Source organism: Danio rerio, chromosome 5 (genome assembly GCF_052040795.2).
Source record: "Danio rerio strain M-AB ecotype USA chromosome 5, GRCz13ab, whole genome shotgun sequence".
Taxonomy (NCBI): domain Eukaryota; kingdom Metazoa; phylum Chordata; class Actinopteri; order Cypriniformes; family Danionidae; genus Danio; species Danio rerio.
In genome coordinates, this window is record NC_141025.1 from 48884774 (window position 1) to 48956862 (window position 72089).

Sequence of the window (72089 nt, forward strand, 5' to 3'; positions counted from 1 at the left end):
ATATTATTTATTTTCCCTTTAATGTTAAAGTTTAGTAATTCTGTTGTTTCTGTCTAAATATTTGATTGCTATTTTTATTTCAGTTTTAGTTATTGTTGTACATCACATTAAAAGAAAATAAATGTTACATTAGAATCTAGATATCTACAAATAAATAAAAACATTTAATTTTATTTTATTGTTTTAGGTTTGGTTGAGTTAAAGTTTATTTGGTAATACTTTAAAATAATGGTCCACTAGTTAATGTTAGTTAATGTATTTACTAAGATGAACAAACAGTTAGTAATGCATTTATTACTAACTTTATTATTAGTTGTTGCTATTTACATTAAAGGATGTTAACTCACAGTGCATTAACTAATGTTAACTAGTTAACAAAGCACAGCTTTGGATTTTATTAATACATTAATGTGCAACTGTGTCAAGAATCTGCCACTTTTTTCTAGACACTAGTCCTGTCATGTGTAGTATGTGGTGTTCGGCTTGAAATTTCTCAGGTCAAGTACTCAAATTTCCTGTCTGTCTTCGTCTTTGTATGAGTGCCATCTTGGCCACACTCGAGCGGTGCTTGCGCCCACATTGAGGTCCAAAGCATGCTCGGGATGCGTGCTCTTGTCCTGGTGTGTGTTGTTTTTGTCTGTGGCATGCTGTTCTATTCTTAGTGTCTTGGTCCAGGTGGTCCAACCCCACCCACCTTGTTAACACATTTTTATTTTATTCTATTCGGCTGTCTGTTTGTTAATTCTTTCTGCTTATAGTCTCTTCATGTCTGCTGTCCTGTGCCAGTTAGTCAGATGTCATCATCCAGTCATGTCTTGTCCTTTTCTGTCCAGCCCTGGTTCCGGCCAGCCTGCCCAGTCAAGTTTGTTTGTTTATTTGTTTTATTAATGTTTTCCCTCTCGAGGTTGGTTTGTTACCTTTTTGTTTTATTTTATATTTTTAAATATAAACATAATTTTACTGCAATTGAGTCATCGCTACTTTCCTCACCATACACACATGACACTATGATTAATAAATGCTTTACACGGTTATTCATATTTAGTAAATGTTAGCAAATACATTACCTTACATTAACTAATTAACCATTATTCTAAAGTGTTACCATTTATTTAACTTTATTTCCTTTCTTTTTTGTGGTTTTGTTGTAGTTAACTGCAAATATTCTGCCGTGTCTTCACTTACTGTTGCAAAACATAATAATAATAATAATAATAATAATAATAATAATAAGTGCTTCACAAGAAAAGAGTGATAAAAATTTTAATCAAATCATTTAATTAATCTAATCATTTTGAGTCCTTATCAAATTTTAGGAGTCCTGAATAAGGACTATATTTATTCAACACAGTGACTCTGAAAACAAAAGAAGGATAGTAAGTCACAGCTTCTAAGTGGAAAAACTGGGAAATTACAGTGTCATTATAGACCTTTTTTTCATTGCTACATGGAGGGTGCCATTTGATAGGATGCTCAGAACTCATTTACAGCGCTTACAACTGGTAAATCTCAATCTGACAATGGGTGTCAGTTCATCGTTTTTAATGGCTTAGGGAATATTTTTTTAGTGATACACAACTTAAAGAAGCTGTTATGCTTCTGTCAGACACTGAAATATTGTGTCAGGTTCCCGACAAAAGGTGCGTTTCCAAAAAAAAACATTGTTAGCCAACTAAGGTCGCAAGTTGTGTTGTTACAAATATGGTTTGTTGATTTGGTGTTTTCCAAATCTGTCGTTCCAACGAACATTTGCAAACTGCGTTTCAAATTGTTATGCTTGCAACTACACCACTGGAACTGTAGTTATAAACGTAGTTCCTGGCTGTGTTTTATTAACAGTTGTACCCTTATGCCCTATTCATTTAGAACATTCTAACATTTAAACCTGAAATTTCATTTCTTTTTTTTTCTTCTTTTTTTTTAAGCAGTAAAGTCATCACTCTTAGGTGTAATTTGCTTTCAAAGTATTTTTACAGTTCAGTTTTAGCGATCTTCATGAATACAGTCATGGCTCATGGCGAAAGCTATAGATGACCTATTTTTTAAAAACAGAATTTATGTTAAGTCTCCAAAGTTTGTGAAAAAAAAACATTAAAGTGGGTTATTTATTAATTATCTGTACTGTAAATGACATGGGCACTTTGGTTAGAACATTTCTGCAGTGGTTTGCATGTGTCAAATTATAAAAGTAGACTTTTCAAACAAATAAAATAAACAATATACTATTTAATAATAATAATAATAATAATAATAATAATAATAATAATAGGAAAAAGAAGAAGAATCATCATCAATAATATCATTAATATTATTATTAAAGTATGATTTTTTTCATTTCTTAATAAATAATAAATATAAAATTTCAGTTCTTAATAAAAAGCCTTATAATTTGTTTATTTATTTATATAAATTATATATAATATTAGAGTACATGTTAGCTTTTGTAAGTGTTTTTTTTTCAAGAATAAAATATATGATGTTTTTAATAATATCTGTAAAGTAAAAAATGGCCCTATATGAGCCGTTTACATATACTTCAATTGATATGGAAAGCGAGTGCATGTTCTTAGCAAAACTAATATTGGATTTTGTTTTAAATGCATGTGTGTGTGTAAAACAATATAAATTGCACAAAGAAATTATGGGGTTCTTCTCTAAAGAAGTTGTTACCACCCCGTTTAGAGCATCATTATTTATTATTTACGTTATAACTAATGTGGTTAATTTGGGAAACACTTGTCACTACATCGTTCTTTTCCAGCCTGATCTCATAAGGAAATGTAAGTATTTTATGTTTTGTCAGTTTAGTGGCTAATTCGTACGAATTCGTATGAATTCAGTCGTATGAAAATGTTCGATTTTAAAAAGGAGGCGTGGCACCTAACCCCACCCCTAATCCCAAACTGGGTAATGAGCAAATTGTACTAAATTGTACAAATTAGATTGTACGAATTTATAAGAATTAGCCACTAAATCAAAAAGTTACGAATTGCCGTGAGTTTGCGTTGTTCTTTTCCAGAACAATGCATCGTACTATGATAGTTCAGCCGCGAGTTACGTTGTTGTTTGGGAAACGCACCCCTGTTTGGTGTTATACAAAGCTCAGTGCGCACACATACACAACACATCCAATACATCACTGTATCTTAAAGACCAAATATTATTACTGGCATGAAACCTTACAGGTATGTAAGCTATGCAATTGCCAAAAAATTAAAGGTTTGTGACTGATACTCTGCTGGCTGATTTGCATGTTGATTCTAATTGGGAGCCGTTTATGTTTAATCTAGTTTGCAAGGATTTCATTTAGTAATTAGTAATCATACTTTTGTAGTATTTATCATGTGTTTTTCTGTCATTTCAAAATGCCACTTTAGTTTCACTTTGTGTCGCTCTTTTAATCAATGTGTCAGTGGGACACTACGTGTGTGTCAAATGCTTTGGTCAAGTACATTTGTTTGGGTTAGTTATACGTTGGTTATATATTTGAAAAAAAGATAAAATGCTGACTTTAGCAATGACAATGCTCTATTTAAATGGCACAAGATGCCATCTGATGGTAAGGGTAAATAACTCGAAGAGGTTGTTTTTCATTAGATCGCATTTTTTAAATAATCAGTCCAGGCGGTGGTGCTGATAAACAGCAGGATTAGTTCAAGAACTAGTTTTAAAGCTGTCTATATGTAACTCTTAATATGCATAAAGCAGTCCACTGGAAGTTCGAAGCATCCTCTTTACGAAAACACACAAAGCATCATGGTTAGTTTTGCATATGAAAAAGGTCTGTGGCACTGCAACATTCATACAATGAATTTCATCTATAAAAAGTGCCCCACAGAAGATGTGCCTTTATTCAGCACAATTTTAAAAATAAATGGGCATACATCGCTTATATGCTTCATCCTACATCATTGACCTTTGCACAGAATAGTGTGGTCAAGTTTGACGTTTTGCCATTTCTAGTGTGTGATCAAATGGTCAATATTTCATGGCCGTGTCAGTGGGAAGTATTGACATGTGCGCATGAGCTTGAACCTGCCCTGAGGCTAAAAACTGGACCAGGCAAAGCACAGTAAACAGGACGACCACAGAGCCGCAAGAAAGAAAGAGTACAGAGCTCCAAAGACCAGCATTCACAAACTCTGCTTTATTTACTCGTATGTTTTGAGCCCATAGCGTGCATCGGTAAAGACACATATTCAGGTGCTGCAAAGGAAACCGACCTTCCCTATCCAAGGTAAATTATTTATCAATAGATGTGGGAGAAAAGGAGAATATTGGAAAAGGGAAGGAAATAAAGGGTCTTGTTAAAGTAAAATAAAAAGTTATCTTATATTGTAGCTCCTATCAGTTGAATCTGCAATTATTTCTATGACTTTTTATTGTACTAAATTACAATTTTGGTTTAATTTTCTTTTCAGTTAGTAATTTTCCATAGAGCATTATTACTCTTCTTTTGGAAGTTCATTTGAATGACTGTTAATCTGTACCGGATGTGTGATTGCTCAGAGGAGAGAAAAGAAAGACCAAGAAAAAAAGAAGAAAAAAAAAATCAAAAAGATCAAGCAGGCTAATTTAAGTTAATTGTAGCTTGAATATACTGTGGCTTAGCTTCTCCTGCTTTGGCACAACCTCCAGTTTCCTGTCATTCACCTGTCCTGCATCCACCTCCAGAGCCTCCCTTCTCAGTTGTAGGCTTTTTTTTTTTTTTTTTTTTTGGTTAGGGGCATGGATTAGGAGGCAAACTGTACCATATACAGTACAACAGTTCTGTCTGGTTCTCAAATCTAAAGCCCAATGTTATTCTGTTTTTGTAATATGAGCACTCTAGCAGCCTCTTCACTCCTAAGTATTACTCCACCTACATAGAGTGACAAGCAGAGGAACTTACTACAGTTTGCAGCTGTTGGACAACATAACATATTTGAGGTCTTTTTTTAGGTCAGAATGTAGTTGTTTAGATTGCAACTATGTAGATTATTTATAAGGATTGTGCATATTTCAAAATATGTTTGCATAATTTCAGATATTCTGTGCATCAATGGCCATCAGCCTGCCCTATTCAGCAGCCCAAAGGAATTGATGGTTGACATTTTGTGACTTTGTATTTTATAGTGTTGTATTTATGCCATGGTAATCTGGTATTGTTTGCTTTGCTTTTTATTATTTTTTTAACCCATTGCAACAGAGAAATACTGGGGAATCTCTGTAGACTGATGACATTTCATGGCATGGTGACATGTCATTCAACCTTGTAAAATCACCTGTTTTGTCATCACTTTAGATATTACACAAGAGAATCATTCAAATACTAGCTCTAAAATGATGTTTGTGAATTAGCAATAGTTTCTGCTGTTCTGACCAGCTGCAGCTGCGCTTACAACACATTCCCATTCTCTATACACCTTTATGCTGCACCCCAATTTGCAAACTAATAATCTTAAATAGTATTCAAAGTAGAATTAGTGTGTACCAAATTGTAGTATGTTGAATATAGTATGCCAACGGTTCCTGGATGGTGTACTTTTTTCATTAGAAACTGTATTGTATCTAGAACCATCTGTTCTTTAACTGTTAATATTTCCCACAATACATTGCACATTGGACGTAAAATTGATTAGAACTACAAACTCAATGAAAAAAAGTGTAAACAAACTACAAACACAGAGGATGCACTAGAGCAGGGGTCACCAATCTCGGTCCTGGAGGCCCGTGTCCTGCAGATTTTAGCTCCAACCCTAATCAAACACACCTGAACAAGCTAATCAAGCTCTCACTAGGTATACTTGAAACATCCAGGCAGGTGTGTTGAGGCAAGTTGGAGCTAAACCCTGTAGGGACATGGGCCCTCCAGGACCAGGATTGGTGACCCCTGCACTAGAGCAACTGTCAATCTCACCACAGCCATATAACCCTACAGCCCAGGATCGGATACTCACTAAGCAGGGCTGAGTCTGGTTAGTACCTGGATGGGAGACCACAAGAAAAAACTAGGTTGCTGTCGGAAGTGGTGTTAGTGAGGCCAGCAGGGGGTGCTCAAAATGCTGTCTATGTGAGTCCTAAGGCCCCAGTAAAAAAAGTGAAGAGGAAACCATGCTGTCAGTGGGTGCCGTCTTTCGGATGAGATGTTAAACCGAGGGCATGACTCTCTGTGGTCATTAAAAATTCCATGGCACTTTTCGTAAAGAGTAGAGGTGTAACTCGGGTGTCCTGGTCAAATTCCCTCCCTCTGCTCTTAAGATCATGGCCTCCCAATCATCCCCATTCACTGAATTGGCTTTATCACTGTCTCTCCACTCAACCAATAACCAATGTGTGGTGAGTGCACTGGCACCGTTGTCCTGTGGCTGCTGTCGCATCATCCAATTGGATGCTGCACACTGGTGGTGGTGTGGAGAGACCCCTGTGGAGAGATGTATACAGACAGACAGACAGACAGACAGACAGACAGACAGACAGACAGACAGACAGACAGACAGACAGACAGACAGACAGACAGACAGACAGACAGACAGACAGACAGACAGACAGACAGACAGACAGACAGACAGACAGATAGATAGATAGATAGATAGATAGATAGATAGATAGATAGATAGATAGATAGATAGATAGATAGATAGATAGATAGATCTAGGCTCTAACCATAATTCCACAATAGTTTTTTTTTTCCCTACTAAGGAAATCAATTACAAAAGGTTTTCAGCTTTCTTCAAAATATCTTGTCATAAACAAAAGAAACTCATAAAAAAAACAAAAACAAATTGCCACTTGCAGATGAATAGGCTAAATCAGAGATCACCAAAGTTGTTCCTGAAGGACTGGTGTGAATCTACTGAAGGCCAGCCTTAAGTCATAATCTCTGTCTGGTGCGGGATACTGGCCGAGTTGGGTGACCTCTGGGGTAAATAATGAGTCCATTTTCATTTGTGGGTGAATTTTGCTTTTAAATCCCTCATTTTGCTTCAGTTACTGTCAGTTGTTGCATGTCTATGACTACACATTTTGTTACTTTCTTGTTTATTATTTTTACTAAATTAATATTATCCTAAAATATATAATTAAAAAGAAAACCCAGGTAAAACTTAAAAAAAAAAAAATAGTAAACTTTCAATCAGGCTATTTGACAATCCATCCCCCTACTTTCAAAATGTAATTAATTTAACCCATTAATTCTTTTTTTTTTTTTTTTTTTTAATTGCATCTTAGTGCTTTGTATAAGCATATTTGCTTCACTGCTGCTGTTTTTGAAAAGCTACCATAAAAAAAAAAAAAAGAAAAAAAAGAGTTGAAGTGTTCATGCTTCGTTCATTTATATGCATTAAACCCCTTGATATTAGAAGCAGCACTGTAAATAGCACGTTAATTATTACACTTATGTAGTGAACTGCTTGTGTCAGCTTAGATTTTTTTTTTTACCTACAGCATGATTACTTTGTTGTCCACTGGAAGTTCGAAGCATCCTCTTTACGCAAAGTGGATTACTTTTACTTTGTTGTCAATAAAATAATAACTCCTAGATGATGACTTATAAAATGGCAACACAATTCATCAAACATTTTATTTATATATATATATATATATATATATATATATATATATATATATATATATATATATATATATATATATATATATATATACATATATATACATATATATATATACACATATATATATATATATATATATATACACATATATATATATACACATATATATATATATATATATATATAAATAAATATATATATATATAAATAAATATATATATATATATAAATAAATATATATATATATAAATAAATATATATATATATATATATATATATATATATATATATATATATATATATATATATATATATATATAGATATGTATATATATATACTCTCTGCCAGAATGCATATAAGTCAGACCTTGAGCTGATCGATTAGCCAGCAGTGCTGTACTCTGACCCAATCCAGAGCAGTAACATTCTCAGGCTCATTCATCCAAGTATTTATCACAAGGCTGAAGTCTTCAAGCATCCCTCCCTTCATGTTCCCCCAGTGTGTGGCAAGAACAAGAGAAAAATAAAAAATGCCAAGGCAAAGGCTACCGGTGTTCGATTCTTCACCCTAGCATTGAAGAAGGATCCATCAGGTGTCATGTGGGCATTTGTAATAGTGGCACGCTTGCTTTGCAACAAGAGACTTCATTGATCCAGAGGAGGCTGTGTTGGTTCCAGAGAAGGTTTCTTAGCACACTACAGGCTTAAATGAGAATCTGACAAAGACAGTTGGTTTCTTCATTGTTTTTATTATTGTTTTTACACAACTTAGCTGTTTAAAATGGATACCTTTGGGACGCACACTGTAAAAAATGATGGGTTCCACACAATTCATTCATGTTGTTCAAACGCAAATCGATTAAGTTAACTTAATGTTTCAATGTTCAATTCACATAATATTGTTAAAAGTCTTAAGTTGTCCCAATGAAATCTCACTTATTTAAAATAAGTAGTTTAAACAAGCAAAAAAAAAAAAAATAATAATAATAATAATAATAATGTAGGTTAAGGAAAGACCAGAATATGTATAACCCACAATGTAGGATGTACCCATGGTGAGTCTTAAAATAAAACTATAAAATCTATTGAAAGTCTCTTCGCATTCCAATAGTACTGATTAAAGTAAATGATCTAAATGTATTGGGCAGCCCGGCCTGAGTCCAACATGCACTTGAAACAAGTCTGACTTATTGCCGACAATGCATAAGTCAGACTTGTTTCCAGTGCATGTTTGACTCTGGGCATTTTAGCAATATGGCAAATTGAATAAAATGACTCTGAAAAAAGATTCGGTCATCTTGATGGTCCATGTCAGTAAAATTATCCAAACTTCCAATCACTAGTAGATTCGATCCAACTAATACAGCCTTGTTGAATGTTATAAAAATTAAGAGTTACCCAATTTTATTACAGACATCCTATTAAAAGACCAGTCCACATTAAATTCTACTAATCATTTTCTTATTGCATTGAACATAAACATTGATAATAGCTTCAGTTTAAAAGGACTAATGCAAACATTCATAATAAGGTGAATCAAATAATTAGTTAATTATTAAGTAATTATTGTTTGAAATAGACTTATAATGGTTTATAGTAATACATTTAGCTCTTCTATCAACAAAATAGGACAAAGATTTGACGTTGCAGTTTTGTTGCTAAGGCAAAGATTTATAGTTAGATATTATACTTTTTTTTTTTTTTTTTTTTTGCTGCGAGATAAATCCTCTGTTGTGGGGACCGTTGAGCTATTTTAAACCTGCAAGTGCTTTAGCCTGACAGACAGAACACAGCCCAGCATCCTCATTAAAATTCTGCTCCTCGAGGTGTCTTAATCTACTGATAAGGCAAAGCTCATAATCCATTGAAGGAGATTGTAGGGCTAAAAGTCCCATTTACTGTTGAGGAATCATCTTTACTGTTTCCTGTTTTCTTCCCTTTTTCACTAGAAAAGTTTGACTTCACAAACTTCTCACTGAAGTGGAAATGCATATATATTATCGATTTGAAACAGGGGGTTCAACAAATAAAGTATAAAATATAAAACAAAACTGTGAAATATAAATAAATGAAATAAAAGCAAACATAAAATGTGTTTATTTATTTTTTTAGAAATGAGCCCTGTTGTTTTATTAACTATTAATAAAGACATGCTATAAGATACATTTTTAATACATAACAAGAGTGAAAACCTGGCTTAGAAGAGCTTTACTTGTACTGTAGATCTTTCTGTCATTAATTAATATTTCCTGAAATGTTTCGCCATGCAATAATCACACGAATCAACAGCTGTTAACAGGATGCGAAACACCTTTCTCTCATAATACACTTCACGTCTGTTAGAAGCAACACTGTGCTGTAAAATCACAGTACAATCGCAATGAATGTAAAGCAGGTGTAACCGGAGATCCATATGTCATGCTAACCTGACATCTGTGGAAAATTATCAGTCATTCTTTCTTGAATGATACCTGTGAGATGTTTTGACAGGTGTCTAAAAGCATCTCTACACATCATCAGTGGACCATGCACTGAGATTCACAAACCAGTTCATCAAAACAAAGCAACAAGTAGTTAAGCATTTTACAGTGCATTCGGAAAATGTTGAGTTGCTTTAAAATTTAGATAAATAGAGACACACTCAGCATTATTTATTTACTTATTTGCATTCACATTAAAATATAAATCAGTTTTCTCGACTGATTTAAAGCAGGATTGTAATGACATAAAATATATGCATAGTTAATGAAAAAGAAAATGTATAAGGTGGCATGGTGGCTCAGTGGTTAGCACTGTCGCCTCACAGCAAGAAGGTTGCTAGTTCAAGTCCAGGCTGGGCCTGTTGGCATTTCTGTGTGGAGTTTGCATCTCCCTGTCTTCACGTGGATTTCCTCGGGGTGCTTCGGTTTCCCCCACAGGCCAAATACGTGCTATAGAGGAATTGAACAAAATTCCGTAGTTTATGAATGAGTGTGTGAATGAGAGTTTATGGGTGTTTCTCAGTACTGGGTTGTATTAAGGGACTAAGCTGAAGGAAAATTAATGAAATGAATGAATGAATATTATAATAATTAAGATTTTTTTTTTTATTATTAATTCACATTAGCACTTTTTATGTGCATCTGGTTTGTTTGACATCACTCACTGTTTGCTTAATTTGGATATTAGGAGTGCTGTTTTCTGAATTTGGGTGCACACATACAAACTGTACCCAAGTTCCCCTTAAAAGAGTGGTCTGGGGGACGGTTCATGTAAAAACAACTAAGATTTGCTTCTGATGTGAATGAAATCACAGCAAACGATGTAAGTGAGTCACTATTTATCACATATGAACTGGTCAAACTGTGTATTTATGCATCCATTTACTCACTTGCTCATCACCTAAAATCTGTCCTTGACAGAAAATATATAGTTAATATAGCCTCTGATACTGACAAACTGCATTGACCATTTGCCAGATAACACAGACTTTGTATTTACTTTCAGTTACTTTCAGTTAAAAGTCTGGGGGAAAATTGACCCCAGTGGAAAAAGGTGTTAGCAAATTTTAGGGTCACAGGAGGGTTAAGGAAGAAACTCACTATCTTTGTAAAAACGTTACAAATTAAAACAGCTTGTTGGATGACACAGTTTCAGATAGCTTTTATAAGCTGGCAGACAAGCCAGAAACCCAACTAAAGTGGAGTTAAAAAGTGTTCTTACTGATTTCTTAGTTTTTGCATGTTTGGCACAATTTAATGTTTCAGATCATCAAGCAAATTTAATCAAACAGTCAAACATAACTCAATAAACACATCATGCAGATTTGAATTTTTTTTTTAATATTAGGAAAAAACTAATTACAAAACTACATGATTACATGTGTAAAAATGTGTTTACCCCTAAACTTTGTAACTAATCAAATGTTTTTGATAACTTGCAATGAGTCTGCTAGGGCTCCTTTCCACTGACTGGTAAAGTACGGTATGGGTCAGTACGGGTCACCTTTATCAGGCTTGTGTTTACACTACCAAGGGTACCCTTTTGGTGGGCGTGGTGTATGACAGAAAGTTTCAACCGCATCATTCTTCCTCGAGGAAATGTCTACAATAAAGCTGTACGGGTCGCTTACTTATGATATGAAAAGCACTTCTCACAAAACAGAGGCTTTACACACATAAATATATCTGTATAAATGTTTATTACTTTTCTATGAACATGATTGAATTATAACTGCAGATCAATAACAGTGCAAAATAGCCTACTGTAACGTCTGTAATTATATTAAATAAATAAACAAATGAACATATATGAACACATACAGCCCCATACAGTCTATGATATGTTCCCAACTACAGAAAAACTACACACAGCATACATTTCGTCCTTATTTAGATTCAAAACAACACAAATATAGTCCACAGTCAGTGAAACCTCTCATCTGTGTCTGCAATCTTCAGCAGTAAGCGGTAGTCTCTGTTAGAGAGTAATTTCATCATTCCCTGTTCATATTAGTCCAAAAGGTGATGATTAAAATGAAGACAAGGCAGTTTGTTCACGTTTGCTGAAAAAATAATGTGCTCCTTTTTTTTTTGCTTCCTCTCGCGTTTGTCAGTGTCTGACAGGATCAGGTTTCAAGCACGTCAATAATCAAGCGCATGTTATTATCATGAGCTCAAGAAGTTTGTTATTTCAGATATAGACGCGCGATGAGCGCAAACAAGAAAGCGAAACCGCTCGCTCTTCAGACTAAAACTAAGAGACACAGGGTAGATTCTGCTCTACTCCATGGCTTTGTGGCTGTTCATCAAGATGACGACAAGGTTTGTTTGAGCCCTGATCAACCATGGCTTGTTATTATATATATATATATATATATATATATATATATATATATATATATATATATATATATATATATATATTCTGCTGTAATCTCTCAGATGTGTATTTTAAACAGGTCAGGTTTTTTGTTTTCATTCTGGCTTGTTGCGCAAGCGAATGACATATCTCTGTAAACCAATAGCGTTCAGCTGCGCGTCTAGCTACGCCTTTTGGTAACATTTCTTGTGTTTGGGACCCTTTCGAAAGGGTGCTAAAAAAAGTGGTACCGTACTGTACTGTATCACTCAGTGGAAACGGGACATTTCAGTGCAGTGAAAGAATTTTGGCTCTCTCATCTTTGCAGAATTGTTTTAACTCAGCCACATTGAATCATGAACTCTCTTTTTAAGGTCATGGCTCAGCATTAACACTATCATTAACACATAGTACTGTTGATACAATGTTCTTTTTTTCTGAAATGCAGTGTTACTTTTACACCATGCACAATGGGACACACACCTTCCAAAAACTTGTCTCATCCAAAACGTCTCAGTCAACAAGGTGTGTGTGTGTATATATATATATATATATATATATATATATATATATATATATATATATATATATATATATATATATATATAAATATATATATATATATATATATATATATATATATATATATATATATATATATATATATATATATATATATATATATATATATATATATATATATATATATATATATATATATATATATATATATATATATATATATATATATATATATATATATATATATATATATATATATATATATATATATATATATATATATATATATATATATATATATATATTTTTTTTTTTTTTTTTTTTTTTTTTTGCTCAACAGTTGTTTTCATCTTGGATTTATGTCATGCCAAACCATTTTGCCAGTTTCTTTCTTATGGTGGAGTCATGAACAATCACCTTAACGAAGTAGTTTACGGATGTTGAAGTTGGGTCTTTTGTGACCTGGATTTTGGATAAATTGTCGCTGTGCTCTTGGAGTCACTTTGTTCAGCTGGACTCGACTGGGAAGGTTCTGAATGTTTGTGTGTGTTTATGTATGTATGTATGACAGAGTGTGATAATAGACTTTGGACTGCCATTTGCAAATAACCATATGATAGAGATATACATGTGTATCAACACAGTAGCAGTAGCAGCATAGTTTAGGTTAGTCTTTATCTCTAAGCTAAAATTTAATTGGTGGGATTTTACATTGCACATTTTGGTAGGGAGTATAAATAAGGCAATAATTCTTTAAAATACTATCTAAAACTGTTCACACGTTGAAGACACAAGTTGCTGAGTTTATTATGAATCTCAGAAAACAGAGATGTGTTGAAAAGTGACAATGAAGATTTGAGCCTGAGTAAGAGATAGATATATAGACAGCCTGCAGCTGATCATACATCACATTCCCCCTGAACATTTCTCAGCTAGTTAGCTCACATATACTTACAGCTCTGTCAAGTGTCTCATCTTACTAACATATCATGGGATAAGAAGCTGATTCTCACACTGTATTAGGTGGTATGTCATCATAATACAGTTTCTGACACTATGTATAGTATGTATTTGACAAATAGTGCTATGTATTTAAAATGGTATAGCATCATACATTTGCAGACTAGCTATTGTAACAGCTGGTGCATTTGTGGCAGCCTACTGATAATCTGCATTCTTGTAAATGAAAATTGTGAATTAATTTAACCGCAGTCATAAAATAAATTCAAAATGTACTATAAAATGGTAATCAATTCTGCTTTACTTAGTGTTACTGTAGGTTGAACTGTGGGTCATGCATTTCATTATCATGAGAATATTCTGTACAGTAACTATGCAAATATACTTTGTAAACGTGCATAATAGACACACTTTAAAATCACAAGAAAAGCAAGAATATGTAAAAGCAGAGACAAGTCTCAGCTAGTTTAGCATTGTGCACTTTTATTATTATTATTATTAGTATTATTATATAAACCAAGAACCAGGGAAAAATGAAGAATACACAGATATTTAAAGACTAAATAGAGATTGCTAGAGAATTAAGTGTTGATGAAACTTTAGACTAGAATTCAAGCAAGTCATTCCACCAACCTCGAACCTTGAAAATAATTTATATCCTTTTGGGATGTGGCCACAAAGCATTTATTAACGTTTATTAACAGAAAAAAAAAGTCATGCCAGGCACATAAGCCTACAAAAGTTTGTTCAAGTAATGGGGTGCAGACCCAGTGGCTGTTTTGTAGCTAAATGTTAGCAGCCTGTGTAGGTTAATGGATGTAAGTGTGACATGCATGCACTATTTTCAGTTTGTTAAAGATCACTCTCATTGCCACATTTTGGATCAGCAGTACAGTAGAGGCTTGGTAGGGTTGATTGGGATGCCAGCAAGAGAGAATTGCAACAATTCATCCTTGACAAGGCAAGAGCTTAGGCAAGTAGTTGAGTTGCGTGGTCTGATATGAGAATCTATTTATCTCAAATGATATATAGAGGAAATCTGCATGATCAAGAACGTATGCCGTCTGTAAAATCCAGTTGGTCGTTAACAAATCAAACCTATGTTCTTCACCAGGCACATGCCCAGCTGTAAAACGAATAATTAGAGACTTTTCCAAACTCGCTCAAAACTGCAGTTGTTAAATCCCACTTGAAAAAGAGCAACCAGTGTAGCACCCTACAGAATATCTACCGGCCAATTTCAAATCTCCCTTTCATTGGCAAAATCATTGAAAATGTTGTTTTTAACCAAGTTAACATACTTAAGCTCCAAGTGATGTTTAAACAATTTTCAATCTAGTTTCAGAGTTATCATAGTACAGATAGAGCCCTTATAATGATAATCTGTGATATTTGCCTAAATATGGACTCAGGTAAACTAACAGTGCCAGTATTGCTTGATCTCAGTGCTGCATTTGATTACAGCATACTTCTGGATAGGCTGGAAAACTGGGTTAGGCTGGCTGGGACAGTCCTCAAATGGTTCAGATCTTACCTTGAAGGAAGAGGTTACTATGTCAGTATAGATGACCATAGGTCGAAGTGGACACCCATGACATGTGGAGTCCCACAAGATTCAATTCGGGCACCTCTCCTGTTCAACCTTTATATGTTCTCACTGAGCCAAACAATAAGAAAGAAAAAATCTCCTACCAAACCTATGCTGATGATCTACTTCGCCTTACCCCCTATGACTTCAGCCTCATTGACACCCTCTGCCAATGCATTGATGAAATTAATAACAATGTGCCAAAACTTTCCTCAGTTAAACAAAAAGAAAACTAAAGTCATTGCATTTGGGAAGGGAGATGAAGTTCTCAAGGTGAATGTGTACCTTGGCACTAAGGGTCAAACAACAAACAATAAAATCAAGAATTTTATAATGAGATCGAAGTTTTAGTTATGTCAAAGCAATAAGTAAATCGCATACTATCATCTTAAAAACAATCCAAGAATTAGATGCTTTGCTTCTAGTGAAGACTTTGAGAAGCTTGTTCATTCTTTTATCAGCAGCAGGATGGATTACCGTATTGGACTCCTCACTGGCCTTCCCAAAAAGACAGTCAGACAGTTGCAGCTCATCCAGAATGCTGCTGCCAGAACCAGTAAATCCAAGCACATCACACCTCAGGTCTTTACACTGGTTCCCAGTTAAAATCAGAATAGATTTTAAAGTATTACTACTTGTCTATAAATCACTAAATGGCCTAGGAGCCCAATACAATATAGATATGCTCAATGAATGCAAACCCCACAGATCACTCAGGTCAGTAGGAAGATCTCAGTCAAAGCAGGGTAAATCGGCCTTCATCTACTACACCCCCTACTGCAGGAATCAGCTTCCAGAAATGATCAGATGTGCTCCAACATTAGGCATAATCTAATCAAGACTTAAAACACATGTTTAGCTGTGCCTTTACTGAATGAGCAATGTGCTATATCCGATAGATCGCACTATTATGTCATTCTTTTCTTTTCCATTGTTTTATAACATGTTTTAACACATTTTTATCTGTTTTTATCAGTTTTAATCTTTTTAAATTATTTTAATGATATCTTTTTTATTTTCTAGTTTCTTTTATTCTTGTTCATGTAAAACAATTTGAATTTGTGTATGAAATGTGCTATATACATAAACATGCCTTGCCTTAATATTGGCTTGGATTACCAGCTGTTCTGTTTTGGATTGAGTTGAAGATTGATTTGAAGGTGATAGTCCTTTATCCAGGAGTAAATATATGTTAGGGCAGAGACACGCCAAACTGATGTCAAAACACTACCAAAAACCCAACTGTGTTTTCGCCTGGTGTTGGATCAGGTCTGGACCAAGCTGTAGGCAACCTATAAGCACACCAAACAGATGAAACGAGAGCTGTGTTTTTGCGCCTGCACAAGAGTGGGTAGTAATCAGTCTTCTCATTTTGCAAAGTATTTAGTATAATTATCACAGTTAGTTATTGTCATTGTCCAAGGAGGGATTTGCTCATACAAATATGTCAGCAAAATTAAAATGCAAAAAGATTTTTGGATTGTTTAGATTAAAAAAAAAAAAAAAAAAAAAAAAAACAACGTTACCAGATCTCCATACAGGATGGTTGAACTTCTGACTCACACAGCACAAGACATTGACAATGGTATCTACTAATGAAAATTTTACAAGTTGCTTTACAAGCTGCCAAAATAGTTGTGTCCAACAGTCTGAGCTCATTGCTTTTTTTATGCAAATAGGCTGCATTGCTGTATTTCACGCCACAATAAGAGACACTGCTAAGAGCGGTAACACTCATGATGGAAACTTCAAAGAGACTCTATATTACTCTTCAGCTCATACAGCACTGCTATGTTTAGATATATGCAGCTCATTTTATTTAGCAGAACGAGAGCCACATTAAAGGTGTAAACAGACCATAACTGAGTGAGGTCTCCATTCACAGGGCCATGTGTCACACTGAGCTTTATAAAGCATAACCAATTGTTCGCTGACTGAACCTTTTATTTCATTAGAAGTGTATAATGTCAGCCACTATATAATTTGTAACACACAGCAGTCTTCGGGTAAGTTTGATTTGTTGTCGCTGCAAGGCTTGTTCTGTGGTGTTGCCATTAATTCTACAAAGACATTTTCTGCCTCCCTTCAACCCTCCATCCACAAACAATATTCCTCTTTGCGCTTCATGCCATCTGCAGAGACAGCGACCGGGAGGGCAACTTTATGTAAGTGGATTAATCCAAGATAAAATCTTAATTAAACCCGACAACAATAAACTGTGATTCTGACACCAGAGTTCCCCTTTGGCCCAGAGCACACAATCAGCTATCACCTCTTTAATGATCTTTGTTCTAAACTAATGAGTGATTATATAACTGGTTTCCATTAGTATCTGAATAATGGCATTTTGAACAGCAGCTAATGCATTTTATCAACAGTTCCCCTTAGTGACATATGGTAGAACCTTCTGAAACAATTTACAAAAAAAACAAACAAAAAAAAAACGTCACATTCAAGCAACACACTGGATTTTGTTACAGTATAATGCATGTTTGTTGTTTCTAAAACATTCACAGGAATAAACTGCTTAACATATTCTGTGGATTAGTGCTTTTGTAGTTTCAATGTATTTTAAGATTACCACAACTGCATTGTTTAATCAAAGGTGCTGCAAAAACATTAATAAATTATTTTATTTTATTTTTTTGGTTTGCTTTTTTTTCTGGTAACTAGAACAACTTTCCTCCAAATGACTGTTTGATGAAACCATTTATTTGATGTAATTACTTGTAATGAACTAGAATGTGACAAATGGAGCTTTGAGTTGTCAGGCAGGCAAGGGTAAAAACAGGAGAAGACAGTCACTAATTCTAATTCTAAAAAGACTAATTCTGTCACATCCGTCTGTGACCACCTGAGGGCGCTGTAGCGCTCTAGGACTTTGTAGGCGCTACAGTGCCCCAGGAAAAAACTACATTTTCATACATGCCCCGCACACACACCGGAACACCTACACTGACCTGCCATCACATCTGTTCCCCTTCGGTTGGGGAACTTCAGTGCCATGAATGGGAGGATTCGGATCAGAAGCCGCTTATCTGGAGAGTATTGAACGGGCCAATGAATGAAATTAATTGGCAGCGTAAGCTTGCGCAGGTGTGCGACATCTGCAATTATCTCAGCATATAAGCACACCTGAAGCCAGCAGACGCCATCCTTTTCGCTTCAGATCCTTTCTGAGTGAGTCGATGAGGGTTCCTCTTGCTGATCAGCACTTCAGAGCGAACGAGTGTGTCTCCCGGTCCAGAGTGGGTCTTCGCGGTGGCAGACGGTCGAGCTGGGTTACTCCCTTGCCTGCGGTTCTTTGGGTCCGGTCCTCCAGAGCGGTGCGTATAGTTGCAACTTTCCTAAAAGAGCAACACAGTCGTGCAGCACGTCCTTTTCAGGATGGCGCTCCGACTGTGCGTTTCTGGATGCGGGGGTTTCCTGTCTCCGGATGATGGACACGATCACTGCATTGCATGTTTGGGGGTCCAGCATGTTAATGCGGTGCTCGCGGGCGGTTCATGTCGTCATTGCGATGCCATGACCGTTGCACAGCTAAGATCGCGGCTAACTTTCGCAAGAGAGCGAGCCACCCCAGTTGCCTCCTGTTCTAAAAAAGCAGCGGGCGCTCGGGCAGATCTGAGGGTTTCAGCGGGAGCTAATCCGCCGCCCACGGGCTCGCGGACCTCTCGCTCCTCACGGCGCTCCATCCAAGCTTCGGGTGGTGAGAGTGATCCGTCTAACCAGATGGTAGCTCTCACACTCGCTGACACCGGAGATCAGATGTCCTCCGCGGCATCGGAGGGTGGGCTTTCACTGTCCGACGAAGATCCGGACCCGCTCGCCCCCTCCGGGCAGGTGAGCGCTGTCAAATCGGATCCTGAAGCGGACATGTTAGCCGTGCTTTCCCGGGCTGCTTCGGCCGTGGGGTTGGAGATGGTTTATCCCCCAGCTCCGCGGCCGGACCGACTAGATGGGTGCTACGTAGAGGACCAGAAGGCGAAGCCTTCGAAGCCTCTCGTCCCCTTCTTCCCGGAAGTGCACAGTAGGATCACGCAGTCCTGGAGGGCACCTTTCTCTGCCCGTGCTGCGAGTGCCTCCGCCCTCACCGCCCTTGACGGCGGAGCTGCCAGGGGGTATGAGGCGATCCCGTCAGTGGAGCGCGCTATCGCGGTCAATCTTTGTCCGCGCGGCGCCTCTACGTGGCGGGGTTTGCCCCGCCTCCCGTCCAAAGCCTGTAGGTTGTCTGCCTCCCTCGGAGCCAGAGCTTATAAGGCTGCGGGCCAGGCTGCTTCTGCTTTGCACGCGATGGCCACCTACCAGCGCTACCAAGCGCAGGCGCTGGCCGAGCTGCACGAGGGCGGGTCCAACCCAAGCTTATTACATGAGCTGCGCACCGCGACCGACTATGCTCTTCGGACTACTAAGTCCGCCGCGTGTGCGCTGGGGAGGACGATGTCCACACTTGTGGTTCAGGAACGCCACCTCTGGCTAAACCTGGCCGATATGCGCGACGTTGACAAAGTTCGCTTTCTTGACTCGCCCATATCCCAGGCTGGCCTGTTCGGCGACACCGTCGGTGAATTCACCCAGGAATTCAAGGCGGTGAAAGAGCAGTCGGATGCGATGGGCAATGTCATCTATCGGCGTGGCCGTAAGCCCGCTCCGCCCGCCGAGCCATCCACCTCCGCTGTTCCTCGCCGAGGGCGCCCGCCAACGAGTGCTGCCCCGCCCCCGCCTGCGCCTCCGGCCAAGCGGGCGCGGCGTTCACCTCGAAAGCAGGCAGCCCCTCCTGCCCAGGGCGCCGTTAAGTCCGGTAAACGGACCGCGAAGCGTCCCTGAGACAGGCCATCCGGAGAAGAGGAAACTTGCTCTTTCCCCGCTGGAGGGCGGGGCCCCGATAACAACGGTACTTTCAGTGCCACCAAAACATCAGTAAAAGAGCACTTTTTCCCTTCCCCGGATGTGACTGCACGAGTTCTGCCAGTCCGGGACGCGCTGCCTTCCGGCTCGCAGACTCTACGTGCTTCGCCAGTGGCTCACGAGCGCTGGGGGGACGGTCTCCCTTCCCTCAGCCCTCCAGCCCCCTCTCCGGAGTCAGGGTGCGGAGCCAGAGCGAATCGCTCTCCTCCAGCTTTTCCGCGGGACCCTCGTGCTTCCCGGATCAGCACACCCACTCCGCGCTGCCCCACCGCTGGTACGTCAGCGATTGTAGCGATGACTCCATTAGCGAGGGCTCTGCCTGCCTGGTTAGCGCGGGCCAGCCCCTCGCGGTGGCTCATACGCACAATCAGACTCGGTTACGCGATTCAGTTCGCGAAACGGCCCCCCAAGTTTACGGGCGTGTATTTCTCCAGGGTCAACCCCCTGTCCGCCCCTGTCTTGCGAGAGGAGATTGCTGCCCTCCTGGCGAAGGGTGCAATCGAGCCGGTTCCTCCAGCCGAGATGGAGAGTGGGTTTTACAGCCCATACTTCATCGTACCCAAAAAGAGCGGTGGGTCACGGCCAATCCTAGATCTGCGCGTTTTGAACCGCTGTCTGCACAAGCTGCCGTTCAGAATGCTCACGCAGAGGCGCATTCTCCAATGCGTTCGTCCTCGGGATTGGTTTGCAGCCATAGACCTGAAGGACGCGTATTTCCATGTCTCCATTCTTCCACGCCACCGCCAATTTCTGCGGGTTGCGTTCGAGGGTCGAGCGTGGCAGTACAAGGTCCTCCCCTTCGGGCTCTCTCTGTCTCCGCGGGTCTTCACCAAACTCGCGGAGGGTGCCCTAGCGCCCCTTCGGCTCGCGGGCATTCGCATACTCAGTTATCTCGACGACTGGCTGATTTTAGCCCACTCGCGGGAGCAATTGATTATGCACAGGGACGAGGTGCTTCGGCATCTCCGCCTACTGGGGCTTCAGGTCAACCGAGAAAAGAGCAAACTCGCCCCCGTGCAGAGGATTTCTTTTCTCGGGATGGAGCTGGACTCGATCACCATGGTAGCGCACCTCTCCGAGGAACGCGCTCGCCTGTTGCTGAACTGTCTGAGGGAGCTCGACAGCAAACTAGTGGTCCCACTGAAGTTCTTTCAGAGGCTCCTGGGGCATATGGCATCCGCAGCCGCCGTCACGCCGCTCGGGTTGCTCCATATGAGACCACTTCAGCACTGGCTTCACGATCGGGTCCCCAGACGCGCATGGCACGCGGGCACACACCGGGTCTCGGTTACTGCGCTGTGTCGCCGCGCCCTCAGCCCTTGGAACGACCCCTCGTTCCTACAGGCCGGTGTGCCTCTAGGACAGGCGTCCAGCCATGTTGTTGTTTCAACAGACGCTTCCAACACGGGTTGGGGGGCCGTGTGTCGCGGGCATGCGGCTGCGGGCCTCTGGAAGGGTGCCCAGCTGCATTGGCATATCAATCGCCTAGAGCTGTTGGCAGTGTTCCTCGCTCTCCACCGCTTTTTACCGGTGCTGGAGCGGCAACACGTGCTGGTCAGGACGGACAGTACGGCGGCGGCGGCGTATATCAACCGCATGGGGGGTATGCGCTCTCGCCGCATGTCTCAGCTCGCCCGCCGTCTGCTCCTCTGGAGTCACCCGCGGCTGAAATCGCTGCGCGCCATTCACGTCCCAGGCACGCTCAATCGTGCAGCCGATGCGCTCTCACGACAGCTGTTACGCCCTGGAGAATGGAGACTCCACCCCGAGTCTGTTCAGCTGATATGGGCGCGATTCGGGGAGGCCCAGATCGATCTGTTTGCTTCCCCCGAGAACGCTCACTGCCAGTTGTTTTTTTCCCTGACCGAGGGCTCTCTCGGCACGGATGCACTGGCCCACAGCTGGCCTCGGGGCATGCGCAAGTATGCGTTTCCCCCAGTGAGCCTGCTCGCGCAGTTTCTGTGCAAGGTCAGGGAGGACGAGGAACAGGTTCTGCTAGTTGCGCCCCTTTGGCCCAACCGGACCTGGATATCAGAGCTCTCACTCCTCGCGACGGCCCTCCCCTGGCGGATCCCTTTGAGAGAGGACCTACTCTCTCAGGGACAGGGCACCATCTGGCACCCTCGCCCCGATCTTTGGAACCTCCACGTGTGGTCCCTAGACGCGAGGAAGACTTAGGTAACCTACCGACTGCGGTGGTTAATACCATCACTCAGGCTAGAGCCCCCTCCACGAGGCGCGCCTACGCCCTGAAGTGGAGTCTATTCACTGAATGGTGCGTCTCTCGCAGAGAAGACCCCCGAAATTGCCAGATTAGTGTTGTGCTCTCTTTCCTTCAAGAGAAGTTGGACAGCAGGCTGTCGCCCTCCACTCTCAAGGTTTACGTGGCCGCCATCTCCGCTTATCATAGCGCGGTAGCTGGCGGCACCGTGGGAAAGCATAACCTGGTCATCCAGTTCCTTAGGGGTGCTAGGCGAATTAATCCATCTCGCCCCCCTCTCATGCCCTCTTGGGATCTCGCCCTCGTTCTCACGAGTCTGCGATCCGATCCCTTTGAGCCACTCGAATCAGTATCTCTAAGATTTCTGTCCCTGAAGACAGCTCTGCTGGTTGCGTTGGCCTCCATCAAGAGGGTCGGGGACCTGGAGGCATTTTCGGTCAGTGACTCGTGCCTGGAATTCGGGCCGGATTACTCTCACGTTATCCTGAGACCCCGCCCCGGTTATGTGCCCAAGGTTCCTACCACCCCCTTTAGAGATCAGGTAGTGAACCTGCAAGCGCTGCCCCCGGAGGAGGCAGACCCAGCCCTTTCTTTACTTTGTCCAGTTCGCGCTCTGCGCATTTATGTGGACCGTACTCAGAATTTTAGATCATCTGAGCAGCTCTTTGTCTGTTATGGCGGTCGGCAGCAGGGAAGTGCCGTATCGAAACAAAGATTATCCCACTGGATTGTGGATGCCATTTCACTCGCTTATTCGAGTCTAGGTCAGCCGTGTCCCCCGGGAGTACGTGCACACTCCACTCGGAGCGTTGCATCCTCTTGGGCGCGTGCACGCGGCGCCTCTCTAACAGACATCTGTAGAGCTGCGGGCTGGGCGACACCCAACACATTTGCAAGGTTTTACAATCTGCGAGTGGAGCCGGTTTCCTCAAGGGTATTAGAATAACCCTTTGGTGATTGAGGAGACAACTCGGTAGGGTGTTGAAACACGCTTGCTGCGCCATTCTCCCTAACACGGAGGTACGTGCGCCTTTTTTATCTGTCAGTAAAGTTCCCCGTCAGGTGAGCCCTGCAGATTCCTCCGTGGCCCCCAGCACTGACTCAGCGGAGGAGTCACTTGCTGGCCCACTACGTTGTAGGTCTGCCCGCTGGTCAGCCCGCGTTTTGGGTATAGGTGCCTGCTATGCGTGATCCCCACTAGGCGATCCCATATGCTTATTCCGCCACGGTTAAGTCCCCCCCCTGGGTGGACCCGTGTCTTCCCTCTCCGCTAACCACTCTTTTGCTATGCGTACTCCCCCTTTTTAGGGCTAGTCCATAGGTAAATTCTGCCATCTATCCCCCCCTTGGGTAACGGATGGCCTCCGCAGCGTCCTCCCTATCGGGATTGCACGCTTCCCAACGTACTGTCGTATTTCCTAGAATTATCTAGATGCTCACGACTTCCCAAAAAATATATCTAAATCCGTAAAACTTCTGTTGAAGTAGGATAAATTAGGGCCAGGGACACGTTGGAGGACCGTGCCCCCCATGATGTGGGTGCGTCACGCTTGCTTGACTATCTCCTCATCGGGGGTGTTGGTAAGGTGCAGTCATTGTGGCGCTTTCCATATTCTCCCATTCATGGCACTGAAGTTCCCCAACCGAAGGGGAACGTTCGAGGTTACAGAAGTAACCCTTCGTTCCCCGAGGAGGGGAACGGAAGTGCCATATTCCGTCGCCATAATGACTGTCCCTTAGCTGTTTGAAAGTCTCTTCAGCTTAAAAGGATGGCGTCTGCTGGCTTCAGGTGTGCTTATATGCTGAGATAATTGCAGATGTCGCACACCTGCGCAAGCTTACGCTGCCAATTAATTTCATTCATTGGCCCGTTCAATACTCTCCAGATAAGCGGCTTCTGATCCGAATCCTCCCATTCATGGCACTTCCGTTCCCCTCCTCGGGGAACGAAGGGTTACTTCTGTAACCTCGAACGTTTTGTGTTACCGTTGATTATCTGGACTATATATTCTACCATTCCACCTATGTTTGTCATCGCGTCGTTGTCTACCTTGTCTGTCTTGATCCCAGTCCTGCAGTAAGTCTGATATTCTTAGTTGTTTGTTCTTGATCGTGTTTTTGTATTTTTGCTTAGTCTAGTTTTTCGAGTTTTGTTTCCTGAGCCTTGTCTCTGTTTTGGTTTCTGATTTTGTGGTTTATTTGTACTTTGAACGCCTTGTTTTATGTTTTTTGCACTGTAAATAAATCTGCACTTGAATCCGCTATCTTTTTGTTCCTGTTTTGCTTTTGTTTTGATCACGCCTAACGTGACAGAACGACGCGATCAATAAATGGATCCAGTGGATAATATCATAGTGCGCCTTAAACAAGGTGATCGCTCTATTGAGCGATATATAAAGGAGTTTTTGCAATTAGCTGCGAAGAGCTCTCACAGTGACATCTTGCTAATGATGTTTTTTCGGGGAGGACTTTTGGAACCAGTCCGGTCACGCATGCCGCCATACGAGGATGACTGGAACCTGTATCGGTTTGTGGAGGAGGCTTTGCTAATCGCTGGCTCCCCCCTCTCTGTTGCCTTGAAGGAGGAGAACCCTCAGGAGGGAGGCCTGAGTAGATGGCAACAGAGAGGGATATTTTCGGGGCCAGCTGATTTAACTAAAGGAAAGAGGAGAGAGGCAGGACTGGAGTTACGGACTTACCCGCGTCGGGTTACCAGAAGAATACCCTTCTCAGAGCCCCTGGAGAGTCTTCTGGAGCTGTGTGAAACTTCAGCCTCTGCCCTATGCCCACAATGCCCGCCAGTGTCAGCTCCAGTTCCAGAGCAAGCTCCTTCTCCAGAGGACACCGTTCTCACGTCTCAAACCACCAGACGAGGGCGGCGCAGGAGGAGGAAGGCTCCAGCCCCAGAGCGCCCGCCAGTGTCGGCTCCAGCCCCAGAGCGCCCGCCAGTGTCGGCTCCAGCCCCAGAGCGCCCGCCAGTGTCGGCTCCAGCCCCAGAGCGCCCGCCAGTGTCGGCTCCAGCCCCAGAGCGCCCGCCAGTGTCGGCTCCAGCCCCAGAGCGCCCGCCAGTGTCGGCTCCAGCCCCAGAGCGCCCGCCAGTGTCGGCTCCAGCCCCAGAGCGCAGTACAATGCCAGTTCCAGTCTGGCTTCTGGCCTTGCCGGCGCCACCCAGGTTCCTCGCCCTGCTGGCGCCACCCAGGTTCCTCGCCCTGCTGGCGCCACCCAGGCTCCTCCCCCTGCCGGCACCTCCCAGACTCCTCGCCCTGCCGGCACCAACCAGACGTCTAGCCCTGCCGGCACCAGCCCGGCTCCTTGCCCAGCCGGCACCACCCAGACGTCTCGCCCTGCCGGCACCAACCAGACGTCTTGCCCTGCCGGCGCCACCCCGGCTCCTCGCCCTGCCGGCGCCACCCCGGCTCCTCGCCCTGCCGGCGCCACCCCGGCTCCTCGCCCTGCCGGCGCCACCCCGGCTCCTCGCCCTGCCGGTCCCAGCCCGGCTCCTGGCATTACCAACGCCATCCAGACGTCTTGCTCTGCCGGCACCTCCCAGAGGTCTTGCCCTGCCGGCTCCAGCCCAGCTGCCTCCAGTCCCGCCGGCTCCAGCCCAGCTGCCTCCAGTCCCGCCGGCTCCAGCCCAGCTGCCTCCAGTCCCGCCGGCTCCAGCCCAGCTGCCTCCAGTCCCGCCGGCTCCAGCCCAGCTGCCTCCAGTCCCGCCGGCTCCAGCCCAGCTGCCTCCAGTCCCGCCGGCTCCAGCCCAGCTGCCTCCAGTCCCGCCGGCTCCAGCCCAGCTGCCTCCAGTCCCGCCGGCTCCTGTCCAGCTGCCTCCAGTCCCGCCGGCTCCTGTCCAGCTGCCTCCAGTCCCGCCGGCTCCTGTCCAGCTGCCTCCAGTCCCGCCGGCTCCTGTCCAGTTGCCTCTCCTGCTGGCTCTCTTGGGGTTCCCTGCCTTGTGTTTTCTGCAGGATTGTCCGTGGGTCATCCCTCCCGCCCCTCCCTGGTGGTCCTCCCCATTTCGGACTGATTCCCCGGCTGCACCCTGGCTTCCTGCTGGAGTGCCTGACCCTAATCTGGCCCTCCCATCCCTCCCTTTGTTCCTGCTCCGCTCCGCCCCCCCTCTTGGAACCAGTCTGGGAGCGTCTGGAAGCCGCTCTTTAGAGGGGGGGTAATGTCACATCCGTCTGTGACCACCTGAGGGCGCTGTAGCGCTCTAGGACTTTGTAGGCGCTACAGTGCCCCAGGAAAAAACTACATTTTCATACATGCCCCGCACACACACCGGAACACCTACACTGACCTGCCATCACATCTGTTTTGTGTTACCGTTGATTATCTGGACTATATATTCTACCATTCCACCTATGTTTGTCATCGCGTCGTTGTCTACCTTGTCTGTCTTGATCCCAGTCCTGCAGTAAGTCTGATATTCTTAGTTGTTTGTTCTTGATCGTGTTTTTGTATTTTTGCTTAGTCTAGTTTTTCGAGTTTTGTTTCCTGAGCCTTGTCTCTGTTTTGGTTTCTGATTTTGTGGTTTATTTGTACTTTGAACGCCTTGTTTTATGTTTTTTGCACTGTAAATAAATCTGCACTTGAATCCGCTATCTTTTTGTTCCTGTTTTGCTTTTGTTTTGATCACGCCTAACGTGACAAATTCTAAATATATTATACATGGACTGTTAGGTTGGGGTTAGGGTTAGTGTAAGTTGACATGTACTTGCAAAGTTTCTAATAATCAGTTGGAGGTCTGTTGAAGGAGCAGTATCAACAGATATTAAGCAGACAGTCTACTGATACTCAAATGGACCATCAAAATAAAGTGTGGCAATCACAACATAGACCCCACTCTAGGAGCAGCTTCCAGATGCACCCAATACTGTCCAGGAGAGAGGTTGAGCAGAGGTGGAACAGGGAGAAGGAAGGTGAGCCAGATATGTGCAGAGGAGGTGGGCCTGGAGCATGGAGCATAGTTGGACTTGAATTGTAGTGCAGAGGAGGGTCTAGAGCATGAAGCTGAGGTAGATATGGGGTTTCTGTGTCAGGAGGCTTTGAATCAGGAGACTGTGGTGGGTTAGACAAGCCCGATTAGTTAGGAGGCACCAGTGATCCAGACAAGGAAGGGAATTGGGAAAGTAGGCCATCTTGTGCCCATGCGTACTGGCTGTACATTTTGTGAACAGGCTGCAGTCAGGATTGATGAGCAGGAGACAACATTATAGGTGATGCCAGTGTTCATGTGGTGGTGGAGAGAGTAACAAGCCCCATCACCAGCGAAAAATGGGGATAACTTAATGCTGGTGATGATTTAAAAGGGGGAGGGGGAATATGTGAATGCCAGAGGATTTTATTAAAAGAGAAGATCTTGAGTCCTTTGTACAGACATTTTTGTTTGAACACGAGTACAGTGACCGGGATCTCAGATATGGAGGAGTCTGCAGGATTGACACAACAAAAACAGAGTTGGGTAGTATTTGCTGCTGTCTTATTTGGTAAACGAACTGTTAACTGTTATTACTCAGTTTTAAGGACACAGTTCAATAAGAGTTCAGTACAGCAAGAATGAGCAACAAATCCCCAGTTCTTGCTGTTTTCTGATTATTTTAAACAAGAATAAGTGTTTTGTCATGATCAGCTGCAGAAATGAATGGCCACTTGTCATACAAAAAAAAAAGGAAAATATATACATTAAAATAAATAAAATAATAAAACATATTACAACTTGCTCTTCACTGCTCTTTTGTGTATAAAGAAGGATAAAGGGTGCTGCACACCTTGCCTTTTCCACTTGGTTTCAGTCAAAATATGTGATCAACCCCTTAATGTGCAATGCCAAGTTCATAAAATGTATTTTAGACAACAACACTCTGTCAGTTCCAAAACAGTGGACCAAGAACTCATAAAAATTGAAGAGTTTAGATGCAAAAACCTCTAAATGCCATCTGAATTTTCTTCTTAAAATCAACATTTTTATCAGGCTTCTGTGGATAGGTTCAGTAAATTCACTTTTATAGCAAAAGAGCAGTCATTTTTGTCTTCTTTAAAGTAAAATGTCTCAAAGTAAACAAAAGAAGCTGAAAAAAAATTCAATGGAAATTTCAGATGGCACTTAGAGGTTTTTGCATCTGAGCTCTTCTGTTGTTTACAGTGGCATGTTGGCATGCCAACTTTTATTTGACAACAATATGGTGGAGGATTTGTTTTTCTAAAACCATTCCTAAACACTGCATCTTGCCATTTTAGATGCAAATGCACAATCAGTGTGATTGGTTCATAAATTGTTGCACTGCTGTGATCTTTTTCTGCTTAACTCCCGTGACTGGAACATCTGGACTGACTGTATTTGCTGCTGGAGTACAGGAATCGAACTGTAGTGTGTACACCATGATGGTTTGGAAAAAATAAAATGTATAGTTACACCTACAGGGATAAGTGGATCCTGGGAGATGCATCCGTTCATGGAACTCTGTTGTAAATGCATTTTATATAATGCATTATCTGCGAGAAGTTCTCAAAGACGTTGAGGATCTGCATTCGGCCACTACCCAACATCATTATACAGCATGGAAAAGCCAGGTTGAGATTTAAACGACCCAGACTGTATTTTCTGATGATGAGTAAATTATGGGGTGATTTTCATTTTAGGTAAACTATTCTTTAGGAATCAATCCCTATCACTTTGGAATAACATAAGACATATCAAAAAAAAAAAAAAAAATTATAATCTTGCGACGTTAAACGAATCTTTTATCACATATAATTAGATTCCCAAACAATTCAGACTCTCTGAAACTCATGGATCACTTGCCAAATGTACATTAACCCTCCGCTCATGTCTGGATCTTTTAATCAAGAAACATTGCATGAATAAAACATCCATTTGGATACAAGATACAATGACAATCAAGGCTCCACCAAACATTGCATACTTCCCCGGTCTACTTCTTTTATAAAAAAAAAAAACAATGGTTAAGGAACTGAACGACAAACATGATCAAATTCTCCAAAAGTTACCCTCATTGTCAGTCTGTTTCAAGATATGTTAATGTTTATGACTTTTCATGTACTTTTATAATAAACTATTTTTTATAATAAATCTAGCTCTAGGACCACTTGTGATTTTTGTACGCTACACTTATTTATCGGTGACTCACTCCCAGCTCTTCTGTGTCCTAAAAATGCTTGTTTTGCCTTATGGCATGTGTGTCAGGGAAATGATAAATTAGCTTCGCAATGCTACTTCTTAACCATTGTGTCCCTTGCTATCTTATCTTCGCACAGGCTATTTGAGACTTGTAGCTTACGAATGTGTTGAAATTAATCATTTTCTTATCAATGCTCATAAAACACTTTGTCCCAGCTGTGGGATTGTAGCCAGGAGGGCCTGTTTGCAAATAGCTGCGCTCTGATCATCTTTAGCCTTTGTTCAGAGGTTCAGTGAATACATGGCAGCGTTTTTAGTCTGCGCGTCTTATTAATGAAGCGTGCAGACAGATATCTAGCGTATAACTAAAGATCCCGCTGAGGAAGTTTGGGCCGAAAACATCAGTCTGAATTTAGGACATACACAGAAGATGTGCTTGAGGAATATTTCTATCATTTATGCAAATTTCTCTCTTTGATGGATGTCAACCCACCCTGCTATGTGTATTTACAATTGTTCCTTGTGCATCACTCTCTTTTTTAATGTGGTTTCAGAGGAAGCACAATGCACATCCATCATTCAGACTGAAGGAGGTTCTGTAGACTCTCTGTAGCTCAGCGTCAGCAGAGGGGCAGAACTCAGTCTATGTCTGATACACAGTTAATCGACTCCCAGGTCTCTAAAACTCCCTGCCCTGCACTCATTCCAATACTCTCAGTCCGGTTTATCTGGACAGCTCCACTTCATCCCTTTTAGGCAGTTTGTAAATCATTCTGTCAGTCGAGACATGTGAAGCCAACCATACACTATAAAGCTGAAGATTGCCACTGTTTCAGATTTTTAAGGATCACTTTATCAAATAAATGCAGCATGTTTCAGATGCATCTTTTTTAAGATAAAACAAGAATTTCTAAAGTTTCTCTAAAAGCATGGTTGACTTCCTAGTTCTATGAAGCTCCTCTTAAAGAAAAAAAAAACATGAGGAGCTCTGGTTGGTCAGCAGGCCCAATTTGTTCTGATATACTGATCATCTAGTACAGTGGTTCTCAACCACGTTCCTGGAGGATCACCAGCACTGCATTTCCTCTGGGTCTCCTTAACCAAACACACCTAAACCAGCCACTGTCAATCTCAACTAGTGAACCAATTAAGGTGCTGAAGCCTGCTAGTGATATAAATTAAACTTTAACTGTATCTTTTGAAAATGCAAGCGCAGAATTTGGGAACAAGAACGAAGGGGAAAAGACTATACACATAAAATATTAAAATATGAACAGAAAAAAAAAGTGTGTTTGCAATTATTAGTTTTGTGCAATAGAATTCTAAAACGCATATTATTTTTTGATTCATGCTCATTATTGTAAAAGTCCATTCTATCAGCCTATCAACAGAATCTAATGAACGTTTCAAGGTTAACTGACTGTAACCGTACGTTCACACCGAAAGCGGCGAGAGCGTCCAAGGTCGATCTGGCCGCCTTGGCGACAACGCTCTCTGCCTTCAGCTCCTGCGGCGAGAACGTCAAAACTCGCTACATTAATCTCATATTTAAAGGAACCGTTGCATCATATCAGTTACATTCCTGCATAAAACATGTTTCTAGCGTGAAAATGTTGCGCACTTCTTATCAAATTCATACAACAATAGAAGATCAAGTTCGTGTGGCTTTGCTCTATTTATCCAATATGTGTCCATATGTCTGAAATATCCTGAAGCAGCAGTAACGTACTGTTTTGTACTGTCACATCGCGTGAGATTCCCGCTTTTTTAAGATAAATATATAACATTAATGAACATCAGTAACTCGCCAGTAACTTATTTAATGCATGTTCCTGTAGGAAAAAATTGTAAATAATTGGAAATCCGGCGACCGCAATAATCAAACCCTTGGGAACAACTGTGGTCGGAACCAAAGTTCACAGGTCTGTGTTCTCTGAACTGCTATCAAGCGATGGACGTCTTCATTCTGATTGCTTGCCGCCGAACTGCGTCATAGCTCATTACCATAAAGTTGACTTCATTTCAACTCTCCTCGACACTCACGCCGGCGAAGACGCGCCGCGCTGATCCTTGCCGCTTATCGCCGCGTATCGCCGCCGGCTCGCGGTGTGAACGTACAGTAAGCCTTTTCTAGTGCTTCTGACTCCAATTTTAATGTGATCATGAAATTTAGACTGCGTTTCTAATTAGCAATGGATCACATTCATCGAAAGTGAATACATTTGGATATTTGATTATTTCAGATACACTATGCTTTCAGTTATTCTTTAGTTGAAGACCAATTGTCGTTGAGTCAATGAGTGGCCATTTTTACATGCCTTCCCCATTTGGACTTGTGAGCTTGATTCTTAGTCAGAGGTTTGCAGGTGACTGGTACCTTTGAAGTCGGCTGTCAACTACTTGCTCTGTGACAGAAAAGGTAGTCTACCCAGTCTTTTACAATGCAACTTTCCAGATCAAAAGTGGTCAGAAGGCTAAAGGCCACAAATAAGTGCTGTTTGCTTCTTTATTTGTGATCCTCTGATTTGATCCACTCTGGCAGTAAAACACCAAAGGTCAACAAAAGTGTCCTCACAATTTACTGGTAATAATGATTTCAGTCAAATTCAAAATAAATCAGAACTTAACATTGTTACCCATTAACATGATGGCTCTATTGTAGGTCTGCTACTCAGACTAGAAAGTTTGTTTTATTGCATTCCAAAACAGTTCTCAGTGTCTGATATTATGGAGAGATTTAGTCATCGTTAAATTATCTTTTAGTATGCAACCATTGTATTTTAGTTTTTAGCATTTGCAAATTTAATTTTACACTCAATGTGAATTTTATGATTTACACAAATTATTTTTCAATCCACGGCCTTGATACATTTGGCAGGATTTTGATCCCATACCATGGCGACGCAGTGGCACAGTAGGTAATGCTGTCACCTCACAGCAAGAAGGTTGCTGGTTCGAGCCTCAGCTGAGTCAGTTGTCATTTCTGTGTGGAGTTTGCATGTTCTCCCTGCATTCGTGTGGGTTTCCTCTGGGTGCTCCAGTTTCCCCCACAGTCCAAAGACATGCGGTACAGGTGAATTGGGTAGGCTAAATTGTCCATAGTGTATGTGTGCGAATGAGTGTGTATGGATGTTTCCCAGAGATGGGTTGCAGCTGGAAGGGCATCCACTGCGTAAAACATGTGCTGGATAAGTTGGTGGTTTATTCTGCTGTGGCGACCCCAGATTAATAAAGGGACCAAGCCAAAAAGAAAATGAATGAATGATCCCATACAAGTTCACCAAACAATATCCAACACAGTCTCATTGGAAATGTGTGCTTCAACATACTTCACTGCAGTTTCTAGGTAAAATAGACAGGACAGGGCAGAACGATGTCAACAACTTGTATTGTTTTTCTCACTAATGATATTCACAGGGACAAAATTTCAACAAATAAATGATTATTTACATGCAGTTATTTGCACTACATAAATGCCACATAACAACTTTGTGTATATGATTTATAATTAAATACATTTCCCTTACATATCTATATCCATATGTGCAACTATCATTGTGTGCTCACTTTGTAGTTATAGTGTTTGAATTGTATTGCAGAACACTCAGGTTCAAGTCATGTGATGCCTACAGATCCACTAAACTGTTAAAAATGCAATGAAACCTACTTGGACCAGCATATTTTATGTAAAAACGTAGGCTGTCCATAGTGAATAGTAGCCATTTTATTTTCTATTGGCACATATGTTGTGCTTCATAGTTTTACAAAGGCTACATTCATAGTTTGCTAACATTAAATGTTACACTTTACAATAACAATGGATCTTTTTTTTTTTTTTTTTTGGGCGGCAAGAATGTCAAAGCCAGAAGTAATCCATTTTCAACTGAAGGCAGCAGCGATAAGTGGTGAGGAGCGGTGCATCTTCGCTGCATGGTGTGGGCATCGAGGAAGAGTTGAAATCAAGTCAACTTTATGGTAATGTGCTATGACGCAGTTCGGCGAGAAGCAATCGGAATGTAGAAGTCCACCGCTTGAGAGGATTCTCGAAAAAAAAAGTTCTGTGAACTTTGGTTCTGACCAGTTGTTTGCAAATGTTTTAATATTGCAGTCACCGAATTTCCAGTTATTTATAATGTTTTCTTACAGGGACAAACAGTAAGTGAATCAATGTTATATATGCTTTTTTTAAAAATGTAAATCTCATGCTAGCTACAGTTTAAATCAATATTGCTGCTTTAAAATATTTCAGACACATATTGGATATGTGGAGCAAAGCCACACCACACGGAACAACTTGGTCTTCTATAGTTAAATGAATTTGATAAAAGGCTTGCAACATTTTCAAGCTAGAAAGCACATTTTCATGGGATTGTAAGTGATTTGCTGATATGCTGCAATGGCCTCTTTAAATACAAGATTATTAGGGCTGTAGGTACATAGTTATTAAGGCCACCTAATGTAAAGTGGGACCAAAAAAGAAAAAAAAAAAAAAAACGTTTAAATGAATACACTAATGAGATACAAACTTTCCATTTAAATATTATTGAAATTAGTCACTGTGCATGTCCATAGAATGGTCCACATTTAAAAGAGGGAATAATTTTATTTATTTATTTATTTATTTATTTATTTATTTATTTATTTATTTATTTATTTATTTATTTGGTTGTTTATTTATTTATGCAGAGGTGCTGGTGCATACAGTAGAATGCCTTTACAAATTGGTATTTCCAACTAATGACTTGGCATGCATAAAGACAGAATGAGTTGGGATGAACAGTATTTATTATGATAATGTTGATGTTGTGTGCACAAAACACAAAAAAAAGGAAATAAAAGGTTTACATTTTAGTCCATCATTGTTGTGTATATGTACATTAAAAACCATGAAGGTTAGACATACAATGAGCTATAAATGTTAAATAATGGTATATTGTTTCACTGAAACCATTGTTCCGTATTATTAGATCGAAACTTATTTTAAAAAAGGTGTTTTGTTTTTTTTCTTTCATTTTATTAAATTTTTGGAAAAACTTCAGAGTTTTGAAGAATTGATTTTTAAAGAAACAAAACCTACATTACCAATAACACAACATAAATAAATAAATAAATAAATAAAATAGTACTGTTACAGAAGCCATGACAATAAAATCATGTTTTGAAGAAGTACAGTTGAATTGTTATTTTAATGTATCTGTTACATTAACATGTATGTCATTTAACTACGTATAAAGATGTACAAATCATACTGCTCTTTTTAGTACATATTAGCTAGCATATTTCCTAATGAACTAATGCAGATATTTGACACACGAGAGGTTTGTGTAAAGTGTTACTTAAATCAAACAAATACATTCTTGTTAAGGACTCCTTTTTAATGTACTTTCAAGGCCTTCGGTGGAAATTCAGGTTGTCAAGTCAGGTGTCTTGAAAGTGAGCTAAACTGCACTTATGTATGCTTGTCATTTTGTTGCCTATTTTTAATTTGTTAATTACTTGTAAATTTTACTGATTCCATTTTTCATGCCAGTATTTCAAACTTTAATTAAATATACTTGAGCAACTATTTGTTATTCGTAGCAATCATAGTTGATGCATGTTCCTTTTCTCTGACAGTGAAATATATGTGGGCGGAGTAATACAAAGGTGAAGAGTGAAGAGGCTGGAACAGTGCTTTTATGGCAGAATATCTAATTCATTCATTCATTCTTTAATTCATTCATTCATTCATTCATTCATTCATTTATTATGATTTTTGTACTTTTTAATTTATTCCTTTTCACCAAAACTTTATACTCATTTCCTTTATGTGGCGTGAATAATTTAAGTTTAGTAAATTTGCATGTAGTATGAGCAAATGAATCATGAGTTTTGGCTTACATAGCCTCCGATCTTCACATACTGTACAGTGCGAGTTTGTATCAAGCTGAAATCACATGGAAATTACAAAAAAGTGGCACAGTGTATGCACAGCCTTACATGTTGTGATTTGTAGGAAGAAGCTGGTCTAAATAAATTGGAAATTGACAAAGTCATTGTGAAGGTCTGAAAAAGTTATTTATACATCTATAGTCTTTGGAACCGATCCTTATAACATCCCATGTTGCATGGTAGGTTACTGTTGCAGTCATCATGAAAATGGCAGGAACACTAAACAAGGTTTGGCTTTACTGTGATATAGTTGAGAAAATGAACTTTAACCATTTGATTCCTCACAGTCTCATCTTTAGGCAGAAAAATAAATAAATAAAATTCCCTCTTAGTGCAGAACGCAACATCTTCGCTGATGCAATCCAATCACGCAAAATCTAATAGAGATTATTTGCAAAACTAAAATTTATCATAAAACATTTGTAAAAAAAAAAAAAAAAAAAAAAAAAAAAAAAAAAAAAAAAGCACTGTTTTCATTTCATCTAAAAGTCAAAAGTAGAATAAAATCTTTACCTTCTGATAACTAGTGGCAAATAAAAAATAAAAATAAAAAAATGGAATTTGCTGTATAAGCAACTGGGCTGTTTTTTTATTTTTATTTTTTTTATTACTTTTTATTCTTATGTAATAAATAATTTGCACCGTGTAAGACAAATTAAATGAAAACACTGCAATCATTTTTGTTATAACAAGATCTGCTTAAAAAAAAAAAAAAAAAAAAAAAAAAAAAAAAATCACAAGACCTTTTGATGTGCATGCTGAAATATATTGGATAAATGTCATCAACTTATTTTATAAGTTCAAATTATAAGGTTCTATGTGCATTCTGAATGATTTTGAGTTATTGAGCTTCAATTGTTTTTGCATACCATAGCAAACAGTATGCGTTTAACATTTGTTTTTTATAAATAAAAAGTCTTAAAATGTAAACCACTTATAAAAATAAACAATAAAAAACATCCCATAATGTAAGTTGTCCTTTAAGAATGTCAATAACTCAATTTTGATAAAAATGTCAGATAGAACCTTATAAATTTTTAGGTGATGATGTGTTCCCATCAGTTTATGTGCATAAGGCTTATTGTATAAAGTTTATACTACTCCATTTTGTGTATACATATTTTTATGGTTATTTTCAACATTTATGCACACCTTGGTCTTTCTATTGAACATTTTCTATGAAATGTTCCCAAATGTGCATGAAAATAGGTGGATGGAAACATAACACACACTATTAAGGATGGGGGCTATCATTTATTTCAGGGTCTGTACACACAATTGGGTGGACAATGTTTTACTGAGACCACCTTAAAAGAGCTAAAGATATATTTGGAAGGTTGGCTTTTTTTTAGAGAGAATAACTATATACACCATGAACATTCAGATTTAAATCTTTTCTGGATGTTTTCATTCACTTAGAGCTGTGTTACACACTGCACGAAAGGTCATTTAAAAAAAGCAATAAGGGGCACTTAATATAAACATCAGTATCATTATATACAAATCATTAACATTGCTCTGCACAGTAATGAACTGATGTAATAAATTAAATATTGACGGACACTTTTAATAATAATAACAACAACAACAACAACAACAACAACAACAACAACCAAAAAAAAATAAAAAAATAAAATTAATAAACTCTGTGCAGATATACGTTTCACATCTTAAACGGCATAAAAATTGGCTATTTTGTTGCTTTTCTGCTTGAATGGCCAGTTATTAAACAGCATAATCTGCAGTCAGAATCTGACCTAATGGCCTTTAGTAAAAGATGTACTTTCATGAGAATAACATTAGAAAGAGAATAGGGTAAGAAGGCTCAAAGCGTAAACAAAAATGATTTTGCAATTCATATAGTTGATTTTTTTTTCTGAAATAGAGGTGCTTTTATTATTCAAACCCTTTTTTTATGAGATTGTCAGGCTAAGGTCAGACGTGGAAATTAAGCCCTTCACGACTGCAAGAAAGAGGAGCACTCCTGACAGCCTTATTGCCAAGCAGCTTTGCAATTACATTTTTGAATAATTGTGCTAACAATTTTAAGCTCAATCTCTTTTGATCAAAAAAAAAGAAAAAAAAAAAGAAATCCAGCTATTTGCAAATGACAAAATCATGAACACACAGTATAGCATGCATTAAATACACTGTTGTCTTTATATACACAAGTATCATTGAAGCTCAATCATCAATATCAAATTAAATATCCTGCAAATAGTTTAACAATCAACAACACACAAACATGCACAAATAGTGAAGCAATTCTCACAGCAGCAACAACAGTACACAGCATAAGATCAGTGATTCTCTGTCTATCTTTAGCTCATTTCAAAGATTAATACCAATAACCTTTTGAAAAATACCAGAAAATTAGTTTCTGCAATTGAAGTTGTAACATTCTCAGTAAACCACAATAGTTTTTAAACAGCTTTAATAGCTATATAATCAGTAAATAGCTTTTTTTATTATTATTATTTATGACTTTAAAAATAATTCCAGTTATTTTATGGCAATTTTATGGTATTAATTTGTAAAACGGCTAAAGATGGACCACACAGAAGCTGATTTTGTGCTGCATTTTGAAATTTTATTAATGGCAATATCGGTTCATTTGCTGTTGCAGCGAGTATTGCTTCACTCATTGTAAATGTACTGTGTGTCTACCATATGAGAAGCCCTTTAAATCACAACAGAGCAACACAAACAACATCAGATCTTCACTATATTAATTGTGTAAAATAAAATTAATTGTTTCAACATTTATTTAATCGATCAGTCACTGAATTCACATATAGCTTTATATTAATAGCAATGATATTTGCTAAAGTTATTGTTTGAGCTAAATCCTTTAAAGGTGCTGCATGTAAGTTTTTGACTCTTCTGGAGCATGATATCATATGTGATTTCATATCTGACAAACAATGCTAAAGTCAGTTTTTCTGCATTATAATGTGTTCTGATGCATTATAATGTGTGCTCCGTGTTGGAACGTCTGTCTTTGTTTTGGTCCCTAAACTGCTCAATGCCAGTTTAGCCAATTATATTTAAGCAACCCGGGTTACCTTTGTGGAAAACCGCATATTTGATCCATTCACTCAGGAAGACTCTCAAAGTTTGCGTCTGCAACCAAAAATACAACCTCTGGTGGACAGTAGCAGCCTCCAAAATGAGACAAGAGTTTCTCATGAGGTGGTTATTAATTAGCAAATAATTAGGTGAGCAGGTTACATTGTAATCCTATGTCCTAACAACATTCTACTTGACAAGATTTGCAGTGACAAGCAACTTGGCTGTTTGCACCAGGCGAAACAACTTCATAGAAATAGTAAGGTTTACACAATTAATCCACATTAAACCTCTTTAACATTATTAAATGTATGTCAAATCACTGATACGTGTTGACTTGTAGTAAGTCAGTTACAGTTAAATGTCAAACTATTTATTTTGTTTTGAAGATCTGAGGTGAACTATCTGCTGCTGCTTTCAGTAGTATGGCAATAAATGTCATGCAAAATGGCATTCCAACTCACATTATTAGCATTTAACACTGAATAAAGCACATGAGTTTTCTGTTGTTCAGCTGGAAGACATAGAAGCTGTTTGTAAATTATAAATATAAGGTTTGGTTTGGACAAAAACTCATTTTAATATAGAAAATACTCCTACCACATGATGCTGGTTTAAGTTATAACATGAATAAAATCAGCCTTTAGGCTCGGTAGTCAGGCATGCTCCTATTGGTGTTGTCAATCTGGCAACCTGCACTTGCTATGCAGTCATTAGAGAGGGGAACAGAGTAAAAATGTGCTTTAAACCAACAGTGCAATACCTACTTCAACCACTGGGTGTCAAACTGACACACTACAACTTTAAAGGGGTGGTCCAGAATGTCATTTTAAAGCTTGGTTGTGTTCATAAGAAACATAACAAGCCTGCGCTTTTCTGCTGAGTAAACAGCCAGTCAATCTCCTGCCTGCTCTCTTAAATAAAACCTGACAAGTGTCTGTAACGAGTGAAAATGGGGTGCGGCTCCTTTAAGAGAGATTGCCATTGTGTGTGTGTCTGTGTGAATGTGTGAACTTTCTGTAACAAGTGCATGTGCGCGGGACTTTCTTTTTATTTTCTGTAATATATCGTGACAGAAGAATAAAGCACAAGATGTGGTATGCGACCTGTGTGAGCCTTGATTTATTTTTTCTGCTGCTACCATGAGTTAGAGCTATCGAGTATTTGTTTAACTCAACGCGCAACACGACGTCTTTCACATTTATCCGGAATATGCTCGTGTAAGTAATATGAATCATCCACATATCTTTTGTGACTTCATTATCTGAGATGTAAAACGCATGGAAAAGCTGCCTAAAGAGAATCAATGCAAGTCGCGCACACACAGAGAGACACGAACGCGCTGGTGAAGTGTGTATGTTTACAGAAGTTTGACTGATAAATATGAATTTGTAGCTAAATTGTTTGCGGTGCAAAACAGCTTTTCCTGTTGTTTACATTGTTGCTACAGCATACCATTAACACTAGACACTGTACATGTCATGATCAATTTTAACAAATAAAAACACTTACAGTTTGTAATTATCTTGAACATGATTAATATTGAACTGTAAGCACTTCTGTCTTTGTGTTATGTCCTTTGGAAGCCCAAATACAGAAACAGATGAGACTCTGTGGAAACAGCAGCATTTGGACGTATTTTAGCTCTACTCTGCTATAACATTACAGCGTCTCTGGCCATGGCCCTAAGCTGCGCAGTGTGCACATGGTAAAATAACCTTCGTGATCTCACAAGGGCCGGAAGTATTTTTTGTAGTGCTCAAAATTTGTTCATTGTAGGCTTTGCTAAGCTAACTCTGTAAAAACCAAGGTCTCCCTTTGCATTGAACTTTGAGCTCTTTTTTTTTTTTTTACATTCAGACTTGCTGTTTGTTCACACAGCTACATTACACATCAACTAAAGTTTAAAATATAATATCATAGTGGACCACCCCTATAAGTCACATATTTTAACCAAAGCCTTCAAAAAAAAAAAAATTAACTAAAAAAAATTAACTAATTAATCGCACTTTTTTTTTTTTAATTAATCGCAATTAATTGCATTCAAGATACTGAAAGTGTAGTTTTGGCTATTCAAATGTAAAATTAATGTAAAAGCAAAACAAAAACTATTTAAATTCTAAATATAATTGTTTTTTTTTTTTCAAATGTTTGTTTAACTTGTTACAGATTTTATCATGTAAACAACATACACACAATAAACCATCAAGATCCTGCTTGACAGGCATAATTATTACAGAAATAAAACACAGGCATGTTAATGCCATTTGAATTTCAAAACAATCAATGCCAATAAAGAAAACATTGATTTCCATGTTGGATTCTAAGTGGACTGCAAAAAAATGCCAAAATAGAGGCATTGCAGATATGGAAAATGGAAATTAATAATAACAATAAAGTGTTCAATACAAACAATTGTACTCATTGTAAAGTTGTATTGCTGTGAGTTGAGAACATCAATTATAAAGTAGAAACTTTTTTACTCAGTCTCTCTTTACATTCATCCAGTTGGTAAGACAGTCTAGTCCAGACATCCTAAGTCTCCCAGAAGTTGCGGGAGTATTCGCAAATGCACAGACTCCTGGATGCCCGCAAAAAAATGATAATCTCCCGTAAATCTACCAAATGATTATATCACAATTGAAGTCAGAATTATTTTCACAGTATGTCTGATAATATTCTTTTTCTTCTGGAGAAAGTCTTATTTGTTTTATTTCAGCTAGAATAAAAAGCAGTTATTAATTTAAGCCATTTTAAGGTCAATATTATTAGCCCCTTTAAGCTATAATTTTTTTCTGATAGTCTACAGAACAAACCATCATTACACAATAACTTGCTTAATTACCCTAACCTGCCTAGTTAACCTAATTAACCTAGTGAAGCCTTTAAAATGTCACTTTAAGCTGTATAGAAGTGTCTTGAAAAATATCTAGTAAAATATCATTTACTGTCATCATGGCAAAGATAAAATAAATCAGTTATTAAAAAATTTGTTATTAAAACTTGTGTTTAGAAATTTGTTGTAAAAATCTTCTCTCCGTTCAAAAGAAAATAGGGAAAAAAATAAACAGGGGGGCTGATAATTCAGGGGTGCTAATAATTCAGGGATGCTAACTCTGACTTCAACTGTAAATGTGCTGTGTTCTGACCAACCTGCTCCCTTGGTCGCAAACGTAGTTGTGATTGTGCAGCCTTTTTCGGCTTCCATAGCCAGGGCTTTTCTTCTTTTTATGCACTCCCTCTCTGCTCCTCCTTTCTGTTTACATTCCGTGTTTTTGCCTGACTAAAATTTTAGCAAGTATCATAAGTTATATGCAAATAGCTACGTCACTGAAATGATTGGACCTTATGGTAATCGTGCTCGCCTGATTCGTGATTTGAAGTGTCCATCAAGCTGCAAGCAGCCTATGGCATGTCGAGGTGAGGTAATCGACGGCACGGCGGCAGGCCAGACTGACCGTCAGGCCACTATGGCGAGTGGATAGTGCCACGGATAACCGAACGAAGGAGACAGTCTCGCCATAGTCAGCCCCTGCACCTACCGCTCTTCAGGGACATTGCGCGCTACTCACCCCCACTGCTCTTCATGTACGTCTCGCGCGCACACGCCCCTACTCAGTACGTCACTCACTCAACCCCTGACACAAACACACACAACGCGCCAGAGACTCCCTTCAAATTCAACACGCATGATCGCCCTGGATAGCCTGGAGATGCGACATTAATTATTTTATACTGAAACTTGCCTTTAAAAAGTGCTTCCTTGATCTTATCCATGTTTCTTTGCATGTTGAACACACGTCCACCACAATAGGAAGTAAAAAAAAAAAACTTGCAACTGCGTTAATTGCGTTAATTTTTTTAACGTGTTAATTATTTCAAATTAATTTTGACAGCGCTACTTTAAACATATTAGAGTTACCCAAAGGATGATTAAACAACTCCACAAACAGCACCATCAGCTTCACATACTACTAACCTGTTTAACTTTATTTATCGTTCTGTTGGAGTCAAGCAGTCCTGTTCGGTTTAACTTTGGTGGTTTCCATTTTGCTGTAGAATAGAAAGTACTGGTAAATTGTTGTGAAGAGATCATGCAAACAGACAACTTTTAAAACTTATTTGTGAAAGTCAATAACAACATGTTTAAAGAATATCATGAATACATGATAAAATGCAGTTCAAAGATTCAAATTTTAATTTTACATAAATTTACTAGTATAGTTATGTGAAAGGGAATAAAGATAAAACACAGAAACCTTCAAAAAATGTTGCTACTTACAAGAGCCTACACATGGAGTAGAGGATCCAAATGCAGCTTTGTTGAGAATGGTCGAACAGTCAAGAGTCAAACAGGTGCAAACAACATTGCAAGCGGGTAATCCAAAATGCATGCAATAGGTCAAAGGAGGCAGCAAACAATCAAAAGCATGAAAGTGTCCAAGATCAAAACACGAAAGAGGCAAGGAACAGGGAAACCACTCTGAAATATAACTCTGAAACATAAACTGAAGCAAGACTCCATATTGATTGAGAGTGCTGAGGTGCTTATATATGTGTGTAAATTGGCTGCAGGTGTCTGTGTCATCAGTGTCTGGTAAATGTGCATCAGATGTGAGATGCAGAAGATTATGGGATATGTAGTGTGGATGAGTAGTTAAAGGAATATGTGGTGACATCTTAGGGTGATCACAAGCTCTGCAACTTGTCTTTTCTTTTATTTTATATTTTTGTCTATATTAAAGTCAGTAATTGTGTAGCTGCTAATAAATGCTTCATTAATGTAAAAATATAAAAAAATACATGTTGGTGTGTTGTTAATGTTTTATCAAGGGTTGTTTTTAAGACTGTGCTTCAAAGACACTTGGGTATATATAGACAATCATTTCCAATGAATTTATTAAATTAACTCAGGTTTGAAGTTAGTGTACTTATTTTTACAATAAAAAATTACAAAGGATATTATCGTTACTTACACTCAAGTGGTTCTTGATAACATGATATTCTGAAGAATGTTGGGGGGGGGTTGAAACGAAGAAAAAAAATCTCAATAAAGTAAAATATATATATATATATATATATATATATATATATATATATATATATATATATATATATATATATATATAACAAATAAGACTTTCTACAGAAGAAAAAATATTATCAAAAAATTTATTGTTCTGTTTGTTCTGTTTAATTTTGGAAATATAAAAAAAATTAAAGGAGTAAAATAATTCTAATTTTAATTTTAATTTCTAATAATTCTAATTCTAATTTCTAATTTTAACTGTGTGTGTGTGTGTGTGTGTGTGTGTGTGTGTGTGTGTGTGTGTGTGTGTGTGTGTGTGTGTGTGTGTGTGTTTGTATATATATATATAGTATTTTTCTTTTGCCTTTGCTATGTTATGTAGCTGCTGCACAACAAAGACAAATCCTGAACATTGATTAGTAGCTTCTAATTATCCAAAGGCCTCACAATCCACATGAGACTTGAGGGAATGCACCTCGGCTCTTCGTAGTCTTTTTTGGTATGTAAATTTTGTTCTTTAGTTCCAAAAAACTGATCCCAGCCTCCCTGAACTACCTCTTTTAATTGGAAGCTGGCCTATGAATATTTTTAACATAGCATGAAATAGACTACAAAGTCTGTAATTTTTTTAGTTCTATCTTTTGTAATTGTTCTGACAGTACTTTAATTAAGGTCATCAACAGACGGAATAATGAACAAACAAGCTGCTGGTTGATTTCCTCTTGTTTTTATCCTATTAGTAATTGCATGTAACACCTTGCTTTTCTGAATAATTGACAATCAAAACAACACTTGGCTTATTTAGTATTTACTGTGTTATTTGTTTATTTATTTATTTATTTTTTCGTTACTGTATTTTGCACAAGCAAAAGAGAGAGCATCGAGATAACGGGCAAGAGAAAGATAAAGGGTCTTGTAGTTTGTTTACGCAGAAGCACAGAAAGTGTTTCATCCGAGGCATCATGCTGTGTGAAAGGCTGCCTTGTGTGACCTTGATTTATAGGCCACGACCGGAATATATTGTAAAGCCAACAAGACAAAACTTGTAATGGCTTCCCTGCTGAAGACGGACAACTGGAATTGTTCCCATCTTGGTTATTGAATGGTCTTGAGGCAAGCAGCTCGTCAGGCCCGCTGTCAGGATTTAACAGGCCAGATTGTTTACAGCATTCACTTTTCTTGCCTTGCCTTTTTTTCCTCCTATATCAATTGAAAGGTGAAAAATCTGTGTATGCTACATTCATGCACCTTAAAAAAAACAATAACAGACACAGCAACTTTTTTAGAAAGTTCTATGTTAACAGACAACACAATGTTTAAACTTAAATAAAAAGAAAAGGAAAAATATAATAATAATGTGGTAGTCCTGAATCCTAAAAATAATCCTGATTTTTAATTCCAAAAGTACAATAATTGTTATTCAGGGCAACTTACAGGGTGATGAAATACTAAAACACATTGTTTGAGACGTTGAAAGTTAAATTTTAAGAAATAAAAAATGAAATTTGTAATAAAGTTTTAACTTTTATAGAATAAAACAACAAAAATATTCCATTATTATTTACACAAATCAATATCTAATAAATCCAGAATAAATAGTTTTCATATATGAAGTCATAAAAAACATACAAAAAAAATCAAATCTCAGAAAGTTACTAAGAACATCATTAGAACACTAATTTTATAAAGCTATGGGTATTATTTTGTGTGGAAAAAAATACATTATTACATGTTGACCTTTAAATTCACCATTTTAAAACAAAATTTCTTGCAAACTGTAAATGTGTTTTACTTCTTGCAGACCACAATTTATCAGCTACAGCAATCATTGCACAGATCATTACAGTTCTACCACAGACTCATCACAACATATCCTGTCACATACAGACATGTGCTAGTTTTAAGGCATACAAAATCTATTGAAGGTAATGGATATATTACTATTCTGTTGTCACACATTGAAAGTAATGTTCATGTGGATTTTCCAAAGTCAAAAAGAAATAAGGGACTGTTTGGTTTTTTTTTTGGATGAAAGGGCCGGTTCATCTCCGTAATCACCGTCTGTTGTGACAGACTTTCACAACAGGGTATCTGGGAAGAGCCAGGGACATTCAACCATATCCACACCTACTGAGCCCCTTCCTTATGGATCATTACTTGCACGTATTGCAACGGTCGAACACGCTTCCCAATTAGTTCCCAGTAATGTGACTGCACTTCATACCCCATGCTTGCATTGTCTATGAAATGCTTTTAATTTGTCAGAAGGAATTCATATGTTGATAGAACGAATAATGCCATAAGTAGCTTGTACCAGGCAAGAGCTTAGATCTACAAGTGTATGTGTGCTTGTTTGCTGGCATCTTGTACTGTTAACCTGCTGCCCACAGGAACCATCTTAGCACTGAGCCGAGGTGATTGATGATGTGAAGTAAACAGCTGTCACCATTATCTCTTGCAGGGACATGTGTGAAGATATTTAACTTGCAGAGAGGTGTTTATACATGAGGAAAACGATTAAAATGATCTTTCAATAATGTGTTGTTGTGTGATAAACAGTGTGATAATATGTTTACAAATCCATGTACTGAATGTCTCATAAATCATATTTTTTCTATTAAACAAACTATTAGCATTGTATAAACAACCATTTAAATAGTTGAGGTCAATAGTATTTAGGAATTATTATTATTATTATTATTATTATTATTATTATTATTATTATTATTATTATTATTATTATTATTTAATAAATACACAGAAAAATCTAAACGTATTAGCCCAAAAATATTGCCCTAGGCAGGTTTCTCCAATAAGCTTGGGTTGGTATTGTAGCTTTCCCATCCATCTGTTGTTATCACCAGCGATCCAGCATTTGCAGATTGCTAAACTACTCATTTGTCAGTTTAACAAACTACATATCACATCGTGCACTTCACTTACACACCGGGCCAATATCCCCCTACTTAATTCCAAACACAAAGCTGTAGCTTATTAAGACTGAGTATATGGGCATTATATATACACCTTACATCCTATAACTTGGTGTCATTGTCATTGTAAACATTTTGATTTTAATATTTGTGTGGCAGAACAGTATATAACCAAAATAAATGTAAATAAATAATTATAATTGACATGTCATCAACGGGATTCGAACCCAAGTCAAAAAGTTTAGCTTGAGTATCAATCAACCTATCTAACTAAGCTATTCAGGACTATATGTTGAAGTCAGTTTTAAAATCTTTAGCAGTCAACATATGCTGGGTTGTAAACTTGTATTAACATGTTTCCATGTACTCACGTTTACATGTGTCTACATGACAAAACAATGTTTTATTGCAGTTTTTTTTAATAGTTTTAGACTCGTGTTAACCTGTGTCTACAAAGTCACACACACGCTCATATTTTCTGGTGTGTGGTACATTCCCTTTCCTTAAAAAAAATGATCATTGTAAAGTTGTTTTGGAACTGGTAAAAGTGTTTTGTGTCTTGTTATTTATTTATTTATTTTTTTCTAAAATGAAAATTTTATCCTTGGTAAAATCGTGTTTCCTATGTCTTATGGTAGGCAAAAGGGTTTTCCAAATTGTAAATTTGTCTTGAGCTTCATAAAAGTATTTCACACTTTGTAATGTTGTTTTGCACTTTCAGGTCACCATAATATTCTGTTTAATAAAGCTGCATGTGGATCCTCAACACTGTTGTCCTTGACTCATTACACTATCCATCCATTTTAATATTAGTGTTATTTTCTGAAAGCCTTAAGGTTTGATTTGGTGAAAGGGAAAGTGAAAACATTGTGTTGCGTTGAATTCTGCTGGTATGTGTACTTACTTTAAATTGACAATTTTTTGTAGTTGTAAACTTCAAGGACCTTTTGCATACCAAAGCATTCAGCACAGTGATATATAATGCACAGTGATACTATAATACAGTCAAGATTTCACTTGTGTGATTTCTAGACAATAATTCCATCAGCCAACCAGTAACAAACATAGCCTGGTAGTATAAGTTCTTCTAATGTGTTCTTGATTATTATCACTCAAATTGAAATCCATTCTGTCCTCCTGAAATTTATACACATATGTACTACAGTTACATTTGTATTGTGGAACTGTGTTCAAATTTAATAGGTCAAGAAACTGCAGCACATTAACATACATTTACAGCCACATGTGGAGACTTTTGAAAATGACAGAATGAAAAAAAAAGGTGTTATGTTAAGCTGTAAGGCCATACTTTGATTACACAGATGAATAAAATGAAGCCAGTGACAATTATAGGACAAACATGGCTGACTTCAGGCAACTAAACCTGACTGCTGTAAGCCTTTATTAACTCACTAGATGAGCATATTATTTCTCTTGTAAAAGGGCTTGTGGTAGGTGAGACAGAACAAAACTGCATTAGAGAGTAAAATCTACCTCTGTGGCATGAAGCATCAACAGATACTATCTGTGAAGCAGCAAGATGCAGAAATCTATGTTCAGTTGGACTTGTTGGTATTGTCATAACAGTCATTCATAGCAAGCTAAATTCATTTTTTGCCAACCAGCAGCACAGATCAGATTTTCCACTGCAATCGCAGAGGTAACTGATGTTATCAGTCACTGTCTGGTTTGGGGCTGTCCATACTCTAAAAGAAAACCATGGTGCATTAAGAGGGCCACAGGGAGCAACATCAGCAGTTCCGGTCAATAAAAAACAAATCCAGCACTTTCCCCGTGGCACGTCTCTCTGCAGCTGAACATCCGGCGTAACAGTTAACTGATTGTTTGGTTAACTTCACTGCCTAATTAAACATTTACATGTAATAACAAGTCTAAAGTCATCAATCACTGTGTGTTGTGTTGCTATGGAAATGGTGCAGAGTATCAGGATTGACACAATCAGTGTGGACTCATTAGGGCCACAAAAGCCAGTGGTAGATGAACAACTGTTTAGAAAATGTAGTGTCATTTTTTGTATTATTATATTATGCTATTATTTGATGATAAACTGATTATATAGAAAAAAAGGCTACTAGGTGTCTTGAAGTAAAAATCTAATTTAAAAATGGCATGGCTCAGTTATGAATCTGAGAAATTAGACTACTGTCTAAATCAGGGGTGAGGAACCTTTTTGTCAGCAAAGTGGCAATTCAGATTTTTTATTTTTTTTTCATTTTTGCAAATGCTTTTTTTAAAGGGCAATTGGAAGTATATATAGGGTATATATATATATATATATATATATATATATATATATATATATATATATATATATATATATATATATATATATATATATATGTAAGTGGCATCAAGTAACTTACAATTCTATGGTAACCTCGCGCATGTAAATTCAAACTACATAGATGAGTGGTGATAGCGAAAAGAAAAAAAAAATCTACAAATCATAATTTCGTCATACTGTTCATGGACTGGCTCAAGTTGTGATGCTTCATATTTGTTTATTTTTGAGTTGTACATAAACATAATTAAAATATTTAGTTTAAACCTATAAAAATTATATATATATATATATATATATATATATATATATATATATATATATATATATCCACATGCTATTTATAGTAGTAATACATTTTTATTTTACATATTATGTAATACATATATAGTAAAACATGATACAGTCAGAATTATCCCCCCCCCCCTTGAATTATTAGCCCCCTGTTAATTTTTTCCCCAATTACTGTCTAATGGAGAGAATATTTTTTTCAGCACATTTCTAAACATAATAGTTTTAATAACTAATTTCTAATAATGGATTTATTTTATCTTTGCCATGATGATGGTAAATATTATTGTACTACATATTTTTTCCAGACACATTTATAAAGCTCAAATTTAAATCTTAACTAGGTTAAATAGGTTAACTACCCAGATTAGAGTAATTAGGCAAGGTATTTTATAAAATGGGGTTTAATTTTTTTTTTAAACTGCTTGTACTCTGAAATAAAACAAATAATATTTTTGTTTTCCAGAAAAAAGAAAAAAGAAAAAAATATATATATATATATATATATATTTATATATATATATATATATATATATATATATATATATATATATATATATATATATATATATATTTACACAGCGTTGTGCAAAACGTCAAAACAACTCGAGCACCAAGCTGAAACAAGCAAACAACAATTGCGTCGCTCCTTGCGCCACATTGCGCTGGGTGTATGATAGGGCCCAAACACTCTCATTCACACACATACACTATGAACAATTTTAGCTTACCCAATTCACCTGTACCACATGAAAAACCAGAGCACACGGAACATTCATTCATTCATTCATTCATTTTCTTTTTAGCTTAGTCCCTTTATTAATCCGGGGTCGCCACAGTGGAATGAACCGCTAACTTATCCAGCATGTTATTTACGCAGCGGATTCACTTGTACCACATGTTTTTGGACTGTGGGGGAAACCAGAGCACCCGGAGGAAACCCAGGCGAACGCAGGGAGAACATGCAAACTCCACACAGAAATGCCAACTGACCCAGCTGAGGCTCGAACCAGCAACCTTCTTGCTGTGAGGCAACAGAACTACCTAATGCGTCACTGCTTTTGAAACGTTATTTTATTCTTACTCTTTTTCACAAGGCTAATTTTGCATATATATATGAATGAATGAATACAATGAAATTATCACAATCACCAGCAATCGAGTATTTGCAGATAACTAGAGAAATACGAAATACACGTCTACCACAATATGTATTTCAGAAGTTCAAGTTGTTTACATATACACAGCTGGAAGCTGACGATTCTTTAATAAACTGCATGTGGATCCTCACCTCTATTGCCGACTGACTCATCATAGAAATACTGTAAAAGGAAATAATGTCTCCATGTATAACAAAACCAATGATGTTTATTCAAGAAATGTAAAGCATGTTTCAGGTTCTTTTTAAGTTCAAGTACTTTGTCAGCTAATTTAACATAATGTATTAATCACATAAAATGAGCATGTCTCTTCACAAGACTTTAATTAAACTTGGAATCATTCATTTTCTGTTCAGCTTTGTCCCTTTATTAATCAGGGGTCGCCACAGCAGAATGAACCGCCAACTTATCCAGCATATGTTTCACGCAGCTGATGCCCTTCCTTGCAACTAACCACTGGGAAACACCCATAGACTCTCATGCACAAACACACTACAGATAATTTAGCGTACCCAATTCACCCATAGCGCATGTTACTGGCCTGTGAGGGAAAACTGGGGCATCTGGAGGAAACCCACACCAAAACGGGGAGAACATGCAATTTCCACACAGAAATGCAAACTGACCCAGCCGAGGCGCTACCTATTACCATCCACTTGGAATTATATGTATTAAATTACTTTTGAGTTTTGGGTAAGTGGTATTTCAGCAGAGGGACATTATTGTTTCAAACTTTATTAAAAATATCTTCATTTGTGTTTTGTAAATGAACACATTTCTCCTGGGTTTGGAACGACATGAATCTGAATGAATTGAGTGAGTATTTTAATTTTCTGGGATGAAGTTTTTTACAACTTTTTTTTACAACTGTTTTAAACATCAAGATCAGAAACTACATGGGGTTCCACTGATGAAAGCAAGGTACTGTAGAAACTGTTTCTTAAGGAAACATCTCCACACTTTGACTTTGAACTGGGTGGAAGTTCATGTGGAGACCTGCAGGCAATATCACAAAAATGACTGGCAGATTTTACATAATCCTGCAATATTTCATAACTGCGCCAATGTTATCTTTTTTTTTTTTTCTTCAAATAATTTACCGTATACTGCATTTTAAAAATATATTTATGTGTGCTGTGCTGCTTTCAGTTTCCAGTATGTGGCTCTAACAATAATCACAACTCTGAGCTTGATCCAAAATGGATTACTTAATTCAATTTGTTAATTCTGGCATATTTCACTGTCATAATAATTCATGAAATGTTTTGATGAAAATCTATTTATTTTGTTTAGAAGCCTGCAATAATGCCAATAACAAATGCGATGTCTTTAATGATGATAAATGTGCTCATTCTGTGAGAATCTGTGAAGTGTTAAATCTCTTAATTCACCTAATTGGAGACGTTTTACTGTGAAATACTGTCAGCGGAGAAAACCGATTTCCTTGCGTGTGGAATTGGCTGAAGATGATATTCTCTAACAAAGGAAAGAAGAGCAAGACAGAAGCAAAACTGGGAAGAGAAAACTGTAATGCTATTATCATACTAAATGCATTATGCTTCTTTCTCTTTGTATACTTTTTTAAATTTAATTATTACTTTTTACATATTTATTTTATTTTATATTTATTAATATTATTTTAATTATTTATTTTTGTATGGGGGAGGGGTTATCTAATTGTACATCAATTTTAATACCAAAATGGCCAAACATGACTATCTTGAAAGACACATTTCTTTTCATCAATTTGTATAGGTGTGGTAACAAAAACTGTTACTAAAGTTATAGATTACGTACAGTTATAGATGTTTCAGAAAAAAAATATATATATATTCTCTACATAGAGTGAAAGAACTATGAGCAATATAACAACATTTAAAACCAATGTATGTAATTTGAAAACATTAAAATGTACAGCAATACAGTTGTGAAGTGTCTTGTTTTATTTCGGCTGGAATTTAAGCATTTTTTTTTCGATAGTCTACAGACCAAACCATCATTGTGTAATAACTTGCCTAATTAGCCTAACCTGCCTCTGAGAAAAAAAAATAAAAAATGAAGAAACTGTTTAACTGTTTAAAACTGTTTCACTGCCTTTTGAAAAAACTCTCCATTAAACAGAAATTGGAGAAAATATAAACAGCGGGGTGAACCATTCAGGGGGATAATAATTCTGACTTTAACTGTATATAGATCTATATATGTGTCTGTGTTCTGGTTAAAAAAAATGCACACTTCCGTCTTATCTTAGTGCAGTAGGAAAACACCTATGGAGACACATGCAGTGTATGTAAAAGACTCATTCTGTGCAGACAATAAGTAAGTAGATCATGTACAGTCAGTCAGCAAGTCAATAATTTTCGTCCTGTGAGAGAGTACATGGGTGTTAGCCTTTCGCAGCCACATTATAAGCAGTCTGAACATGACACATGGCTGAAGATCTTCAGGTGCTCCATCAAATAATGACTAATGGGCTTTTAAAGCATAATGCTTTATGTCCAGTGTTTTTTTCCTGTTTAGTTTGGGGAAAATGGCCCCAGTCTGAAAAATGGCATATGCCATATTACAAGGATAAAAACTGAAAGATATTAATGGATCCTTTCCTTTTAACCATACTTGATCATACATTACATTTGGTTTACATGAACACACATTTCTTTGGGTTGACAGTGTTTTATTTTTTTTTCCTTCCTTTTTTCCCTTCTGTGGCATTGAATGCAATACATTTCAAGGTAAGAGGTTCAAAACAAGTTCAGCTCATTGACGAATTAACATCTTTTGTGAAACAAGTACCAGAAAAATATTTTCAACTTGGTAAAAAAAATCTGAGAAATATGAGTAACAGAGAGGTGCTGAAAATGAAAGCAGGCTGTTCCAAATTGTAAGCATCAAAATACATTTTAATTACAACAATCATTTGACATAAACAATATCTTAACCAGATTTAAATGCATTGGAACAATTACTTGCAAATCATTTCACTGTGAAATTGCACAACCATGTAAAACTCTGAGAAGAGTACTGTAAGCTTCAAATGTGTGGTCATGAACACATACATACATACACACACACACACACACACACACACACACACACACACACACACACACACACACACACACACACACACACACATACATACACACACAATCTGTACTCCAAAAATAAACTACCTGACAAAAGTCCAGTTGTAAGAGCAACACATATTAACTTGACTTTTAGTTGATCATTAGGAAAAGTGGCAGAAGGTAGAATTTTAAGATGAATCTTCTGTTAAACTGCATCCTAACCATCACAAATACTGCAGAAGACCTACTGGAACTCGAATGGACCCAAGATTATCATAAAAATCAGTCAAGATTGGTGAAGGAAAACTCATGGTTTGGGGTTACATTCATTATGGGGGCATGCAAGAGATTTGCAGAGTGGATGGTAACATCAACAGCCTGAGGTATTAAGACATTTTTGCAGCCCAATACATTACAAACCACAGGAGAGGGCAAACTCTTCAGCAGAATAGCACTGCTTCTCATACTTCAGCCTCCACATCAAAGTTTCTGAAAGCAAACAAGGTCAAGGTGCTCCAGGATTGGCCAGTCCAGTCACCGGATATGAACATTATTGGGCATGTCTGGGGATAGATGAAGGATGAAGGAGGAGGCATTGAAGACGAATCCAAAGAATCTTGATGAACTCTAGGAGTCCTGCAAGAAGAGATTCTTTGCCATTCCAGATGACTATATTAATAAGTGATTTGAGTCATTGCAGAGATGTATAATGCAGTTCTCCAAGCTCATGGGAGTCACACACAATATTAATTCTGTCTCCACTGCACCATGACTTTATATTTTCTACTTTACATTATTTCTGTTAAGTGACATGACTTTTATCTAAGCAAAGTCAGACTGTACTGTCCTAATTAAGTATTCAAAAGTCAAGGCATGATCATATTTTATTTAGGTAAAATAAACGTAATCTAGAGGCCTTTGCCTTTCATATAAGCCACTTTTGTTACCAAATGATCAACTAGAAGTCAAGTTATTATTTGTTGTTCCAAAAACTTGGATTGACGACAAGACTTTTGTCAGGTAGTGTACTCCTAACCAGTGAAAGTTGTCTTTTTCTATACCAGTGGGAACATATGCTACCCACAACTTGTGAATACCAGGTAAACACACACACATGCACACGCACACACAATTTTTTACACCTATTTTGCAGGGACTTCCCACACATTTTTAATAATATTTACAAAATTTAAAACTAAATAAAATAATAATAATAATAATTTTAATTTGATAATAATTATTTTTTATGAGCTGTTTTGTCATGAGGCAATTTACTGGTTTTGCTAGACGTGTACACACAAGCACAACATATGTATTTAAACTAATTAAAACTTGAAACTAATCAACACTGATTTCAACCTTGATAACTCTTTTATAATGGCAGTAATTAGTGGTGTAATGTAACTAATTAAAATACTCAAACTACTGTAATTGAGTAGTTGTTGTTTTTTTTCAGAAATTGTAAGTATTCAGTTTCTCTTGAGTACATTTTTAGTGCAGTATTGGTACTTTTACTCCATTACTTTCCTTAACCTGCAGTCACTACTTTATTTTTTCTTGTCTATGGGGATTAGAAAAATCAGTCCTGTAATTCCTGTCTAATCAAATCACACATAGAAGGTAAATCATAATGAACTACCTCAAGAAATGCAGCAAACTGTTTGAAAGCATTAAAAGCGTCCATAAAGATGTCCAAAACCTTTACAAGCAGTGACCCAGAGACTGTTCAGATGCATGTCACTAATGAAAAGATGACAAATGTTTACTGTTTTATGACCAAAATGGTGTCATGACTTCAGACAGACGTTGCACCCCAATGTCGTGGGGACATTGCATTTTGTTTGGAAATGAAACTTTGGTTGACATCAGAACCCTAGGCCAACCTCAATGTTTAAGGTCCAACCTAAAATCAACAAATATCAACATCTAATGATGTTACAGCTTGACGTTGTGTGGATGTTACCACTATGACATCTATCAGATGCTGGATTTTGGTTGCCTGATGAATAAATGTCAGTATTTGACTTCAATATGACGTTGGTTTAAGATGTTGGCATGATCTTGGATTTTGGTCACCTTCTTAATCGACCAAATATCAACATCATTTGACGTCATTATTGGGCATCAAAATAAACGTTGTCTTTAGACGCTGGTTAGACATTTAATTTTGGTCACCTGACATGACAACCTAAATCTAACCTAATGTTAACATCTTATGATGTTGTGTGCCTGCTGGGCAATAACTAGATTCACAACAGAATGTTACGTTTACACACATGCACAAATTAGATGTAAATGCATCAGGTTTTTACAGCATAATAGTCACTACTCACTGATCTTAAGTACTTACGTACTCTTGAAAACAACTACTTTTTACTCATACTTTGAGTAATATATACTGCAGATACTTTTATTGTACTTGCACAACATTTTTAGGCACGTAATGGTACTTTTTCTTGAGTATAATTTTTCAGTGCCCTTTCCACCACTGGCAATAATCAGAAGTTAAAAACCTTAAACAACCATAAAAATGGCAAGAACAACTCTAAAGCTCAAACAACTCACACCCACAAAGTGGTAAATCACAGAAGCTCAAAAACTGGAACTGAAGTGTGTTGCGTATTCACTTTTCTTTAGCTGTGACTCACTGAGTTGCAAACACAAGAAAACAAAGATAAAAAAAGAGATAGTTGTGACCTTCATTTACTAGGTTTCTATGAGCTGATGCAAGTGAGCGTCATATCACCAGGCACAATGCCGAGCGTCAGTTGGAGTGGTGTAAAGCACGCTGTCATTGATTTCTGAAACAGTGGAAACACGTTCTTTAGAGTGATGAATCACACTTCACCATCTGGCAATCTGATGGATGAATATGAGTTTGCCCAGTGCCAAAAGAAGCCTACCTGGATGACTGTACAGTGCCAACTCTAAAGTTTGGCACCACCAACCATCAAATGAAAGTTTATTATTTCTAGTAGCAAAGGGAGGACCATATTTGTAATAGTTTCTTCTGTAAAAAAAATAAAATGAAATAAAAATTGTAGATGTGGTGTCTGGTGTTAAATTATATATATATATATATATATATATATATATATATATATATATATATATATATATATATATATATATATATATATATATATATTAGGGGTGTACCGGTTCACACGGTCCTTACGGTCCAGTTCGATACGACACAATAGTGTCATGGTTCGGTATGTTTTTATTCATTCATTCATTCATTTTTTTTTTGTCGGCTCAGTTGTATGTTTTTGATAAAAAAAACTGAGGATTTTGCTGTTTTAAATTTTTTTATGTATTAAAACTAACATCATAAAAGTATGATCTTGTTTTATTTATTTTTTTCTTTTACTTTAAACAGTGATAGAGCTATACTTTTGGGGTTTCTACTTAGCAGCAAATAAAACAAATCCTTTCTTTTTACTCAAAACCAAAAAGCTGCTTATAATAAATATAATAGTGTAGTAGTTACACAATAAAAAAAGAAAATAACAATTTAGTTTTTATATGGAACTTTTCAGACAGCACAGATCTGCTTGATTTGACTGTCACCTGCTATTTTAGTGGATTTTAGTCTGACTGAAATGGGCTTATCAAGGAATAATGTAATGGGGCTCTATTACATTTAACATTTTCTTAAAACCCGAAAGACGTGCGATTTCCGGAAGATTATCATTTGTTTGCCGGCATCCAGAAGTCTCCCGAACTTCCGAGAGACTTGGGATGTCTGGAATTACATTATCGTTACTAGCCATTTTGCAAGCTAGTGTAGCGCGTGCCTGACTGGAGTAGTGTTTGTAGGTGGGCGGGTGTGGTGATATGTGAACAGGTTATTGAGATTGGGGCAATCTCAACTAGGGCAACGGGGGCGGAGCCATCACGAGCAGGCTGACACAGAAAGCAGCAAGATTGCTAATATTAATAAAGTGATATTCTGAGTTCAAAAGCCATGGTCTACTATTTAACATGACAGCGGGGAAGGTAGCATGTTGTCTGCCACTTCATTTGGGATGCTATGTTTAGTGTTGTTGCACTAAAAACATTATATTTTTTACTTATTCCCTTTTATCTTTTTAGATGTTAGTCTGAATCGAATCGTTCGGTTTGTAATGCGTACTGAACAGAATGTCTCGTACCGAACGGTTCAATACAAATACGTGTATTGTTACACCCTTAATATATATATATATATATATATATATATATATATATATATATATATATATATATATATATATATATATATATATATATATAAATTAGGTGTAATTTGCTTTCAAATTATCTTTACAGTCCAGTTTTTGCAATCTTCATTTTTACAATTGTGCTCCCTTCGCAGTGCACTTTGAAAGCATTGATGAGATTTTGAGCACAGCCTCAAGCGAAAGCTATAGGTGACCTATTATTTAAAAGAGGAATTTATGTACGTCTCCAAAGCTTGTGAAAACAAAAAGTATACGTTAATTCTTTTAATTTATAATAAGTTATTTATTAAGTATTTGTACTGTATATGACATGGGCATGCTGGTCAAAACTTTCTGCTGTGGTTTACTAGTGTCAAATTGTAAAAGTAGACTTTTCTAAAAAATAAAAAATAAATAAACATTACCCTACTTAATAATAATATTGATAATAATATTATTAATACATTTTGATTTTTCAGTTCTAAGACATAATAATAAAAATAAAAATAATTATCATCATCCTCATCATGATCATAATTAGTATTATTAATATTATTATTAAATTAGGATTTTTTTCATTTCCTAATACATAATAAATATTAAATTTCATTTTATAATAAATAGCCTCATTATTTAATTATTCATATGATTTATATATGATATTAGAATACGTGTTAGCTTTTGTAAGTTATTTGTTTTAGAATAGAATATATAATATTCTCAATAATATTTGTAAAGGAAACATAGGCTCTATATGTGGCATTTACATATAATTCAGTTAATATGGAAAGGGAGTGCATATTTTACCAAAACTAATGTTGTATTTTTTTTTTCAATGCGTGTTTGTGTAAAACAATATCATTTGCACAAATAAATGATGGGGTTCTTCTCTAAAGTAGTTCCTCCACCCCATTTAAAGCGTCATTATGGACGTTTTACGTTATAACTAACATGGGATGAAATGGATCTGCGACAGAGAAACTATGCGTTTAGGGAAACATTCGTCACTACATAGTTCTTTTCCCAAATGATGCATCGTACTATAATAGTTCAGCCGCGAGTTACATTGTTGTTTGGGAAACACAGCCCTGATTGGTGGAGGTTTTGACACAGTGTGAAAAATTTTTTACATGAGGCGTTTTTTTTTTTTTTTTAATGACATTTATTTATTCCAAGGTTGCCACAGCGGAATGAACTGCCAGCTTATCCAGCCTATGTTTTACACTGTGAGTGTCCTTCCAGCTGCAATCCAGTACTGGGAAACATCCATATACACTCATTCACACACATACAATACAGACAATTTAGGTTATTCAATTCACCTGTACCAAATGTCTTTGGACTGTGGGGGAAACCAGACCACCAGGAGGAAAACTACAAACTCCACACAGAAATGCCAACAGACCCAGCTGAGACTTGAACCAGCGACCTTCTTGCTGTGAGGTGACGAAGCTAACCACTGAGCCACCATGTCGCCTGGATTATGACTTTATATGTATACATGCATACATATGTATATGTATATGTATTATATAATATAAGTATTTAATATACATGTTTTATATGCATATATACACACAGAGAGGGAGGTTTATATTTATTTATCTGTCATATCTTCCCTATTCTTGTTAGCTTTCTAGTTAGTCATCCTTGCTGAAAGAACAGCTATTTTATCTATTTATATTTTATGCATTTATACTTTGTGTTTCCACCCTGGCCAAACCTACATAAGCTGCTATTACAAGTCATCCAATTGGTCAAGCCAACAAATCAGTCCAGCTTTATCAGCCCATTGGGGCTAGAATAACACAACAGTTTGGCCTACTTTAAACATTGTTTTAGCTCACTGGGAATTGCGATGGTTTTCCAGATGCATACACTCACAAGAAAACATTTCAGGAGTTTAACAAAAACATCCATTTCATCAAAATATTTTTGATCTGCACAATAGAGATCAAGAGAGGCCATCCACTTGTACAGCAACCTTGGTTTATGCAGGTATTTTTATTTATTTTTTTTTATCCTAGAAAACCCCTTTGATAAACCTAGCATTGTATTAATCAAAAGTGGAGTAACATTTCTGACAGTCTTAAAGATAAGAAAAAAAAAGAAGAAAAAAGATTTAATTCCTGATAACTATTTTTTAAAGATATTCCCATAGTGGCGGCACGATGGCTTAGTGGTTAGCACTGTCGGCTTAATATGTTCTCAATATGTTCGTGTGGATTTCCTCCGAGTGCTCCGGTTCCCCCTGTCATGCTGGTAGACAAGGATGTTTATTTATTTTTTTTTTTTTAATCAGTTTTATTTGTATAAAAATTATAGTATATAATTATTATAGTATAATTTAAAACAAGTCACTTAATCAAAATGAGAAAGCAAGAGAGGGGTGTGTTTGGGATCTTCTTCAACAGCTAGTAATCTGATGTTAGCGATCTTACATATAGTTTGTTCTTAGGAACATCAGCAGGTGAGTATACAGACACATAGTTCATCAGGTAAATGGCAAATCTTTTAGTAAACACCATATGAGAGTAATCACTTCCCTTGATCAGTGTGAAGGATACAAAGGCACATAAGGAACATCCATAGAAGAAGAGAAGAAGACAAAGGAGCTAAGGTGATGACAACCATCCGACTTCTATACCAGCCGTCGAATGGGAGAATGAGGTGAGCAAACAAAGTGTCCTTGATAATAGGGAACAGGTGCAGGTGGTTAAAAGGCCCCCACAGTCCAAAGAGAGACGGTCCATAGTGTGTGTGTGTGTGTGTGTGTGTGTGTGTGTGTGTGTGTGTGTGAATGGATGTGTATGTGTGTTTTCCAGTACTGGGTTGTGGCCGGAAGGGCGTTTGCTGCAAAAATATATCTAAATAGTTGGCTGTTTATTTCCTATGATATGTAAGGGACTTAGATGAAGGAAAATCAATGAATGAATATTCCTATTTAATCTGATTTTTTTTTCTCACCTTTATGATTGTTTAAAATTCCCATTAGTCAGTTTATTCATTTGCTATGGTCACTGGATTCTTAGTAATGACCAGGTGTGATGTTTATGTTGAGGTTTATGTTGTTCATAGTGTTTATATTGAGGGAGAAAAGCTGACTATACTTTAGAGCAGAGATCAGCAAACTTGGTCCTGAAGGGCTGATATCCTGCAGAGATCAGCTCAAATCCTAATCAAACACACCTGCTTAGCGATCTTCTAGAAACTGATTAGCTTGTTCAGATCTGTTTGATTTGTGTTGGGAGCAAAACTCTGCAGGACACCGGCACTACAGGACGAAGTTTGCCCATTCCTGCTCTAAAGGTCCACAATCTGAAATAATGTCATCTGGTAGTCCAAAGAAGTGGAGCCCATTGTTGCAGAGTTGTTTTGCTGTTACCAATGCAGTTTGGGAAGTGGTATGTGATGGCAAGCTTTGACATTTCTTTTTCTAATTGAAGATTGGCTTATAACATGTGATTCCGCTTGTTAAGTATGACGTCACGTGAAGCAGTTTCCGGGTCCAATCGCTCTATCAAACTTTATGGGTAGACTCATCAAATAGTAAAAATAAACATTTACAAAGCTCTGTAATGTTTTAAAAAATCACAGTCACAATAAATATGTCTTTGCCTAATATCAGATGGCCAGAAAGTGATTCATTATTTATTAGAATGTTAAAACTTTGGTATTTGTAATGCAGCAATCCCAGATACTAATGTGTACATCATGAAATTATATAAAGTTCACTTTAATGTGTGATATGACTAAAAAGGAATACAATGGTCTTAAAGGAATATTTTCTCAATTCAAATGAGTAGCAGCTTGGTCCCAGAAACAGTATTCGATACTTTACCGATACGTCATGACTTAACAAGCAGATACAGCCTATACACGCTCAATGTGTTCCTCCAGTGAGATGGAATATATCAAGATCTCGTCAATGTAGATGATAATCCACTGATTTAACATGTCCCTGAAGACGTCATTGAACTCTTGAAATACTGATGAACTATTGGACAGTCACAAGATATTGTCTTCACAAGATATGTATAGTCCCCATTGCATCTAAAGAATGTGGTGTCACACTCATCCACTTCTTTATTTCTAATTAAATTATAAGCACTGTTGACATCAAGCTTTGTGAAGTATTTGGCAGTTCTAAGTTGTTCTAGTAATGCTGAGACTAGTGAAAGAGGTGGCAATACTTTCATTCAGTAAATTTCAGTGCTACTGAATTTTCAGTGACTTTCAGTAATTTCATGTAGTGTCTGATCGTAAATGCGTAGCCACAAACCATTATCTTCTTACCCACAATGAATAAACTAGCTGACCATCCAGAATGACAGAATGTTTGGGTGCAGGGAACTAGAGGGCGCCTGGGTCACACTTTATTTTGATGGTTTGTTAGTTGAATTTAGTTACATTTCATCCACATGCCAACTAATTTTCCTAATTCTCACTAGATTATAAGTAGACTGTTAGGTTGGGGTAAGGGTTGGGGTAGTGTAAGTTGACATGTATATACAAAGTTTCTTATAGCCAGTTAAATGTGTGTTGAAGGAGCAGCATCAACAGATATTAAGCAAACAGTCTACTAATACTCAAATGGACCATCAAAATAAAGTGTTACCGGGGCCTGTCTATTGCCATGGCTGCTAGTAGAGAGTTACAAAGTGTTAGCAGAATCAGTAAATCTGATATCCAAAAAGTTCTCTATCTCACCAGAGTTGATCATGACTGGCTAGGCAGAGTCATGAGCAGCCAGCAAGCGATCAGTAATAAGAATCCAGGCTATGATCAGGGTTTGCATGCATAGAGTCATAACAAGGAGTCAGGCAGGCTTGAGGCCGACATCAAACAGCCATAAACGAGAACAATTTAGTTGGCAATGAGAGACAGTCAAAGGGTAAAAATAAATAATTGGGCTGCGTCTGAAATTGTATACTTCCATACTGTACTGAGCCAAGTATTAGGTCCGAATTCATAAAATTCGAAAAACAGTGTGCAAGAAGTACCCAGATGACTAGTTCCAGAGGGAGTGAAGTGATGCAACCCAGTTACGTGACGGGTTCGGGTTTGATTTCTATCATTTTAGACAGGGTCGGGTTGGGCCGAGCTTGGCTTGTGCAGTAGGTAAATAAATAGTCATGTGTTGCATTTTGATTAGTGCGAAAAAGTAATCAAGTCGCTTGTTACAACATTAAATTCCATCCCTGCAAAGGTGAAACAAATGATGACAGAGAAGTTAGCCAGATCGGAACTATGCATCCCGGCCTGTAGCAGCAGCAGTGAAAGGGTTTTCGGTGCAGCTGGACGCACCATTCTAAGCGCAGGACTGCGCTAAACCAGTGGATTCAATAATGTTTCTCCACAAAAACATGTAGCCTAATCTTGGTGAGTAAAGGGTTTTTAAATTATAAATAAATATTAATTAAACCATAAAGTCATAATGTAGACAGAGTATAGAGGCTAATGTTGGCATTAGGCTGTTCTTTTATTATTCAGCCTTTATGATTCAGGAGGGGGTGGGGGGTTGTCAGGTGAAGAGTAATCAGCACCAGGTAAAAGGCTTCTGGGATATGAAGTTTGTGAGTGAGTCAATATTCTTGGAAGAGGGGCCTCTGCTGGTGGGAGGAAAAGATTTTATGAGAAACTTTATAGTTATTTTCCATAGAATTTATACTGTTGGTTCATGTTTACCTGTACATAGGAAACTCTGAACCACTTCATACTGAAGGTATAAGAAATGCATAGTGATGTATTTCAAGGTTGGTTGAAACAGTACACAGTCTCAACCATATTCCTTCACAAAGTTTCCTACAATATATATAATCTTATGGAAATACCAATGATTTAAATCATATAGGTCTATATCATATTATACAGTTTACAATGTTTTAGTAAGAGTAACAACACAATCCCCTATGGAGAAAGTGAACAAGGATTTTTCTTTCCAGAACAGCAACTGTTGCACACTATTACATCAATATCTGGTATTTCAAAAAACCTACAGTATTTGCCACGGTATGTGGCACACAGACCACATATTTCTATCTCAAGAGACACTGCCAAGTTGTTCATTTCTCTAAATAAATACACAGATAAATGGATACTTTGAACAGAAACACATACACTCAAAAGCCACTGTCTTGTTCTCCTTTTTCTTCTTCTTCTTCTTCTTCTTCTTCTTCTTCTTCTTTTACTTTTTCTTCTTTTTCTTCTTTTTCTTCTTCTTCGTGTATATATATATATATATATATATATATATATATATATATATATATATATATATATATATATATATATATATATATATATATATTTAGTAAGTGAAACAATTTTCTATTAAGCCTTGAAGGGCAAATACTAATTCATGGGGCATATTATTCAATATATCATTTAATAATTCAGATAAAGTATATAATTCATATTAATTGCATAAAATTACAAGCTGCTCTGGAAAAAAAAAATATTTAGCTCCGTCTTGTATGCTTAATTTGACCAATAAAAAAATATCAATCCTAAAACATGAATAAAATGTTATAGAAAGCAAAAAATATCTAACTTTCTTGAACATCAACATATTGTTTCAACACCATTTTGTAAATTAAATTAATAAGCAGACTGATTGTGTTTCTTAAAAATTGATGCTTCAATTAATGATCTCCCAGGACAGAACCTTATAATTTTAAGCTGAGAATTTAATTTTTTATTTTAATTTTTTTTTTTACAAATTCAAGAACATTTTGATCATTTACATTTAGAGTACATTTAGGGTCTCTGGCATGTTAATGTATGAAAGAGAACTGTTATACGCAAATTATTTGGAATGCATAAACTTTGAAGCTCAATATCTCAAACTGATTTGTAACGTAAATATAACCTTATAATTGTAAGGTGACAATATGTAATTACAATTTTTATTTTGGATGTATTGACGTTGTGATTACATTGTTATAACATGTATTTACATCTGAAATGTAATATGTAATTTCAAACTTTTATCTTTTATTTTTTATCAATTACTGTGCCTTTACATTGTAAATACTATGTCATTACAATGTAATTACGTTGTACTGTACATGCATCCAGGATAATATTTATAAATGTAAATGTTTCTTTGTATATTGTATGTACAGTACTTGTTTATTAATAATTGTATCCATAAATATACACAATACACGTGTAATAACAAACGTTTATCTTGTGTGCAATTACCACGTCGTTACATTGTACATACATTCAAGAGGATATTTATAAACATGTTTCTCTGTATGTTTTAAGTACAATATTTGTGTATTTGTATGTAAATATACACAGTACATATGTAACTACAAACTCAATTACTATGTCATTAAATTGTAACTGCAGTGTAGTCACATCCAATATAATATTTATGAACTTCAATGTTTCTTTGTATATTTCATGTACAGTATTTGTGTATTATAGTTCCATGCATATACACAGTACACGTGTGATGGGTTACAGCCCAGAATAATAAAGGGACTAAGTCGAAAAGAAAACTATAAATAAATTAATCCATACCACTTGTCTTAGGAATTGTGGGGAAACCGGAGCACCCACAGAAAGCCCACTCCAACACGGGGAGAACATGCAGACTTTACGCAGAAATGCCAACTCAAACCAGCGACCTTCTTGTGGTGACAGGTGATATATTATTATTATTAGTAGTAGTGGTAGTAGTAGTAGAAGTAGTAGTAGTATTTTTAGACACACCTTACTAGCATAAATCTGAAACCTGTTTTCTTTCAGTCAAAAAATTAGCTTCAGCAGATTTGTCATCAATGATGTGGATGTCCTGTTTCACATCCCAAAACAGCTCTTTTGGATTGAGTTCTGGTGACTATATACAGTAGGCCATTTAAGCTAGCAAACTCAATGTCATGTTGAACCTGTTCGAGAAAGCAGCTTGAGCTCAGTTTGAACTTGAGCTAACTGTCTTCAATATATGCCTGAATGTTTTCAGTTACTTCTGGGTAATTGGTTGACTAGAATAGATAACTGGGTCTCACTTTATATTGTCGCTTATACCTGTGAACTTACATGGTAAATAGATGTGTAAGTTGTATGTAACTACAGTGTATGCATACACTGGTGCATATTTGCTTGTGTAACATTGTTGTACCTACACACATGTAACAACCCACTGAATAGTATTTGTAAGTTCAAATGTGTAACAGGACATTGGTAACAACACTAAGAAAGTACACATCTGTGACAAGAATTATGAAAGTGCATTGCGTAACAACATGTACTTGCAGGTGTTTTCCCACTCCCACACCTGTTTGGATAACATGTACTGGTGAGAATTGTATAGCAGAACTAATGCTGCATTAGAAGGTTTCACCTTGTGATAACAGTGTACTTACATGGTAACTCCACAGTAACTGTCCACTCAATATAAAGTGTCAAATGGTCACAAATTAAAGAATTAAAAATAGAGAGAACATTTAGAATTCATTCAGTGGCACTACTAGCTGGGAAGGCGAAATAGTAAAGGTGCCTTAGCACAGCTAATCCAAAACATTAGAAAACCATACCGGGTTCATAAAAAAAAAAAAAAAAAAAAAAAAAAAATATATATATATATATATATATATATATATATATATATATATATATATATATATATATATATATATATGCCTTTTTTCTCTTTTATTTGCTGTTTATATTGTGACATTTCTTCAGATTCAAAAATTTCATGATACTACAAACTATTAACTTATTAATATAAATTTAGAGTTTTACTCAAGGTACTTATGTAAAACACTATGTTGCAGAGTAAAAATCAAATATGAATGTGACAGTTTTGCTTTAATAGATCCTGGGATATTATTTACGGGACTAATTGTTTTCTTAATTGCTCTTTTTAATTTTTCTTTTGTGATTGATGGCACTCTGCTGAACATTCTGACTTTACAGTCACAGTGTAAATTACAACATTCTGTTACTTTGCTAGAAAATTGAAACTGCAACGCAGTCAAGTTACACTACATATTAAATAAACTATTCCTATGGATTCACCATGAGTTCCTTTGCTACAGTTATATATGGATATGAGTGGACAGTTCCTGAGAAGTTACTATGTCAGTACACAGGTAATAATGTGTTGGTTCAGGATTTATATTACACAGTAGTTTGTGACCATTTTAGAAGTACACTTCCAAAAAAAAAAAATATTTACACAGTTTTTACACATTGGGTGGACAGTTCCTGAGAAGTTCCCATGTAAGCAGACCGTTGTTAACCAGTTGCACAGAGGATTACGTTTTATATATTACACAGTAATTTGTGACAATTTTACACTTTATATTGAGTGGACAGTTTACCATGTTAACCGTGTAAGTACACTGTAATAAAGTGTTGCATAGCAGATATATTTACAAGTTACACAATAATTTGTGACCATTTTACACTATATTGAAGTGAACAGTTCCTGTGGAGTTACCCTGTACACTCCTGTACCCTGTTACTCCTGTGGAGTACACTGGTATCACAAGGTGATTGCAGCATTAATACAGCATTCTAATGCAGAATTGGTTCTGCTATACAATGCTCACAAGTACGTGTCATGCAAACAGGTGTGAAAGTGGGAAATACCTGTCACATATTGTTGTTAAGCAATGCACTTACATAATTTTTGTTACAGATGTGTACTTTATTAGTGTTGTTACCAATGTCCTGTTACACAATTGAACTTACACATACTATTCAGTGGGTTGTTACATGTGGGTAGTTACACCAATATTACACAAGTAAATACTATGTACCAGTGTGTGCATACATACACTTTAGTTACATACTACTTACACATCTAGTTACCACGTAAGTCCACAGGTATAAGCAACAATAAAATGGGATAATAAGATAATAAGAGGAGATACTCCAGCATGTACTGTAAATAAAAAAAAAATCTAGCTTTAAATCTATTAAATACAGGACTTAAGAGACTTTTGTATTGTAGTTTTAAATGCATGTCAGGGAATGTCAAGTGGTCTATAATTTGAGCAATATATCATTTTAAATTGCACTCATTTCAAGACCAGCCATACATATTTCAAACAAGAAATTGTGTGGTCTTTTTCCAATACATACTTAAAACTAAAAATATGATCAATTTCTATGAGAAATTCATATTAGCCTGCATTGAATTTCCCTCCAAAAAGCTTTCATTTTCCAACAACATGAATGACTGTAAATTGAAGTAAAGTTTGAGAAGAAGTAAAGAGGGCCGCTTACAGCCCACTGGCAGCAATTGTGTTCATCCCTAGTGACAGGTGATTTCATGGAGCTGTAGTTAATCTTATTTGCAGTGGGGTGCAATTGAAAAAGCCTAAGTAAATCCTTTAATTGGCTCTGTTTGTTAGTCTAGTTTCGGTTAGGCAGAAAGCCTATGTTTGTTATCGATATAAAAGCGTATCTCATCCACTGAGGAATAAAGAGCAATTACTAGAGGTGTGATGGTCTGGCATTCAAGCACTGGATACTCTAGATTCCCCCAACTGCATTCAGTGATGGACAACTTCTGAAAACAAAGCTCTCACAGTAATCATTGCAAGCAGATCTTCTCAAGAAATCGCAAGGCTGGATCAAAACTACAATCAAAAGTAAAAAAAATATATATAATTTAATTAAGTGTTTAATGTATATGCTTGAGCATGAAAAAAGATTAGCAAAGTTAAGAAGCTCACAAAGATTATAGTCTCCTCCAAAGTGAATTTGTTCTCTATTTTTGTGACATTTTGAAATATTAGCTTATTGCCCACTGCATTCAGAAAGAAGTCAGGGCTTCAGAGAGTACAAGATTTGACATCATGTCATGGAAAATCTATGAGAGATACTTAACAAAACATTGAAATATTTTGCTTTAAAATGGGCTCTGATCAATTGACCCTTCGTTAAGCCACACCCAAAATTTGCCACCCACCAATCATGGCTTGGCAACCGTAGCTATGTGCAGGGGCTCTGTCAAGCTTTAGAGCGAGGGAAACCGTTGTGCATATGAATTGTGCAAATCTGACACCCAGTATCCTAAAAGTTTGGACAGTGTCAGGAATTTTTTCCCGGTTCAAAACCAAAATCCCAAGGGGAAAAAATGCCAGCGTGGATCCAGCTGCGTGAGGGCCGCTAAAGGATTTTAATCATCACATGAAATGAATGAATGAATGAGCGATCTTTTATAACAAAATCACAACTTTTTTTTATGCACATTCGTTTCCATCGTAGTTTATATTTCTTATCAAATAAAAGGTTTATCCTACTCAGTTATGTGCATATATTTATTATGCACATTATCAAAATGTATGCGCTTCATGGCATTTCCATCAACTGTTTTTTATACGTATATCCAAAATGTGCATAAAAATAGGTGGATGGAAATTTAGCTAATGAAGCAGTTCATTCATAGTTTTTTTTTTTTTTTTACATGGTTGCTGTGATTTTCTTTATTGAACGAATAAAGAAAATCACAGCAACCACAAAAAATAAAAATAAAAAACTATGAATGAACTGCTTCATTAGCTACATTTCCATCCATTCATTCATTTTCTTTTTGGCTCATTCATTCAAAACAAAATGTTTACAAAATCGTATACATTTTTTGTTTCTCTTGAATTTCGCTCTTTTTATTTATTTATATTTTTATATAAGACTTTTATATATTTGGATATTCTAATTTTGGACTGTTATTATTAGTTGTTTGGTTAGATTATCTCCAGGTTTGGCTTTAGTACTGACTAATGTGTATGCACAAAAAAAATATATGGTAAAGCTATCGAAAATAATAATTTAAATGATTAAGTTATGGGATTTGTGAGGGGTGTATTCTTGTATGTTAAGCACTGTATATCCCTATTTTCAATCCATCTGACTACACTTGCCTACACCGACAAAACTCAATGGAATTCAGAAAAGGTAGGAAGTATTCTTTTTAATGACTTCCACTGAACTCGCTTGCTTCAGCACCTCTTGTTTTTGGCATTTGTTCTGAATTTCTGCTCCTTCATGCATTCTACATTTGTTTCTTTGTTTACCACTTCCGTGCCTATAATTTTTTTTCTACTACAAAACAGCTCTCAGCTTTACACAAGCTAACATATTTAGCAGTCACCTCTGCTGATCACCCTATTTAACAAAATTTTTGCAACCAAAAAAGGGTGAAAACAAACTCATTTGTATTGATATTCCTCAGTAATCACCATACTCACAAATCAGGTTAGCAAAAATGCCAACCGTGGGCTGCCATAGGGGGGTTATAACAGAGATTGATAACAGGTTTGCCATCGCAGGTCTAGGTTCCTGATCTACAACACCAGGACCCGTGGGATGAAGACACACACTAGCGAGGGCCTGAGCTGCCGGGCGGCCGCAGTAATTGAGAGGAGATGTATTTATAGAGTGCCCTGCTCAGCAGCCAGTGCCGTCTGTAAATCTGCAGGGAACTAAAAGGAAAAATGTCACAACCCAAGGACAGGACCAGGTAGAGGGGTGTCCTGAACATTGCCAGCAGGTAATAGGAGTGTCAGTTTTTCTCACACTGCCTCCACAGAGAAAGAGGATGTAAGGAAAGTGAGGCAGGGTGAGATAGGATGAAAAAAAAATAAAATAAAAAAATAAGCATTTATTCAGCTATTTGTCAGGTAAACCAAAAATATGCTACATGTGGTAACGTCCCAATTAACTGGCTTTAATTAAGATATTAATTCTGTTTTACTGAAGTAACAGGACCCCATTAGGTTACTAGACATTTTATTCATTCATTTCTTTTGGCTTAATCTCTATTTCAGCAGTCACACAGCGGAATAAACCGTAATTTATTCTGGCATATGTTTTACGCAGCGGATGTCCTTCCAGCCGTAACCCAGTACTGGGAAACACCCATGCAGACTCATACATTACGGCCAATTTAGTTTATCCAATTTACCCATAACACATATTTTTGGACCATGGGGGAAAACTAAGTACCCAGAGGAAACCCCAGTGAACATAGGGAGAACATGCAAACCCACACAAAAATGCTGACTGGCCCAGCTGGGACTTGAACCACCTTGCTGTGAGTGCTAACCATGAAGCCAACAAGCCCCTCTACTGGTATTTTTAAGTTAGTTAAAAACAGTTACAGTATTTTTTAACAATGCAACGAATATAATGTATACTGAAGTTGCTATTCATCATGATAATTTTAGATGACTCGTTGCTGACACGTTATTCTACTGATAACAATCTGATATTTAGGGTTTACAGAGCTGTTTTTAGTCATTATGTTCATATCTTAGTGAGTGTGTGTGTGTGTGTGTGTGTGTGAGAGAGAGAGAGTGTGTGTGTGTGTGTGTGTGTTTGCAATGCACTGTGTTGTTTGCTGTAATAATCCAAATGAAAAGAAATCATCTAATCATGCAAAAAATAACAACTGTTCCTTTGTTAACTTTTGTCTTGCAATGGTTTTAAATGCATGTATTTGAGGGCTGTCATATATGTTCACGCTTCTGAATCTAGTTCACCTTTATTTTTATTGCTTGCCCTGCTTACAGACGCATCCTTGAGGATATAATGTATTCTCTTAGCCTTCACTAAGCAGCTAGTTTCAAAGCCCAGCTTTGTTTTCAGCTAACATATAATTAATTAGCATTATATAGTGGAAAGTTCACCCTTTGGCTGGCCAAGACAGATTGGGAACCGACACTTGAGTATTTCTTTGTTTGTAGTTCAGAAATTTGGGTATTAACTGTTACAGAGAACAAAAAATAAATAAATAAATGTTGGGAGCAGTGTGAAAAGAAAAGGGACTGCATTTTACTGTGCTTGCAGTAACCTACAGGGAAAAGCCTAATGTATTGCTTCTGCACTGTGGAAAGAGTACTAGTTTCTGTGGCTTAAAACAAGCTCACTTTACATTAGTGACCTCTCAGGGTTTGCAAGTTTTAAAAAAGAAGGTATGTACAACAATAATGTTTACTTACAGAATACAGTGGTCCCTTATAAATCCCTTATAAAGAAGTTACGTTCTAAAAAAAAGCCCGCAATAGGTGAAATCCGCGAAGTAGTCTACTTTATATTTTACAGTTATTATAGATGTTTTAAGGCTGTAAAACCCATCACTACACCATTTTCTCAGATAGGCATTAACATTTTCACATTTTTCTCTCGTTTAAACACTCGCATTACTTCTACAGAGTAAAACCCAAAATGTTAGGGTAACTCAAATTGTCTGAGGAAAACAATTGCAACAAACCATTTAAGTTCAAAAACTAATCCCAATGAGTACTGTGAACTTAATCCATTTAAGTAAATAAAGCAATTGAGCACAGTAGAACCTGATAAATGAAGAGAACTTAAACCAACTGAGGACTGTGAAACCAGATAAGTTA

General features: G+C 37.4%; 2 long non-coding RNA genes across 2 annotated transcripts; both read right to left on the reverse strand.

The window, feature by feature from the left end:
* Positions 1-16945: 16945 nt before the first annotated feature.
* LOC147844359 (uncharacterized) lies at positions 16946-29280 on the reverse strand. Its single transcript, XR_015491731.1, has 2 exons — positions 27234-29280; positions 16946-18287 (listed from the first exon to the last, which is right to left on the reverse strand). It is a non-coding gene; the product is annotated as an uncharacterized LOC147844359 (long non-coding RNA).
* A 4355-nt stretch (positions 29281-33635) lies between these two features.
* LOC147844360 (uncharacterized) lies at positions 33636-43248 on the reverse strand. Its single transcript, XR_015491724.1, has 3 exons — positions 43006-43248; positions 42703-42776; positions 33636-33765 (listed from the first exon to the last, which is right to left on the reverse strand). It is a non-coding gene; the product is annotated as an uncharacterized LOC147844360 (long non-coding RNA).
* Between the last annotated feature and the right edge of the window lie 28841 nt (positions 43249-72089).